This window comes from Acomys minous, assembly GCF_964271855.1.
Source record: "Acomys minous genome assembly, chromosome: 12".
Classification (NCBI taxonomy): Eukaryota; Metazoa; Chordata; class Mammalia; order Rodentia; family Muridae; genus Acomys; species Acomys minous.
The window spans coordinates 94,933,515-95,004,606 of record NC_140493.1 but is presented as its reverse complement, the minus strand read 5'-3'; the positions used below and the strand labels follow the sequence as shown (position 1 = coordinate 95,004,606).

Sequence of the window (71,092 nt, the reverse complement as noted above, 5' to 3'; positions counted from 1 at the left end):
TGCAGAACGATCGAAGTTGTCATCGGCTACACAGGGAGCAGAAAGACCCACGCGTGGCCTTTGGTCGTGTTTCTTCTTACATGGCTGCTGCACATGCATCGTCACGGGCTGCGCGCAAGGCTTCCACCATCTTGCCAGGACAGAACCTTTCCTGTCTAGAGACCAGGCACCTAACCTGGCCTGCTGGATCATACCAGCCTTGTCTGCCATCTTGTGGCTAGATGTCACCTCTGCGTTTAGTGACAACAGGTGAGGATTTAGGTTCTCTAACCTGTGGAAAGCCGGCCTACCACTCTTGGGTAGCGGTTGACTGCGATTCCATTTTGGTGTGCCGTGGTGGGGGTGCTTCAGCAAGGACTGTAAGTGACAAGTAGGCTGGTGCCTGTGGGAGAGACCTGATTCACACAGGTGAGCCCTCAGGTGTCAACCTGGCCGGCTCTCAGGTTAAACCAGAGAGGGCTGGACCTACCAGTGAGATAAAGGCTCCTCATGCCAGACCAGAAAATTCCTCTATGACCCCGTGGATCCTTGGGAGATCTTGACACATTCAGGGCTATCCCAACCATCTATAATGAGATCTGGTGCCCTCTTCTGGAGTACAGGCCTACATGCAGGCAGAACACTATATTCAGAATAAATAAATCAATCTTAAAAAAAAAAAAAAAATAAGGAAGGGGAGCCAGGTGTGGTGGCGCACGCCTGTAATCCCAGCGCTGGGGTGGGGGGGCCAGAGGCAGGCGGATCCGCTGTGAGTTTGAGGCCAGCTTGGTCTACAAAGCAAGTCCAGGACAGCCAAGGAAAATGGCTAAAATCATTTTAGCCCCTAAAATCAGGGGGGACCCAGCTCAGAGAGGATCACTCTCCCTGCCACCTGATTCTAGGCAACTATTCTAGGGTAAACGTATCCCAACAGCAAGTAAATCTTTTAAAGTGTGAGGACACAGAACTGACTGATGGTGAAGCCAGACTGGGCTGGACTATGGGCCTTAATCTCTCTGGAGGCTGGACAGTTTACCTGACTTTCACTTTCCCAGCAGAGCTGAGCCATGTGGGGGTCAGGTAGGTGACTCCTACCTAGCACAGAATAACCCCCTTGAAGAGTGGCCGCCAGTTTCAGGATCCCTTACTTACTTTTTGTTTGTTTGTTTTTTGGTTTGGTTGGGTTTGGTTGTTGGGTTTTTTTTTTGTTGTTGTTGTTTGGTTTTTGAGACAGGGTTTCTCTGTGTGGCCTTGGCTGTCCTGGACTTGCTTTGTAGACCAAGGAGCCCTTGGTCATCTGAGGGGACTTCCTGGGGAGGCACAGGAGAGACCATAGTATCTGGAAACTCCAACTCAACCCATAGGAACTATATAGGTAGACTTTGTCTTGAAAACAAAAGCCAAACCAACAAAAAACCTGCAAAAAAAAACCAAAAAAACAAAAAAAGAACAACAACAACAAAAAAAGTGACACAGCATAGAAGACACAGGGTGAGGACAACAGGATGCAGAGCCTCTCAGATCCAAGGCTGTGATACAACAGTCTCAACCCCTGAGTGCAAATGAAAGTAAAGAAACCCGGGGCTGCCTACTTTCTTTGTTTACTGAGCTCATTTTCCTATCCCACAAAGGTCTCGCTGCCTCTGGGGGTTCTATGAAGTCCTGATGTACCTCTGTGGGACTGTCTAGGGCAGTTCTGGCCTCTCTGGGGCTGGGTCAGTCTCAGCTTGTCCCACCACCCTCCGTCTTTGCTGCTCTGTGGCTGGACACAATGTATCTTCCCTTAGAATACTTCTTCCCTTAGAAAACCCTCAATTACCTGAAACCAGATCACAGAGATGGCTGAAAACCAAAAAGCAGATGTAAAGTTGTCAATATCTGGAGGCTGGGGAAGGAAATCTCGGCTGCCAGAAGTCCCAGGATCAATCTGCCTTTAAATAGACTAAATGCAGTTCTGAACTGAAGCCCTCGAGAAGACGTCATCCTGAAATGGGCTAAGATTGATGCATACAGCCCAGTATGTGCCTCCAGGAACTGTTCCTCACCCCGCAGCAGAAGGCCATATACTTTTTGAGTCCTTTGACAATCTGAGACAGGGTGCAGAAAAGACATTAAGAGATGTTTGGAAGCTGGGCATGGTGGTGCACACCTTTAGTGCCAGTGCTTAGGAGGCAGAGGCAGGCAGATCTCTGAGAGTTCAAGGCTACACAGAGAAATCCAGTCTTAAAAAAAAAAAAAAAAAAAGAAGCCGGGCGTGGTGGCGCACGCCTTTAATCCCAGCACTCGGGAGGCAGAGGCAGGCGGATCGCTGTGAGTTCGAGGCCAGCCTGATCTACAAAGCGAGGACAGCCAAGGCTACACAGAGAAACCCTGTCTCAAAAAAAAAAAAAAGAAAGAAAGAAAGAAAAGGGAGGAAAAGAGTGGTTTGGTTGGGCCACTATTTTTCTGTGTCATACGATGAGCTGCATGTGGTGACACATGCCTTTGATCCCTTGTCTGTATAATGAGTTATATACCAGCTAGGGTATAGACTCCCCACTCTCTGTCCCTTCTCCCCCAATTCCATCTCTGCCTGGCACAATATCTGAGGCATAAAGGCACTTAATTCACTTTTGCTGCAAGAAAAGATGGACACAACCAAGGCGAAGGCAAGTGAGTACCAAGTGGCATCCTTTACCCATTCCTTCCGTTCTGGGGAGCAAGACGCCCTGTGCAGGTTTGAAGCTACCGACATCATGAAAAAGAAATGCTAAGGGCTGTCACCAGCCATCCCCATCAGTCCTAGCTCACCACTGAAAACACAAGATGGGGATGCCCCGAAAGTCTGACTTGATGGGCGACCTGGCACTTGGGTCACCAGCTAACCAGAGTCACCACAAGGCTGAGAATTCCACTGTGACCAGAGAACTGAACACAGGCAGGTACTCACGCTGTGTTCTCTGTAGCATGTGCCCAACAGCCAAAAGGTAGAAAAACCCCAAGCAGATGACTGAATAAACAAAAACGTACCATAAGAGCTGAGAGATGCCTCTGTGGTCAAGAGCAGCTCTTGCCCTTGTAGCAGCTTGGGTCTCAGTGCCAGGGGGGTCTGAAGCCTCTGGCACCTACGATTCATGTGCCTATGTGCAGATGCATACACATAATTAAAAAATAAATCTTGGCCAGGTGGTGGTGGAACACAGGATTAATCCTAGCACTTGGTAGGCAGAGGCAGTCAGATCTCTGTGAGTTGGAGCCAGCCTGGTCTACAGCCTGGTCTACAGGCTGGTCCTGAGTTCCAGGACAGGACAAGGGTACACAAAGAACCCCCCCTTATTTATTTATTTATTTATTTATTTATTTATTTATTTATTGAGACAGGGTTTCTCTGTGTATCCTTGGCTATCCTGAACTCACTTTGTAGACCAGGCTGGCCTCGAACTCACAATGATCCGCCTGCCTCTGCCTCCCAAGTGCTGGGATTAAAGGCGTGTGACACCATGCCTGGTCAGAAACCCTGTCTCAAAAACCAACAAACAACAACAAAAAGGGCTACATTGATATCTTTGTTGCATTTCACGAATCTTTAGGAGATGCGGGGATGGCTCAGCAGGGAAAAAGTGCTTGCACCACAGATGGGAGGGCCTGGGTTCAGAGTCCCCAAACCTACAGAGGCAGCACCTGTAACACCAGCGCTCCTGCAGGAGAGGGAGGTGGAGTTAGGAGAGTCCTTGGAAGCCTGTGGGTCAGCTGGTGTGGCAAACATGGCAGAGACCAAAAAAAGGTCCTGCCTCAAACAGGATTGCCCTCTGACCTCTAAATGTGTGTGCTTGTTCTCTTGTTCCCTCCCCCGCACACCCTCTCTAAAAAGAAATAAAGACGTAAAACCGTCAATGTTATAACTTAAGATTTATTTATTTTCTTTAAATTTATATTTATAGCTGGGCATGGTGGCGCACGCCTTTAATCCCGGCACTTGGGAGGCAGAGGCAGGTGGATCTCTGAGTTTCCCACATATTTCTGTGTGTGTGTGTTTGTGTATAGGTGTGTGTATATGTGTGTGTGTGTGTGTGTGTGTGTGTGTGTGTGTGTGTGTGTGTGTGTCTGTATCTGTGTGTGATATAAGCACAGATACCAGTAGAGGCCAGAAAAGGATGCCAAATCCTCCTAAACTAGAGCTATGAGCTACCTAACACAGGCGCTGGAAACTGAACCCAGGTCCTCTGCAAGAACAGTACATGCTCTTAGCCACTGAGCCATCTCCCTGACATTATAGCTCACAGGGCAAATCTACCTTCTTCAAAAATAAGAGCTAGAAGGCAGAAATAGGGCAACAATCATCTTACATGAATGTGGCAGAGTGGTCAATGGCCACACAGTCCTCCCATGCCAGTGTACCCACTGCGTCTCCTTCTGTAACGTGCCCGCTGCTGTTCCTCCGTCAGGAGACAGGGCCCATATTCCCATTTACTTCTTTATTTAAAAAAATATTTATTTATTTATTACATATACAGTGTTCAGCCTGCATGTACACCTGCACTCCAGAAGAGGACATCAGATCCCATTGTAGATGGTTGTGAGCCATCATGTGGCTGCTGGGAACTGAACTCAGGACCTCTGGAAGAGCAGCCAGTGCTCTTAACCTCTGAGTTATCTCTCCAGCCCTGCCCCCTTGCCCCCAATTTCTTAAATGTAACATGCCTCCATCAACAGAGCACAGTGGGAGGAAGCTGTGTGTTTACTCTAGAGCCCAGGCCTCCAGCCTTCCTTTTTGAGAAGGATGCTTTTGACTGCTGCATAATCAGCTGGTCTGGCTTACTGCAGACACACTGCACATGTGTAACATATATGTTACAAGTTTCTCATTTAATGCATAGAAAGTTACACAGTGTCAGGTTTATGTCATTCCCATTAATACTCAAAACAGCCCTCACTCCTACCCGTGGCTGGCTCCTGATCAGTAAGTCACTTGCCTTCCGGTCCCATAAGCCTCTCTGTAAGTCAGGGATAAAGTCAGCTCGGCTGGGGAATGTTGGGCACACCTTTAAACCCAGCACTCAGGAGGCAGAGGCAGGTGGATCACTGTGAGTTCGAGGCCAGCCTGGTATAAAAAGCAAGTCCAGGATGGCTAAGGCTAAACAGAGAGACTCTATCTCAAAAAAAGACCAAAAAAAATCCCCCCCAAAAACAAAACAAACAAACAAAAAAAGAAACAAAAAACCACACTCTGTGATGCATACACACAGGTAAAATAAATGTAATGAAAAAAAATTTTTTTAAAGCACCTGTTATGGTAATGACCCGAGCAGTGTTGAATGCTGGCCCTGTATATAGCTTTTATATACAGTTATAGCTTTGTTTCCTTTTCCTTCTTTTGTTTCTGTTTTTTGTTTGTTTTGTTTGTTTTGTTTTTCCTTTGGTTTTTCGGGACAGGGTCTCACTATAAATGGTCTGGGACTCACTATGTAAACCAGGCTGACCGTGAACTCATAGAGATTCGTTGCCTCTGCCTCCAGAGTGCTGGGGCTGCACCAGACCTGGCTGGTTAGAGCCATTTGACTCCTTTCCTCAGAGTAACTGCTCCAGAAAGGCTCTCCCAGGACTAGCCCTTTCGACTTTCAGTTCCTAACAAGATGACACAGTCTACTGACTTCATTTAAGTGTATAGCTTCTTCCTTCCTTCCTTCCTTCCTCTCTCTCTCTCTCTCTCTCTCTCTCTCCTCTCTCTTTCTCTTTCTTTCTTTCTCCCTCCCTCACTCTCTAAATTTTGAAGATGTCTGGGGACATGGCTCAGTCTGTAGAGCACTTGCTAGGCATGCAATAGCCCTGGGTTCAATCTTCAGAACCACAAAAAACCAAAAACAAACCACTTCATTTTGCCTCATGGTTTTGGTCCAAAGTCAAGGAGCGACAGACATGCGATGACAGCCTTTTTCCTGGCAGGGCCATTAAGATGACTCAGGGAGTCACATGGCAACATATAAGGAGCACACACGTGTGTGAGAGCATGCGTGTGTGAAGGGGCCACTCTCTGTGGCTTTTTAGTTCCCTTACAGAGCCGTAGAACTAGAATGTAATTTTAGATGATTTTACTAGAAGGAACCTCATGCCATCTGCAGCCACCGCATGATCCTACCCCCTACTCCTGAGCAGCCTCTAATCCACTTCCTGTCTCTAGATAGTTGCCTTTTCTGAACACTTCACACTAGAGCCATGAGACTCTGTGGTGTTTGGTGTCTGTCTTTCCTCACAGGGTATGTGCATGAGGCCTAGTCACGTGCCAGCACTTCGTCCCTTGTGTTGTCAAACAGCATCCTACTGTGCGTACATACCAAAAATTCTGTTTATCTGCTTATATTTAAATTGTTTTTTTCTCACTGTTATGAGTAATGCTGCCATGAACATCTGTGAACATGTTTTTGTGTGAATCTGTTTTCATTTCTCCTGAATAGATGCCCACAAGTAAACTTGCTGGCTTACATATTAACACTGTGTTTAGCATTTTAAAAATTTTATGGCATGTGACTTATATTTTGATAATGCTCTTACAAGAGGAAAGAGAGAAAGGAAGAAAGAAAAACTCCTTAAAAGGCAAGTGGTCATTTGCAGTAGCTCTGCACTATTTATTTATTTATTTATTTATTTATTTATTTTTGCTTTTCGAGACAGGGTTTCTCTGTGTAGCCTTGGCTGTCCTAGACTCACTTTGTAGACCAGCCTGGCCTGGAACTCACAGTGATCTGCCTGTCTCTGCCTCCCAAGTGCTGGGATTAAAGGCATGTGCTGAGCCCCCGGCTGAGCTCTGTACTCTTTAAATTCTTAGAATAAGGTAATTATTTTCCTAAATAGGAAATAATCTTATATCTCACTGGAAATATCTGGAAACCCTGGTCTAACCCTCTCAGTCCTGCTTGACAATCTTCAGAGGTGTGTGCAATTGCAGGAAGAAGCAGCCAGCCTATATGCCCCACCTAGGTGTTGGATGGCCCCTGTTAAAAACTCAGGGAGGCAGAGGCAGATGGATCTCTGTGAGTTCAAGGCCAGCCTGGTCTACAAAGTGAGTCCAGGACAGGCAAGGCTACACAGAGAAACCCTGTCTTGAAAAACAAAAACAAAAACAAACAAAAGCCCTACAGATTCTCGTCAGCAGGCAGGCCCGGATAAGAGGCTTTTCAAGACAAGGGCTTTCTCCCAGCACTTGATGAGGTCTTCTGGAAACCGGAAAGAAAAGCCGCGTGAGGAGAGCGCTCCCGGGAGCCAGGCAACCCTTCCGTGCTAGGCCCTGCCACTCAGAGGCAACCGTGAAGCTCAAGCTTTAACCTTCACAAAGCTTGACTGCGGAGGAACTGGCGTTCTCACACGCTGAGGGCGAGACTGCAAAATGCTGCTACGATTACACTGCAAAAGTTCGGTAATTTCTTCTTCCAGGGAAGTAGGGATTTGATGGAGGAGACAGCCTCACACCTACCCAAAGCATCAGGAAACAGCACTATTAGAGTGTCTCTTGGGGCCTGGAGAGATGGCTCAGTGGTTAAGAGCACTGCCTGCTCTTTGAAAGGACCTGGGTTCAATTATGAGCACCCACGTGGCAGCTCACAACTGTCTGTAACTCCAAGATCTGACACCCTCGCACCAACGCACGTAAATTAAAATAAAATAAAAAAAAGTTTAGAGTGCCTCATGAGCATGTAACTTACCAAACTCAATATGCAGTGGACACTACTGTAGAGCAAGGTTTAGCCACAGTCGACCTGAAACCAAAACCCCATGCAGGGGAAAAAAAACCAAAAACAAAAACCCAAAGGGAAAAACAAAACAAAACCCATGCAGTCATTTTTCACTGGAGAAGGCAGCCAGAGCTTGCAGTTCCGCAGAAAAAAAATAATAAATCCCCATGTTGACAAGCATATTGGTGCCACAACTGTAAGACTTACTGTTGACACTAGACTGTTATGTAATCTTACACACCCGTAAGTGTTTGGATTTCAGATCCACGCTTGACAGACCACTTCCTATATCACGTTTTGCTCGGATCTCTAATTGGAAGCGAGACCCAGGCACCAACACAAGAGTATGGCCAAAGACCATATGGTGTGGGGGCTCCTGCTGGTTAGGCTGATGTGAGCCCGCACGTTTTCCAAACCCGCCCATCTGCTGTTTCAACTGAGATTACGTTCACTGGAGCTCATTTTCAACCGGGAGTCAACAGGTCAGGGGAGCTAAGGAGGGTGTGTGTGGAGTTGGCGGTTAATCACTCAGCAGACTTTTCTCTGAGGGAGCAAAGCTTAATTCTCTGGAGTCAGTGAAAGTGGGGGAAGCACACACACACACACACACACACACACACACACACACACACACTTGGTGAACGAAGTAAAGCTAACAACTTTATTTTTTCTCTTAGCCTTCCCCCTCCCACACAGGGTTTCTCTGTGTAGCCTTGGCTATCCTGGACTAGCTTTGTAGACCAGGCTGGTCTTGATCTTACAGGGATCCACCTGCCTCTGCCTCCTCAGTGTTGGGATTAAAGGTGTGTGCCACTACCACCCACCATCTTTTTTTCAAAAGTCATGTGTGTGTGTGTATGCATGTGTGTATGTGTATATATATGTGTGTATGTGTGTATATGTGTGCAATGTGTATGTGGTGTGTGTGCATGTGTGTATGTGTATATATATGTGTGTATGTGTGTATATGTGTGCAATGTGTATGTGGTGTGTATGGATGTGTGTATGTGTGTGTATGCATGTGTGTGTGTGTGTGTGTGTGTGTGTGTGTGTGTGTATGTGTGTGCAGGAAGGCCAGAGGACAATGCCAGGTGTTGGTCCCTGCTTTCCATCTTGTTTCAGGCCGTTGTTCACCGCTAAGATTAGCTGGCCTGAGAGCTTCTCCGGACTCTCCCGCCTCCTGTCTCCTCACAGGTGCGCAGAAGCATAGGGTCACAGGCGTGTACTGTTGTGTCCAGCTCTACACGGGGTCTTGAGCATCTGAGCTCATGTCTTCTTGCTTGTGTGACAAGTGCTAGATACACTGAGCCATCTCCTCAGTTGGTTTGTTTATTTATTAACTGATTGCTATAATCTCGTTATGTAGTCCAGGCTGGCCTTGAACTCACAGGTACATACCAACACATTAAATTTTTTTGTGTGTATGAGTGCTTTGCCCACACACATATATGTGTACCATGTGCGTGCCTGGTGCACTGAGATTAGAACAGGGTGTTACGGCAGTAACAGATGAGAGCATGGTGAACCTGCAGTTACAGATGGTTGTGAGCCATCATGTGGGCCCTGGGACTTGAACCCAGGGGCTCAGCAAGACCAATGAATGCTCTAAATTTCTCAACTATCTTTCCAGCCCCCCGGTTATCTTTGTTTTAAAGATGACAGTGAAATAAAATTGTTTTACTTCTGGGGCCGGGGGACATAAGAGATAATCACTTCATAAGATGGTTACCATCCAGATAATTAATACGGGTCCACCAGATGGCTCGCTGGGTAAAAGTGCTTGTTGAAGAAGCCCGAGTTTGACCACAGGATCCTCACACCAGAAGGAGAGAACTGATTCCAAAAGTTGTCCTCTGACGTACGCAGGCATGCCTGCCTCACACACATACACACATTCTTTCTCTCTCTCACACAAACAATAACGAATAACAGCAGGACAAGGCAGCACACGTCCTTCATCCCAGGACTCGGGAGGCAGAGGCAGGCGGATCACTGTGAGTTCGAGGCCAGCCTGGTCTACAAAGTGAGTCCAGGATGGGCAAGGCTACACAGAGAAAGCCTGTCTTGAAAAACAAAAAAAGAAAAACAACAACAACAACAAAAAAAAGGTACTAAAGGGAACTGATGGGCATGTGGAGAGGTCTTGAGAACTCAGGCACTCTTGGAGGGAACGGAAAATGGAGCAGCCAGGGGGAGGACCAGCTGGTGACTGTACAAGCTAAACACAGAGTCATCCTAAGACTTGGCAGTTGTAGGTACACACTTAAGAAATGAAACTGAGGCCTGGAGAGATGGCTCAGAGGTTAAGAGCACTGCTTGCTCTCCCCAAGGTTCTGAGTTCAATTCCCAGCAACCACATGGTGGCTCACAACCATCTAGTGTGAGATCTGGTACCCTCTTCTGGTGCGCAGGCAAAACACTGCATACTTAATACATAAATAAATCTTTTTTAATAAAATGAAACTGAGGTGATCACACTTTTCCCCGCTGCTCGAGATGCAGAGGCAGGAGGATCAGAAGTTCAAGACTACCCTCAGCTACACGGCAAGTTTGAGACCAATCTATACTACATGAGACCCTGTCTCAAAAACTCAAGTTGTTGGGACTGGAGAGATGGCTCAGAGGTTAAGAGCACTGGCTGCTCTTCCAAAGGTACTGAGTTCAATTCCCAGCAACCACATGGTGGCTCACAATCATCTATAATGAGATCTGGTGCCCTCTTCTGGTCTGCAGGTGTACATACATGCAGGCAGAGCACTGTATACATAATAAAACAAAAAACAAAAACTCAAGTTGTCTCAGGTCAGGAAAGCCTAAAGACTAGATGGTAAGAAAAAACGAAGCCCTGCTTCGGAGACATATGTTATAGGAATTCAAAAATCATCAGTTTATTGTTTCTTGTTGTTGTTTTCGAGACAGGGTTTCTATGTGTAGCCTTGATTGTCCTGGAACTCCCTTTGTAGACCAGGCTGGCCTCAAACTCAGAGAGATCCGCCTGCCTCTGCCTCCTCAGTGCTGGGATTAAAGGGGAGCATGACCAGGCCCAGCCACTTTGGTTTTTGAATGAGCTCTGAATTAATTGTGTTCAGTTACTTGGGCAAATGGGTCAGGACTCTGTCACGAGACAGATGGAAGGAAAACCCAGTCATGATATTTTCTCCAACAACAAATGAGATGTGTCAACTGGGGACAGGGAAGAATACCAAATGGGTGACATCAGTCAAAAGACAATGTGGCACAGAATATCAGTGTTCTGGCCAGGCCTCAGAGATGAGGCCGATCAGTGTGTGGAAGCGGGGGCTTGTATGTATGCGGAAGGGAAAGTGGACTACGGTAAATACGTGTGTAAAAACAATGTGAGGTAGTAAGCAACAACAATTTCTGAGTAACCAGGAAAAAAAGGCACACAATGGATGATTCTTCTCTGATCATTGTTGGTACAGTTTCCTTTCTAAATCATGCATAGTGTGTAGTTTAAAGATAAAGATTAAAAATTTAGGGGGCTGGAGAGATGACTCAGAGCTTAAGGGCACTGACTGCTCTTCCAGAGGTCCTGAGTTCAATTCCCGGCAACCACAGGGTGGCTCCCAACCATCTATAATGTGAACTGATGCTCTCTTCTGGCCTGCAGGTGTTCATGCAGGCATAGCATGTATACATAGTAATAAATAAATCGTGTGTGTGTGTGTGTGTGTGTGTGTGTGTGTGTGTGTGTGTGTTTTGAGACAGGGTCTCTCTGTGTTAGCCTTGGCTGTCCTGGACTTGCTTTGTAGACCAGGCTGGCCTCGAACTCACAGCGATCTGCCTGCCTCTGCCTCTCGAGTGTTGGGATTAAAGGTGTGCACCACCACGCCCATCAATAAATCTTAAAAAAAAAAATTAAAAAGGCACTGGCTGCTCTTCCAGAGGACCTGAGTTCAATTTCCAACAACTACATGGCAGCTCACAACTGTCTATAATGGAATCAATGCCTTCCTTTGGCTTGCAGGTATATAGACGGAGCACTCATTCATAAATAAGTAAAAGATTTTAAATGTTTCTAAAAATATTCAAGGTGTGAGGTCATATAAGTGAGATGGCTTAGAGGTAAATGACTGAACAAACCTGAATCCTGAGTTCAAGCCCTGGGACCTACAGAGCTTCTGCAAGATGTGCTCTGACCGCCACATGTGCACCAAGGCAAACGGACAAACACACTAAACAAATTTAATAACAGATGTTACACACACACACACACACACACGAACGATAACTTGTAAACGAACAGTGATACACAAAACGTGAAAATTCATATACAAAAGTGTCCGTATCACATGATTGCATTAACATGAAATGTTCAGAAGAATTACATTTGTAGCCGGGCACGGTGGCGCACACCTTTAATGCCAGCACTCGGGGAGACAAAGGCAGGCAGATCGCTGTGAGTTCGAGGTCATCCTGGTCTACAAAGCAAGCTTAGGACAGCCAGGGCTACACAGAGTAGCACTGTGGTTCCACACTCCACTCCTCTCGGCTGGGAAAGATAAGGCAGAGCCGGACCGCGCGAATCTGAAGGATGACTTCTGGAGGGGGCGTGCCGAGGGGGAGAAGCCCTGCTCCAAGGTTTTCAGTGTTACAGCTCTCCCCTGAGGGGAGGAAGTAGTCTTTTCCGGAAGTTTTCAGTGTTATAGCTCTAACGGGCGCGATAGTAGGCCTGTTTGCTTCCTCCTTTGGAGAATCCAGGCACCAGAACATCCCGGCGCCGAGTGAGTGTCCAGGCGCTGGAGGAAGCCTAGCCAGGAGAGCGAGTCCAAGGGTTAGGCCAGTCCTGCGTGAGTATTCAGAGAGAGAGAGAGAAAGCCCTCTCTGAAGCAGCTTCCTAAGTGTTCCGGCCTTTTAGCTCAGATTCAGCAACTCTCAAACAATAGTCAGTGAAAACAGCTGTGCCTGTTTATTCGGAGTGGATAAAGTATCGGGTCCCAGCCCGCGGGAAAAATCGAATCAGGGTTCACCTGAAAGAGGGATTGAAAGTAGGATACAGAGACGCGAGAAGTAATGAATCAAATCAAGAAACTTCTGATCAAGATTCACTTTAATGGCCTACTAGTAAGAGTATATAGAGAGCAAGGACAATAGGATCTATCCGAATCCCACTCGCCCTAGCCCCCCGGGCAAGAATACAATAGCCTGAATTGCTCCCTGTGGAACTTCCTAGGTCTCTGAGTAGTTCCCTGTAAGAACTTCCTTGATCCTCTGGGTGGTTCCAAGTTGGGACTTCTCTACTTCTTTCAAAGGTAAATAGTCCAAGGATAGCCTAGAACACAAGACCTCGTGAGGTCAGCAACTCGAGGGCCACAGCATACAGCCTAAGAATATATATATATTCTTTAAATAGTTTGTTTATTTTTTGGTTTTTCAAGACAGGGTTTCTCTGTGTAGCCTCCCAAGTGCTGGGATTAAAGGAGTATGCCCGGCTGCTTTGTTTATTTTTAGTGTATCTGTGTTTGACCTGCATGTAAGTCTGTGTGAGAGTGTTGAGTCCTCTGGAACTGAAGTTACAAATGATTGTGAGCTGCCTTGTGAGTGTCGGGAACTGAACCGGGGTCCTCTGGAAGGGCAGTCAATGTTCTCAGCCACTAAGCCCCATCCTGTCTATGTAGTCTTGGCTATCCTGGGGCTTGCTATGTAGACCAGGCTAGCCTCAAACTCTTGAGTGCCAGGATTAAAGACAAGTGCCACCACTCCCGGCCAACAGTAAAGTTTTATATTACCTTATTTAATGACATGTATGTCTGCATTTTTCCCCCCTGCATTCCTGCACATGTGCCCTGTGTGTGCATGGTGCCCTCAGAGGTCAGAAGAAAGCATTGGATCTCCTGAAACGGGAGCTATGGATAGATAGTTAAGGGCTACTACATAGGTGCTACTCCCTGGGTCCTTTGCAAAAGCAATGAGGGCTCTTAACCATGTAACCACTGAGCCATCTCTCCAGCCACAAACTGAAGTTTAGTCAGTGGCAAAGAAAGAAAGAAAGAAAGAAAAAAAGAAAAGTAGCATTTACTACTTAGCAGAAAAAAGTTGTGAGATAATTTAAAATATTTTTCTTTGGGGATCTCAGGGAGGGGAAAACATGATCAAAATATATTACATGAAAAAGAATTTTTAAGCTGGATGTGGTGGTGCACACCTGTAATCCCAACACTTGGGAGGCAGAGGCAGGTGGATCCATGTGAGTTCGAGGCCAGCCTGGTCTACAAAGCGACTCCAGGACAGCCAAGGCTAACACAGGGAAACTCTGTCTCAAAAAACCAATAAATAAATAAATAAATAAATAAATAAATAAATATTTCCCCCCCTGCTGGCATAATGTCACAATACTTTTAATCTCAGCACTCAGGAAGCAGAGAGACAGGCTGATCCCTGAGTTGAAATCAACCTGGGCCTACATAGTGAGGTCCAGGCCAGCCAATCAGTCAATCAATCAGTCAATAATCCCTCCCTTCATTTTCCTTAATTCCTAAGGGGAAAAAGTTGAGGGTTTTGTTTTATTTGTTTTTTGTTTTTTTAAAGTCTTAGCTCTGGGGCTGGAGAGATGGTTCAGAGGTTAAGGCTGCTCTTCCAGAGTTCCTGAGTTCAATTCCCAGCAACCGCCTGGTGGCTCACAACCATCTTACAGTGGGGTCTGATGCCCTCTTCTGGCATGCAGATGTACATGCAGGCAGAACACTCTACATAGTAAATAGATAAATAAATAAATCTTAAAAACAAAAACAAAAAAAATAAATCTTACATCGCAAAACAAAGGCTGATTTTCCAATACCAAATTTTATTCCAACAGATAGCAAAAAGACCAAGAATTCAGTCAAAATAGACAAGGCAATATTTATAGAAAAGCGAATACAAACAGCATTCAAATATGCTAAACTTCACTTAAAGATAAATGCAAATTGGATCTATACCGAAATACCATTTTTCCCTTAACAGACTGACAAAGATCAGTTTTGCTAGCGAGCGCCAAGTTTCCTCACACAGGGGTTGTATCGGATCCCTCTTTAAGGCAATTTGGCACTGGCTCACAGAGGCACAACTGCACAAGGCTTCCCACCCACCCCAGCAATCCCATTCTAAGGAGTTCTCTGCAGACACGCTCACACAGAAGGCAGAACTGACATATTAAAGGTATCTACACCCCCCACTGCCAGAATGCCAAAGACCAAAAGCAACTGAAGTACGGAACAAGCAACAGATAAAAAAGAGTTTGCTATATAGTGCTGTATAAAATTAAGGCAATGCAGGGCTGGAGAGATGGCCCGGTGGTTAGGAGCACGGCTGCTCTTCCAGAGGTCCTGAGTTCAATTCCCAGCACCCACATGGTGGCTGCCAGGCATCTATAATGGGATTCAGTGATCTCTTCAAGCATGTGGGCTCTATACAGATATGTTGGGTCTGAGGGATGTGCAAATAAAAAGGAGAGAACCACCGAAGTCTAGGTATACCAAAAAGCGACATTATTCATGGGGTGGGGTGGGGGGTGGGGCGAGGGTGGCAACAAATTCTAGTGAGCTGGGACCACAACAGGCTCAGAAGCTGCTGCGGCTCAGAGAGGAGGAAATAAGTTTCTTTTAAAGCAAAAGACCACGACTAGGTGTTCAGGGGAGGGTTAAGAGGATGAAGTAAGCATTCAGTCATTCTTTTTGAAGTGACAGGCCCATGCCTGGGTAAAGGGCCTGCTCCAGGTAAGGATGGTTCTGTGACAGTGGGATGTTTGCAGACTCAAAGTGAAGCAGCAGGGCTGTCTCTTCCTATTTCCCGTTGAAGGTCACTTGGCTTTTCCTGTAATTAGGGGGCATCTAAAGGCAGGGGGTGGGAGGAGTCTTGGACAAAGGGCAGTTGTCCTATTCCATGGAGCCACTCAGTGTAGGGACACTTCATCCCCGCCCCCCCCCCAGCCCCTCTATGTACCCTGAATCATTTTGACATTTGACATTATGACTTCCTTGCAGTACACAAAGAGTTGCATTGTGCCCTCAAAATCGTAAGTTTGGCAGCATCAGTTTGGCTTTGGACAAAACATGAAATGAAGTCTATCACGCATGGGGTACAAAGCATGACCATGCTAAAGCCTATTTTTCCAGCATGCCAATAGGGAGCCGTTTGTCCCTTATGCCACAGAATATCCTTTGACTTAGCAGTTCAGCCTGTGAGGTGGGACATTAGACCATGTCTTCTCTTCTGTAACTCCTTCCAGCTGACAGTAGGACATTATTATTAGGACCCAGGAAGGCTGAAAGGCTAGTCAGAGGGCTAGGCAACGGTGCCCTTACCAGAAGCATCTGATTCGCCGACCTAGTTGAGGAGACAGGGAGCCATCACATCGGCTGGACTGATTTACATCAGCTTTCAGCAAGTCCAGATCTCAGCAGCTTGCAATCCACAGATTGTCCCTGGATGGAGTCTGTTAGCCAAGTGAAAATCTGCTGAGGCAAATAGAGACTAGGGACAGAAGTTCAAATTGTCTAGGGGCTGGAGAGATGGCTCAGAGGTTAAAAGCACTGACTGCTCTTGTAGAGGTCCTGTGTTCAATTCCCAGCACCCACATGGTGACTCACAACCATATATACTGGGATCTGATGACCTCTTCTGGCCTGCAGGCAGAACACTATGTACATAATAAAAAAATAAAATATTTTTTTTAAAAAAATTAAATTGTCTAGTAATTGGGGAAGGTGAGGAAGCCCATGACCAAGGGGGAAATCCCATTTTCGAGAACAGGAGGGTACACTTATCTGGAACCCATTTGATCTGTGACAGGTGGATGCAGGTCTTATGACTTTTTGATTCCCTGAAGCTTATATGAATTTTAATTTACAAAAGGAAGTGTATTTGTATTACCATTGTATTAAAAATCCCTATTTTTAGAAAAAGCAGTTAGCAGTTGTCTGTGAGATAGCAGGAATAGGACTCATGCCTTTGGGACTTAGTAAAAGCTATAGCTTTGGGGAAAGCATGAACATTCTTTTCTCAGTCCATATGGCTAGATGTACATACTGGACAGAGATGGTTTTTAGCACAGTGAGAAGCATAAGTCTGTATCCAGGAGACAGCCAAAGGGAAATTAAGCTCTTGAGCTTGTGACTGAGTAGTAAACAGTCAATGCTCCACCAGCATATGAGAACACCATCAATCAATGTTAAAATTCTGAACTTTTAAAGTCTTGTAAAAATACAACAATGGAAAAAAATACAACAATGGCGTAGAAAGGGGAAAGAAATCTGAAACATTTCCCATTTTTATATGCTATAAGTAATTTTCTTATAGCTCTTTAACTTGCATTTATATACCTTAAAACATCCTCATAGATCCTCCAACCTTTATAATTTGTATTTATCAACTTTTAAATATTTTCTTAGGGCTGAGCATGGTGGCGCACGCCTTTAATCCCAACACTCAGGAGGCAGAGGCAGGCAGATCAATGTGAGTTCAAGGCCAGCCTGGTCTACAGCCAAGGCTAACACAGAGAAACCCTGTCTCAAAAATCCTTAGATCCTCATGACTTAAACTTTTTTTCCTCACACCTTACATAAACTTTACATTTTTTTCTACCCAGTTAACTAGTCCATGTAACTAGGATAACTAGTCCATGTAACTAGTCCACCAACCAGTCCAGCTGGTCAGTTATTGGGGGGCCGAGGGGGGTCGCAACCTGTAGTTAAAGATATGGGCGAGAGAGACGCAGAGCTCAAGCGAACAGTTGCTTGTCAAGAGCCGTTTATTGAAGGTAATGGCAGGCTTTTTAAAACCTGCTTTAGGGAGGGCGAGGGTACGCAAGGAGAGTAGTGGAAAAGTACAAAATCTTCTGGGGTTGAACCCCGGGAACATTTGCAAGGGGAGGGGTCTTCCAGGTGAGACAAAGCAGGATGTCTCTGTGGTTATCTCAGGATCGGATCGCTCTCTTCTCAGGACTAAGCCGGATGCCTTGCATGCCTAATGAGTGGCCCAGCAGGATGTTTGCTGCAAATGCTGAATGGGTGGGGGTCGGCCTCAGGCCGTTTGGTCCCTGGCACCCAGTTATTCACTATGAGACACAGAGGCAGTTGATTATTGGGAACAGTCATTTAAATGAAGGCATAGTAAATTGTTACATTGAAATCTGTTTGCCCTTTAACATGAAGCCTATGAGCAAGGCAAACCTGTTTGCTTTTATAAATCAGAGACCTAGTACCTAGTAGCTTTAACTAGCTAATGAATTGACTAATGAACTAATAGTGGATCTAATTTGTCTGCTCTCTAGCTGTCAAACTACCATTAGCTTAACCGTCATTGTGATCAGAGACCTGAGAAGGATAAGTTAAATATAACCTGGATGAGTCTACGTATCAATCAAAATGACAGAGATAACCAGTCAGTCCATAGTCCACTACTGAGACACTTGTCCCAGGCTCTTGTGGCTCTTGTTTTGTTTTTCGAGACAGGGTTTCTCTGTTGTTAGCCTAGATTGTCCTGAACTTGATTTGTAGACCAGGCTGGCCTTGAACTCACAGAGATCTGCCTGCCTCTGCCTCCCGAAATGCTGGGATTACAGGCGTGTGCCACCACGCCCGGGTCTACTCTTGTGGTTTTTCTTGATGGAGCCAGTCTGGCCACTATGCACAGATGACAAGAAGTTTTTTCTGTGGAAGAAGAACACGAGAGAGACTGACTTTACCTCATTATTGGCAACATGAGACTATAACTCTCCAGGCGTCCAGTTTGTCCAGAGTTCATGCTGAGCCCTAGCAGCGGCCAAGGCGTTGTGGGCAGTCTTGCCCAGTAGTTAGAGTTGAAGTTGTAAGGACCAGACAAACTCTATTTTGAAAGAGAAATTTCATTTTGTGTTAAACCTGGCCAAGGGCTGAACCCAGATTCCAGGAAAACCACAAACCAGTCAAAACAGAAGAATATTCCCTAGCAGTACAATCAGCTCACATTGGGAGAGTCCAAATACACTCAAGCTGACCAGCAGGTGGTCTGGCACACAGCAACAGACAATTAGGAGAAGCCAGGCCAAAGTTCCTAACACCTCCATGACTGCTTCAACCAGTATTTTCTATAGGTCAATTTGCCCCTACACCTATTACCCAGTCATGAGCCGTCAAGGCTTGTAACTCCCTGCTTGCAGCTTTTCTGCCCAAATGTCATCCAATCATATACTGTAAAACCCATTTCTTTGTCTAAAACCTATTTTAAAAAACCCCTCTCATCTTCCCTGCATCTGCTGTGTCAGTGCATAGGAGGAGTGTCCCAGGTTCGAACCTGCAATAAAGACTTCCTTGCCATAGCATTTGGACTCAGTTCTTGGGTAGTCTGTTCGGGGAGTCTCTCAAAATTTAGGCATAACAAAGTCATCCGCCCTGCCCAAATCTTCTTGGAGAACTTAGGGAGTTACTGTTAGGATTGGGGATGTTCTGAGCTTTATGTGACTTTGTTTCTAATAAAAGTATATGTCCCATCTTTTTTGTTTGTTTGTGGTTTTTCAAGACAGGGCTTCTCTGTGTAGACCAGGCTGGCCTCGAACTCACAGAGATCCACCTGCCACTGCCTCCCGAATGCTGGGATTAAAGGCGTGCGTCACCACACCCAGCATGCCTCATCTTTTAAAAACAAACACTTCTCACAACCATCTATAATGAGATCTGGCACCCTGTTCTGTTGTGCAACCATATATGCAGGGAGGATACTGTATATATAATAAATAAATAAATCTTAAAAAAAAAAACCAAACACTTCTACCAGCCATGGTTGGATTTGTCTGTTGTCTCAGACATTTAGGAGACAGCGGCAGAAGAATCAGGAGTTCAAGACCAGCCCACAAGGCAGCCTTGGCACCCTACCTCAACAGGATGAGAAAGCAAAAAAAAAAAAATAAATAAATAAAAAATAAAAATCCTTAGCTGCACACTTAAAAACACCTGCAGAACAGGAAGTGGAGAGATGGCTCAGCAGTAAAGAGTACTGGCTGCTCTTGCAGACTCCTGGACTTGACTCTCAGCACCCGCATGATGTTTATAACCATCCATAGCTTGAGTTCCAGGGGATCTGACGTGTTCTTCTTCCCTAGCACCAAGCATGCGCGTGGTACACATACATACGTACATGTAAGTAACACACGCACATAAGCAAAATGAACAAATATAATTTTTAAAAAATCTATGAACAGAATTTCCTATCAAAAACTATCCCCCCAAAAGGTTTTCAGTGGATTTAGAACGTGCCAAAAATATAAAATGCCATACTCTGTGATTATTTTGCAAAAATAGCTGGTAAACATCAGGGGAGATAGGAACTTATTCACCCAATTTCAATAAAAAGCCTTCAAATATAGAACTGAAAAATGATGAACATTATTGTGTGCCACACCATAGATTTTTAAAATGGAGATAACAAATACTCATAAAAGTTGACAGATTGTAATAAATCTGTGTATCTATCATTCAGCCCCACTCACCGAAAAACCATTCTTTATGACAGTCTCCCAAATACAGGAAATAAAATAAAAGAAAGAAACCCAAGGATTAAGTATAGAAAATGTAAAATCAATTTTTAAAAAAGTAATTAATTTTTAGCACAAATAAACTGCACATGTAGAAATGGTTGAGTCAGCTGGGCGTGGCGAAGCACACCTTTAGTCCTGGCAGAGGCAGGTGGATCTCTTGAGTTTAAAGTCAGCCTGGTCTACAAAGCGAGTCCAGGACAGCCAGGGCTACACAAAGAAACCCTGTCTTGAAAAGCCAAAACCAAAGCCAAAGCCAAAGCAAAAAAAAGAAAATTGAGTCAGTAAACATTTTTAGGTCAAGGGTTCGATCCCCCTACGGGCCACCAATTTTATGTTTAATAATTTAAAAATGATAAGAAGATACCAGGCAGCAGATATTAGATTATATGAGGTTTACTAAATGATCATAGGGGAGAAGGAAATGGGGGAGGGGTACCCCAGAGGGGTAGAGACAGAGACAGAGGAAGAGAGAAAGGGAGTAAAGGGGTAAAAAGAGAGAGATGCCCGAGGAGGGTCTGTCCTTTTATATACTAGGCAAGGCCACGCCCCCATGGCAGGTAGGCGATGACATCACAGGTAGGCAGACTGAAGCAGAATCCCAACAATTAAAATTAAAAACAAAGGTTGGAGCTGGAGAGATGGCTCAGAGGTTAAGAGCCCTGGCTGTTCTTCCAGAGGACCTGAATTTGATTCCCAGCACCTATACAGTGTCTCCCAACTACCCGTAACTCCAGTTTCAAGGATCCGACGACGACGTCCACGACGACGACGACGACGCTCTCTCCTGACCTCCACAGGCACCGGGCACACACATAATGCACAGACATATTCGTGGAGACCAAACCCATACTGTTGGCTATTCACGCAGACTCAAGCAGCAGAGGACGCCTCCTTCCCGGCGGGGACTCCCTTTGTAAACTTTGTATGCATTGTAAACTTTGTATACTTTGCAGGAAAATGTCCCAGCCCCAGCCTGAGGAGCTCCAAGCAGCCAGGACTGGCTGCTTCAGGTTTTGCCTCTGGGCTCCCTCTACATCTTCCTCCCCTCCCAGGAACCCCTCTTCAGCTCTTCAGGTCCCCTGGGTGCTACCCCCCAGTGGTCCCTGAAAGGGGGGTGCTTGGATCTTCAGGCTGTGCTGCTGGCCTCTCTACACTTCCTGACAGTAACACCTCAGGACTCCAGAGTGGCCAAGGCTAGATCTCCACAGCCAGGGGTCCTCCTGAGATCAGACTCCTGGAGAAACTGCAAAGCTGAAGCCACAGAAAAGGTAGCAGCACTGTGGCTGCTGCTGACAAGTAACTGCCACAACGGGGAGCTCCAGCCCCTCAGTGAGACCCCTCCCAGATTTATGCTAAATTTAGGTAAAATATCTTTAAAAAAACAAACAAACAAACAAACCACCAATCCCTATATTTTATTTTATTTTATTTTACTTTGAGACAGGGTTTCTCTGTGTAGCCTTGACTGTCCTAGACTCAGTTTGTGGACCACGCTGGCCTTGAACTCACAGTGACCTGCCTGCCTCTGCCTCCCGAGTGCTGGGATTAAAGGCGTGCGCTACCACCTCCGGGCTGGAAAGGACATCTTAAATAAACTTACATGGAAAAACTGACATTGAAGACAGAAAAGCACAGCATGTAAAACAATGTGATACAGTGTTTACAGACATATAGCTGTAACTAGCATTATGTATACAGTAACAGACTGTTCCAAAACACAGGAGGAAGGGAAGTCCCAAATTCAGAAACTTTGGAAGAAGGGATTCAAACAGTTGGGGTTTTGTTTTGGCAAGGAGGAGGGTGTTTGGGTAGAAGCCCACTGAGGATAAGTACAAAGTACTTTCCAGCTGCCTCCCCATGCCCTCAGGTAGGACTTTTTAAAAAAGATACAAAGTAAAGAAATAGAACACTTTTCTCCAAAGTAGTTCCTTCCCTGACCTTTTCACATCCTTGTGAGTCTTCTCAGGCTGACCCACGTTCTTGCCTGATGTTCCAGGGTCCACAGAGTTCAGCTCCCTGCACCCATCCTGGCCTGCTCACAAGGGCCTGTCACACTTTCAGGGGAGTCAACTCCCTCTCTGGCCTCCACAGGCACTCACGCATGTACACACAATTTTCTTCTTTTATATTTTGTTTTTACAGTACTGGAGGTCAAATCTAGGGTCTAGACCTAGGCGAGCGTTCCACCATTGAACTGTATAGCCTTTGCTCTTGATTTTTCTCCTATAAGTGTCTGTTTGTTACTTTTCTGTTTATATATGAATATTTTCTGACACATACCATTGATGCTTTTGTAGTGAGCTGGTCACTGAAGGTATTCTTAACATTTAAAGTATGGTGAGCCTGCATGGTTTTTAGGAAGCTTGTTCAAAAAATATAGCCGGGCGTGGTGGCACACGCCTTTAATCCCAGCACTCGGGAGGCAAAGGCAGGCGGATCACTGTGAGTTCAAGGCCAGCCTGGTCTACAAAGTGCGTCCAGGACAGTCAAGGCTACACAGAGAAACCCTGTCTCAAAAAAAAAAAAAAAAATATATATATATATATATATATATATTTTTTTTTTTTTTTTGCAAGTAGTACCATATGTACATAGTGGGGTCCTCGGTTCAAATGCTACTGTGAAAGTAACAATTACAATATAGGGCTGGAGCCATGGCTCAGTAGTTACAAACACTGGCTGCTCTTCCAGAGGACCCAAGGCTCACTTCTCAGGACCTAAGGGACAGTTACAATCATCTGTAACTCCAGTTCCAAAGGAGCCACTGCCCTCTTCTGGCCTCTTTGGGTACCAGGGACACATCGGTACACAGACATACACGCACTTGTCCTACTTCTTTTCTTGAGAAGAGGTCCTGATTCGTTGTTCATGACGGACTCTAAGTTCTGGCCATGGACTTCTGCCCCAGCCAACGGAGAGGCTAAGACTAGAGGTGACACCTCACCCAACCTCCCTTTATTGGTTTTGAGATTGTATTACAGTTATGGAAGATGCCACTGTCAGGAAAAACTGGACAGAGGCATTTGAGAGTCTGCGCTTGGGGTAGGAGAGATGGCTCAGTGGCTAAGAGTGTGTATTGCTCTTCCAGATGATGGCGCTCCGTTGCTGGTGCCTACATCAAGCGGCTCGCATCCAACAGTAACTCCATCTTCAAGAGAGTCAGCGCCTCTAGATTCTCCAGGCGCCTACACACCCACGCGCACAAATCTTTTTTAAACGTCTGCTCTTTGACACTACATCTGACTCTGTGAGGTCTGTTTTCTTTGTTTAGAAAGAGGTTTAGGTGGCTCAAGCTGGCCTGGAACTGATTCTCCGCCCGCACACCTGCCAAGTGCTGGGAACGGAGGCAGGCGCCATCATTCCCAGCTTCTGTTTCTTGAAAAGAAAATGTTTGTGTGTGACACTTCCCTGACTCCACGCACCTACTTATGAGACAGCTACTGGATTAGAACAAGGCTTAAGATGTAGTTCAGTGAAAGAGCAAATGTTCACCATGTGCGAGGGCCTGGATTCAACCTCAACACCCAAAGAACAAAAAAAAAGGTGTATGGGGACACACAAAAAGGGGGGAGTCTTTGGGTACCAACTCCTTTAATGGCATGTCCCCCCTTTTTTCTTTTTCCCTTGAAACAGGGTCTCACTATGTAGCTCTGGCTTTCCTGGAACTCATTGTAGACCACACTGGCCTGGCCTTGAGCTCACAGAGATCCCCCTGTCTCTGCCTTCCAAATGCTGGCATTAAATTTGTGCACTGCTACTCTCAACTTTAATGCCGTATTCTCGAACTCACAGCGATCTGCCTGCCTCTGCCTCCCAAGTGCTGGGATTAAAGGCGTGCGCCACCACTGCCCTGGCTAATGCTGTATTCTTGCCTAGCATTCAGAAGCCATGACACGAAAACGTAAACAGTCTGTATTTCTATTTGTGACATTCCACTTAGTGCCTTGCATCTACCTTCTGTCAATACTAACGGTACAGAATTCCCTGAGAGGCCTTCTACAACCCTTCCCCCTTCCCTCCCTTTCTCTTGACTATCTCCTTCTTAAAGCCCGTTGCTCCAGCTACTGGGGTCTCTAGAGGCATCCTAGCAAAACCTTTTCGTAATTTCCTGTACCACAGTCAGGCTGGTCTGGCCTCAATTCCTTGTCTCAGTCTCCCCAGCACTGGGATTAGAGAAGCTGCCATGCCGGGCTCTCTTATTCATTTTCCAAGAATGTTCAAGTCCCATCGCCACTGAGAAACATTTCTGGGCTCCTCAACTTCCTCCCTTGCCAGCTTCCAACACTCAACAGGCAAAAGTAACCTAACAGCTTAGGAATCCCTTCACAACCTTCAGCCAAACGCCTCACTCAACTAGGGTGTGGTGGTGCCGGCCTATAGTCCCTGTACTTGGGAGGCAGAGACTGGAGGGCGACAAGTTCAAAGCAAAGAAACACATCGGTTCCCAGGCAACTCTGGATTACATAGCATGACCCTGTCTCAATACCACTCCCACCACACAACCCCCCATTTATCTCTGAGCTAGAGAGATGGCTCAGCTGCTAGGAGCACTTGCTCCCCTCCCCTGCCCCGTCTCCTGAGGCAGGGTTTCTCTGTGTAGCCTTAGCTGTCCTGGACTCACTTTGTAAACCAGGCTGGCCTCGAACTCACAGAGATCCGCCTGCCTCTGCCTCCCGAGTGCTGGGATTACAGGCGTGCGCCACCACGCCCGGCGGAGCAACTTGCTTTGATTTCCAGCATCCACATGGTAGGTCTCAAACATCTGTGATTGGGGGGGGGGTCCGTCTACCCCCTTTCTGGCCTCCCCAAGGGCATCAGGCACAAGTGGTATGCCGACATACACGCAGGCAAAAATACCCACACACATAGAATTACGTCACTAAATTGTCATTATTTCTATTATTTCTTTATCTGTTCCCATTGGACTGACCCACCCCTTGAGAACATAGATTTTTTTGTTACACTCTTGTAACAATGTCGTGGTGAATGTGTTCAGTAAGTATCCAGAGAAGGAAGCAGTTGGATTAAAGGCCCTGCACAGCCTCCTCCTCTGTGGTTTGGGTATAGTAGACTGAAGGAATTCATTTCGGGCCAGACCTGGTATTCTGCAGTAAGCGGAGGAAGCACTTGCGAGTCTGCAGGCAGCTAGAGTTCTGTCCCCTCGTTAGGATCTCTCTTGCAAGCGTGGATGTCTGTGTGAGAGTGCCAGATCCCCCTGGAAATGGGAAGTGAAGTTACACCCATTTGTGAGCTGCCCTGTGCCTGCTGGGAATCAAATCCCGGGGACGTGTCCGTTGCCCTCTTCCCAACAACCCAAAGGAGGAGCTGTTTGTATGTTCAAGTGAAAGACAAGGAAACTGGGGCTGGGGAGATGGCTCAGTGGGTAAGTTAAAAACTTGGAGTTCCGGGGCGCCCATGCGCCTACCCCTTCTCCCCCTCCCGCACACACCAAGAGGTGCTTGCTGCGAAGACACAGAGAAGGCTCGGCGAGCCAGGGTGCTCCAGGCTCCCCCTCTCGCAGCCTGGCGCGCGCACGTGGTGGAGGCTCCCTCTCTAGGCATGCGCGCTGGGCCAGCGGCGCGGCCCGTCAGGCACTGCGGTAGGCACTCCCGGGTCCAGCAGGACCCTGTCCCCAGCATGGCGGCGCCCAGCGAAGTGGCCGCGGCAGTCGTCGGTGAAGACGATGGCGGGGGTTTTGAATCGTGGCTGGACACACGGTTGGAGGCGCTGGGAGTGGACCGAGCCGTTTACACCTCCTACATCCTGGGTGTCCTGCAGGAGGAGGAGGAGGAAGAGAAGCTGGACGCCTTGCAGGGTATCCTCTCTGCTTTCCTGGTGAGTAAGAGCAATCCGGACACATTCCATCAACCTCACAGTGACACCTGGAAACCCCTGTCATTCCTTCGCGTCTCTCTTCTCCTGTTGCTGTCACGCGGGCTTGGTGATTTCACCGGGAAGAAGCATACTCCGTGGGAGGTGTGGCTTGCTGCTCCCCAGCCAGGGTTTGGGAAGCCGGAAGGTTGCAGATGCATAGAGGAGGAATGGGATTCCCGTATTCCTGGCAACCAGGCTCCCCGGGGTGCCTTTGTATGTGCTAGAGCGTGTTCTGAAGTTGTGTAAATGGCAGTTTGATCGTAAACGTCTAACAGTTCCCTTCCCATCAGTGTGCAGAGAGGGGAACAAAATGTTCTTGCGAAGTCTGCCCATTAGGGGGTTAGTCTCACTGCTGTCCCATGGCAAAAGCCTGTAGGAAGTTCCCTCGTGGCTCCTATTTCAGTAATATGAGTACCCACCCATACGTAAACCGGTAACGGAGATCTTTCTATGGTAAGCAGCATTTGGAAATTCAGTAATTATTGATGTGTGTTGGGTGGGGCGGCGGATGAGACAGTGTTTGCTTGGAATGGTGGCGCACGCCTTTAATCCCAGCACTCAGGAGGCAGAGGCAGGCGGATGGCTGTGAGTGCGAGTCCAGCCTGGTTTACAGAGTGCCAGGGCAGACAGATTAAACCCTGTCTCCGAGAAACAAAACAAACAAACAAAAAGCAGATTAATTCGTGGGCTTGGCACATGCCTTGAATTCCAGCTCTCATGAGCCAGAAGCAGGTGGATCTTTGTGGTCTACTTAGTGAGTTTCAGGACAGCCAGGAAACAGAGAAACCCTGCCTCGGAAACCCAAAAGCAGCTTCGTGACACGTGTGTCGTCTAGTAATCCCAGCGCTGGGGAGGACAGCAAGTGAGGGGCCAACTTTGGGCTTATAAACTGAGACCGCAGCAAAACCAAACAGGCAGATTCATTAATTCAGACACTTGTAATTTAAAGCCGCATTTATGTATCAGGTGACCAAGATGGCCACTTTCCTAATCTGATCCTTTGTGTGGCAGTTGGTCATCCCTACTTGCCTCAGTCCCAGCTGAGACAGATTAGATTCCCTATATCTGTTGTCTGTGACGGTCCTCGTCCCCTGCCCCCCCAAACAACCCCCCTGGGACTTTTTTTTTTTTTTTTGAGACAAGGTTTCTCTGTGTAGTCCCAGCTGGCTGTCTTAAAGTTCACAGAGATTTGCCTGCCTCTGCTTCCCAGTTAAAGGTGTGCACTTGTGGCTCTTACAGAGGGCCAGGGTTCCATTCCCAGCACCCACACAGTGCCTCACAACTATATGTAACTCTGCTTTCAGGGGATTGGACAACCTGTTCTGACCTCCATGTGGTGCACAGGCGTACATGCAGAACCAGAACACCCCATATACAGAAAGTAAAATAAATGGAAATCTAATAAATGAATAAATACGGTCGACTCAAAAGTAAAGTTGGCTGCATTTTCACTAAATACCATAGAAACTGTGATCCTCACATATGGTTTAGGCGGGCTCCTGAAAAACCAAGCTGCTACTCTGAGTCACCTGCCCATCAAAGGCTTTTTGCTCTTTGTCTGTCGCGGTGAGCAGGTTTGGAGAATGGGTTTATCTATTGTCCTTAAATCCGAGGACCAGGAAGGAGAATCAAAAGGTCTGGTGAGCATCGCTGTTAATATGCATATACATCATTTATGTAAAGGGAGAGAGGGAAGAGTTTTTTGGTTTTGTTGTTTTTTGTTTTCCCAATCCAAAAGTACTTTGGGGTATGGGGCACATGATAGAGACATGCGCACTGGAGTTCAGTTCATCGATTGCGAGCATTCTGGAAGCAGAACACCACCAGTGCAGCTGTCTCTGATCCCACTGGCAAGAACCGCTTGGTCTCTAAATGGAAAAGAGCCAACACAGCTTGTGAGGCAGTGTGGCGGCTCCGTGGGAATATGGTACAAAAATCCTTTCATTCCGCCCAATGCACAGATTTTAAGAAGGTGGGGTTCTATTTGTAGCTGTGAGGCTCCTAGGGACTCCAGGAAGTAGTTAAGTCTGGTACCTAGTACCTTCCATGGTGGTGGGAATGGAGTCTGGGTCTGTATAAAGAGAAGCAAGTGCTTGGCCTAGACTCTTGGTAGAAGAGACAACATTATCAAGAGACATTGGCTTATTTGGCTCTTGCATACATTACAGAAGACAAAAATCATTTCAAGTAGCCGGGCGTGGTGGCGCACGCCTTTAATCTCAGCACTCTGGAGGCAGAGGCAGGAGGTTCTCCGTGAGTTCGAGGCCAGCCTGGCCTACAAAGGGAGTCCAGGACAGCCAAGAGAGACCCTGTCTCGAAGAACCACACAGAAAATCATTTAAAGGATAATCTTCCCCCACCTCCCCCGTCAAATTCATATATTGTGTTTAATTTTCTCATAGTTTTCTGAAACCCTTCTATATGCAAAGTGTTTTGGGGGAGACAGGCCAGGAATCATAGAGTGAGGCAGGGGTCCTGCTGGTGAGGCAACTGAGAACATCTCTGCAGAGAAAAAAAGGACCAAAGGATGTGATCCATATTCAGCAGTTCACAGTTCTGTTTGACTGCATGTAATGCCAGAGGCCCTTGACTTCTTGTAGAAAATCTCATTCGCGGAGAAACAAAGTAGGGTCACCGTTAGGGTGAAGTAAGCAAAGGCTTCCCCCATGCTTCCCCATGCTTCCCCTGTGTTCTCTCCAGCATCCTTGCACTGGGGGATTGGCTGATGCATCATGTGTGTATGTATGTTTGTTTGTTTGTTTGTTTATCGATAGACTTACTTTCTCCTTGATACGGCTCAAAGTATATGGAGGAACCAAATAGACAGGAAGCCCCGCCACTGTGGAGTGCCATCCTGGAAAGGAAAGCCTCTACCACTCACTGCAGTCCTATGTAAAGTTAGTAAAGCCTAACTAAGACTGAGGTAATCCTCCTGCAGTATAAACATCGGAGCAGCCAGTGAGATGTCTCAGATCTAGCTCTGAGAAGGGGGCATGGGCAAACGCTCTGGCGTGCAGGGGTAGGTTGCAGTTTCAAGTAGGATGAGCAGGGTATCGTGTTTATGGTGGCTGCTTATATGCCAACCTTCCACTTTTTTAGTGTCCTGAAGGCAAGTGCTATTTTTCAGCAACTCTTAGCTCTCCCGTTTGTGCCTTGAACCCGGCAGACACTTGATGGGGGACTAAGATGAAGTCAGGCATGGACCACTTTGGTTTACAGGGCTGTTCTTTTCCTCTTGCCTCTCCCTTCCTTATCTATGGCCGGTTTCCTTTGCTTGTTGGGGGTCTGTGTTGTTGGACCAAAGTTGTGTGTGCTGAAAGGATGAAGGGCGGGAGAAGGAATTCTTCACTTTTCTTTAATATTTATTTATTATGTATACAATGTTGTATCTGCATGTACAACTGCACACCAGAAGAGGGCACCAGATCTCATTATAGATGGTTGTGAGCTGGGAATTGAACTCAGGACCTCTGGAAGAGCAGCCAGTTCTCTTAACCTCTGAGCTATCTCTCCAGTCCCAGGGGGGAAGGAATTTCTTGCTAATAAAAAGTAATAAGAGCATCTGCAATGAGTCTGTGGTTTGCCTCTCATGTTCTTGTGGGAGACGGTGTGTACACATTAAGAGCTGAGCTGGGAATAGTGGGGTATGTTAGTAAGCCCAGCATTTGGGGGGCAAAGGCAAGAGGATTGCTGCAAGATCAAGACCAGGCGGGGCTACAGAGGGTGACCCTGTGGAAACACCAACAAAATACTGTGGATGTGACAATGCAAGCCTTTGACCCCAGCACGTGGTAGATGGGGTAAGAGGGTCAAGAATTAGTGGGTAACCTACTTAGCTCAGCTGCTTAGCAAGTTGGAGGCTAGCCTGGATCACAAAACCCAACGAAACAAGGGGAGAGTTTTGACCTATGCAAATAGTTTTCCTCAAAAGAAAAAAAAGAAAGAAAGAAAGAAAGAAAGAGTTGGGCAAGGGACCGGGGAGACACTTTAGCAGTCTGTAACAGGGAGTGGAGGCTATTGTGAATAACAATGTAATAATACAGTGTGTGTTGCAAAGACAGGTTTAAGTGTTTTCCCACAAGAAACTGGTAAGTAATGACTTAGGGAAATAAATAGACTGATTTAACCATTCCACAGTCTATACATAGTAGCAGGCCACTGATGTGGGTCAGCGTACAAAGGTGCTTTTTTTTTTTTTGCCAAGCTTGTCACAACTTTGATTCCTGAGACCCACCTGGTAGGAGGGAACCAACTCCCACAGTTGTCCTCTGACTGTGCAGGCGCATCGTGGTGTGACAACACATACACACACCACACACAAAACTAAACATTGTATATTGTATCCTAAGAGTAGACAATATTACCATTATTAATTAAAAAATAACTGGGTGCAGTGGCATAGGTCTATAATCCATCCAAGCACTTAAGGAGGCAGAGGCAGGCAGATCTCTGTGAGTTCGAGGCCAGCCTTGTCTACAAAGCGAGTCCAGGACAGCCAAGGCTACACAGAGAAACCCTGTCTCTCGGGAAAACAAAAAAAATTCATAAAATATTTTTAAAAATTAAAAAATAAAAATAAGTTTCAATTCTTTAAAAATGAAGGAGGCGACAGGGCAGTGTGGTGGGTATTCCGGACCAGTAGGTGTGGGTTCTGGGACACTCAGTATTTCTTCTGTGGTCTGAGGCCTTCCCAGGTTTCTCCTTGGGTCCACTCCAGTGGGGACCGCAGTGTCCTGCACATGCATTTCTTAGGTTGCTGTTGTTTCTGAAGACTTTTTAGGGAATTAATTGGCATGCTTTTTCCACCTAGGAAGAAGATTCCCTTCTTGATATCTGTAAGGAAATTGTAGAACAATGGTCAGAAACTCGGAATGTCACCACCATAGTAAAAAAAGAAGGTAGAGTTAAGTACTCGTCTGTGTGTGTGTGTGTGTGTGTGTGTGTGTGTCTGTGTGTGTGTCTGTGTGTGTGTGTGTGTGTGTGTGTGTGTGTGTGTGTGTGTCTGGGCACGCGTGCGTGCGCACACATGGTCAGGGCAACTTTTGGTTTTAGATCTGTCTGTCCACCTTGTGGATCATAGAGATCAAATTAAGGTCAAGAAGATGCCATCCTGCTGGCCTCAGTGACCCTGGTCCCTCCTCCAGGGCCTTTTCCTGTACAGCTGATAAGGATCCAGGGATTCATTTTCTCCCTCGGTTATTCACTCTGCCTAAGCTAACTTGCATCAGCAAATACCCAGAGGCTCACTGTAAAGGCTTTGTTGTTGTGGTTTTGGTTTTGGTTTTCCAGACAAGGTTTCTTTGTGTAGCCTTGGCTGTCCTGGAATTCTCTTTGTAAGCCAGCCTGGCCTCAAACTCACAGAGATCTGCCTGCCTCTGCCTCCCGAGTGCTGGGATTATAAAGGTTTGTGCCACCACGTCCTACTGTGACTTAAAGTTTTGTTTTTGTTTTTTTAAGACTGGGTCTCTCTGTGGAGCCTTGACTGCCCTGGACTCACTTTGTAGACCAGGCTAGCCTTGAACTCACAGCAATCCTCTTGTCTCTGCCTCCTGAGTGCTGGGATTAAAGGCGTGCACCACCACTCCCAGCTCAGGTTGTCAGTCTTAAAGGCAGGAGCCTTCATCCACTGAGCCGTGTTCTCATCCACCATTTTTATTATATACTGTAAATTACGGTTGAGGCTGTGCTACATTTGGCTGACCGCTTCACTCTGGAATACGAAAGAGGAATCAACTGCTCATTAGGATGATAAATTAGCCACAGAGAACTCAAAACTCAGAAGCCAGACTTGTAAGGAGCCTAACCTAAATTATACACTGTTAGCCCCCAGTATAGTTGTGTGATATACTCAGTTGGAGGCCCAGGTATTGGTTTCTCTTTTTTATTTTTTATTTTAAAGATTTTTAATGTGTATATGTTTGTCTTTGTGTGATTGTGTGCATATGAGTAGAGGTGTCCATAAAGACCGTGGGTCCACTCAGGCTGCAGTTACAGGTGGCTGTGAGCCTCCCAGTGTGGGGACTGGGAACTAAGCTCAGGGCCTTTGCAAGAACAGTAAGTGTTCTTAACCACTGAGCTGTCTCTAGCCCGGGGTATAGGGGGCTGTAAAAAGTTTCCCTAGGGCAAATGGCTCCACAAGGTGTTTAGTGCTCAAGCCTGGTACCCCAATTTCTATCCCTGTGACCCCATAAAGGAGAGAGCTGACTCCTCACAGTGGTCCTCTAGACTTCAGGGCACCTATCTGCCCCCCCCCACCCCCAATAAAAATACAGTCTAGAGCATTTTTATTTAAAAGGCCTAAAGCCTCACCTGCACAGCTTTTCCTTGTCTCCTGGATGGCCGGAGTCCTCAGCTTCCAGGGACCAACAGATGCGAGTGGTTGGTACCAACACTGATGGGGTGGGTGGGCTGGTGATTACGGAGCTTGTTCTCTCTCTCTCTGTCTCTCTCTCTCTCTCACGCTCTCCTTGTCTCTCCGTCTTGCCGCCTCACAGATGAGGTGCAGGCCATCGCCACCTTGATTGAGAAACAGGCCCAGATTGTGGTGAAGCCCAGGGTGGTTTCAGAAGAAGAGAGGCAGAGGAAAGCCGCCCTGCTGGCCCAGTATGCCGATGTGACAGACGAAGAGGAATATCCTTTTTCAGGCTCAGCACCATTCCTTGAACTCACGCTGGGAATGTTGGACAGTTTACGTCACCCCTGAGAAACCACAGTCTCCTCCCCCTCCCCCCAGCCTAGTTTTCTCTTTCAAAATGGCAGTGGTCACAGGCCTCTGTGAGCTTAAGAAATGATGTTGGAGCCGGGCGTGGTGGCGCACACCTGTAGCCTGTGATCCCAGCACTCGGGAGGCAGAGGCAGGTGGATCACTGTGAGTTCGAAGCCAGCCCTGTCTACAGAGTGTGTCCAGGACAACCTGGGCTACACAGAGAAACCCCGTCCCAGAAAAAACAAAATGCTGTTGGAATGATTGGCACTGGACTTGGATCTTCAACAAACAGTTGGTATATTCCAGAAAGCCTCAGTGTAAAACAAACACCACCTTTAATGGACTGTTGCCTAGGGAAGTGCTCTGGTTCCTGGCACTTGTGTGACCCTGTATCAGCTGCTCTCCTTGATTTAGCTTCCAGTTTGAACTGATACTCTCCATCAGGACGGGGAGAGCAGGGCCGCAGGAGCAGGCTGTGTGTCTGCTTACACTGCATCCACAGTCAGGAGGCTGAGAGGAATCAGTGCTGCTGTCAGCCTGCCTTGCCTTTTTATTCAGGCCAGGACTGCAGCCCAAGGAAAGGTTGCCTCCCAGATTCAGGCTTCACCCATCTAGAAACTCCCACAGAGACATCCCAGAGGTTTGTGTCTATGGTGATGCTAAATCCAGTCAGGCTGACAGTCAAGATGAACCTTTGTAGCTACTTTTATAAATAGTGTAGTATCATACTTCCTTTCTTCCAATTTTTTTATTTTTTATTTTTTATTTTTATTCTCATCATGTAGATCAGGCTGGCCTCGAGCTCAGAGATCCTCCTTTCATCACCTAGATTAAAAGTGTGCATAACCACGCCTGGCTTCTAAAAACAGCTTTTAAAGAATGAATTCTCCTGAGGTTAAAGCATAGATTTTGCCAGGTGTGGTGGCACACGCCTTTAATCCCAGCACTTGGGAGGCAGAGGCAGGAGGATCGCTGTGAGTTCAAGGCCAGCCTGGTCTACAAAGTGAGTCCAGGACAGCCAGGGCTACACAGAGAAACCCTGTCTCAAAAAACAAAAACAAACAAACAAAAACAAAACACAGATTTCAGTCAGACTCGGTAGTGCACACCCTTAATCCCAGTACTCAGGAGGCAGAGGCAGGCGGATCTTTGTGAGTTCAAGGCCAACCTGGTGTACAAAATGAGTTTAGGATAGCCAGGGCTACACAAAAACCCTGTCTCAAAAAACCAAACCAAGATTTAAAAAAACATAACAAGTTTCTGGGCTTTTCCCTGAGATAGAGCCCATGGATGTGGACTTCTTGAAAGTCCGGGACACTCTGAGAACTACACTGTGTGTGTGTGTGTGTGTGTGTGTGTGTGTGTGTTCTTGTGCAGCCCAGGGGGCTTTGAACTTGCTATGAGAATGACTGGCCTTGACCTTCCTGCCTCCATCTCCCAAGTGCTGGCTTCAGAGTGTCTTGCTTTTCAGATCACCTGACCCTTCTTTTTAGCCTCTAAGAGTGGATCTTACAGAGGCTTAAGACATTTCTCCTACGTTAAGATTTTTGGAAATAGCTGCCAGGCACAGTGGTGCACACCTATAATCCCAGCACTCAGGGAGGCAGTAAATTCGAGGCCAACCTGGTCAGCAAGTCCAGGACAGCCAAGGCTACACAGAGAAACCCTGTCTTAAAGAATTAAAAAAAAAAAAAAAAAAAAACAATCCCAAAGGAAAACTGGAAACGAGTCTCTGGGCTTTCCTCACACCTGTGACCTATCCTCCGTGCCATTCAGCCTACTTTTTCTTACTCGTGTAAATGTTTTTTCAACTCAATTTGAGATGTGGGCAGGCCTTTTTTCTACCTGATTTTCCTTAACGTCACTCACTGAAGCAGATGAGAAAAATGATTCGGGCTCTTCAACAGTACCCATCGGTTCTGACAAATGTATCCTTCTCTTGTCCATCCGTTGTGTTCTGCCATAGATCCCCCCCTGGAGATCAGTTGTCATTTTGTTGTCACTACTACAGGGTTCCTCTGTCTTCAAGGGAGCCGTGTGTCATGCCAGTTTGGGAGCCCCATGCCTAGCACAGCCCTAGACAGTCAACACTATACCTGCCCCCACCCCCCCAAAAAAAACAAGTTAACAAGTGCAACATGCTTGCCTCCAACATGCTAGGATGACTGAATTCCTGATCTCTGCCTCCACCTGCAAACGCTGTGATTAAAAGCATGCCCCACACCTAACAAAGGAAGTGGGGGATTGTTGTTGTTGTTGTTGTTATTATTATTATTATTATTATTATTATTGGCTAGCCTGTTCTAGAACTCACAGAGAGCTGCCTGCCTCTGTCTCCTGAGTGCTGCTATTTAAGGAATGCACCACCACGCCTGGCTTCTGGCTGAGTTTTTGTTGTCAGGTTTGGTGTTTGGTTTTGAGACAGGGTCTCTCTTTGTAGTTCTGGCTGTCCTGTGACTGAATATGTAGACCGGGCTAGCCATGAACTCTCAGAGATTGCTTGCCTCTGCCTCTCTTGAGTGCTGGGCTTAAAGACATGGACTACCACAACGGACCTCACCTGGCTTTGTTTTTGTTTTTTTGGGAGGGAATTTTATTTGTTGTTGTTTTTTGAGACAGACAGGGTTTCTCTGTGTAGCCTTGGCTGTCCTGGACTTGCTTTGTAGACCCGGGCTGGCCTCGAACTCACAGAGATCCCCTTGGCTTAGATTTATTTTTTTAGTGTTTTGCCTACATGTTTGTATGTGCACCATTTGTGTACATGATGCCCCCTGAGACAGGAAGAGTATCAGACCTCCTGGATCTGAAGTTCCAGATGGTTGTGAGCCACCATGTAGGTTCTGAGAATTGGCCTCCACCTCCTCTGGAAGAGCAGCTATTGCTCTTAACTGCTGACCCATCTCTCCAGCTCCTGGTATTTTATTTTTAAAGTTAGAAGAAATAAGGAATACAGTTTTTGCCTGTTTTTTAACTTTTGTTAAACTCATTTCATGTCTCATAAGTTCAGTGTTTACAACATAACTTGTTTTTGTTGTTTTTGTTGTTGTTTTTTGTTTTTTGTTTTGGTTTTTTGAGACAGAGTCTCTCTGTGTAGCCTTGGCTGTCCTAGGCTCACTTTGTAGACCAGGCTGGCCTCAAACTCACAGCGATCCGCCTGCCTCTTCCTCCGGAGTGCTGGGATTAAAGGCGTGCGCCACCATGCCCGGCCCTTGGTTTTTCATTTAAACTCTAGAAAAAAGGTCAAATTAACAAAACCAGTAAGGATAAACCTTAATTACTTCCAAACATTTTCACAGTGCCAATCACGTAAGCATTTTCCAAGCCACAGTGATATTCTTTTCCCTGACCTACCGTCGGCTCAATATCAGTATTCTGCTATAGAATACTGTTTACAGCCAGGTGTGATAGCACATGCCTGTAATCCCAGCATTGGAGGAAGCAGAGGTAGGCAGATGCCTGAGTTTGATGCTAGTCTGGTCTACAAATAGAGTTAGGACAGCCAAAGCTACACAGAGAAACCCTGTCTCTGAAGGAAAAATACTGTTTGCACTTTGTTTGGAGTGATATTTTATTTTTAATTGAAATGACTTTATTTGTAAGTAGAAACTCAGATGTCCTTGGGTTTTTGTTTTTATCTTTTTAAAGTTTATTTATTATTTATACAGTATTCTGCTTGCATATGAGGCAGCATTTTATAAAATATTTCAGAGTGCAGGCTTAGTTGTCCAAATGAGATTTTTTTTTTCTTTTTCTTTTCTTCTTTTTGTTTTTTGAGACAAGGTTTCTCTGTGTAGCCTTGGCTATCCTGGACTTGCTTTGTAGACCAGGCTGGCCTCTTAACTCATAGCAATCCACCTGCCTCTGCCTCCCGAGTGCTGGGATTAAAGCCCTTCGCCACCATGCCCAGCAGATTTTTCTTTTCTTTTAACCCAAGGAAGATTTTAGGTTTAATTGTAACGTTAGGAGTTCTCATGAATTCTCATGATTCTTTTATTTACTTTTTATTTTATGTATATGAGCATTTGCCTGCATATATGTATTTGTGAGCCTAATGTCCGATGCCCAGAGAGGCCAGAAGAGGGCACTGGATCCCTTGGAGTTATGCACAGGAATGAACCGCTATCTGGGCATGAACCCAGGTCCTCTGCAAGAGCAAGGGACCACTGAGCCACCTCTCCAGCCCAGACCAAAGATTCTGTTTCTAGACTAAGAGTAGCCAGAGTGCGTTCAGTACTCAGCGTATAGAGAGGGCCATCCAGACTGAGCAAAGCGCAGGATTACTGCCTGTGGGACTTGTACCTGAATCCCTTAACTCACAGGTAGTCCTGTTCCGAAACACCAATGTGGTAGATGTTGTCACTGCTCGGAAGCTGGAGCGAGACTCACTTCGTGATGAGTCCCAGAGGAAGAAGGAACAGGACAAGCTGCAGAGAGAGAAGGACAAGCTAGCCAAGCAGGAGCGCAAGGAGAAGGAAAAGAAAAGGACACAGAAAGGCGAGCGCAAGCGGTAACCGCGGCCACTCTGTCCCTCCACCCGTGAACGTGTGTCTGCGGGGAAACGCAAGCGGTAACTGCGGCCACTCTGCCCCTCCACCCGTGAACGTGTGTCTGCGGGGAAACGCAAGCGGTAACCGCGGCCACTCTACCCTTCCACCCGTGAACGTGTGTCTGCGGGGAAACGCAAGCGGTAACCGCGGCCACTCTACCCTTCCACCCGTGAACGTGTGTCTGCGGGGAAACGCAAGCGGTAACCGCGGCCACTCTGCCCCTCCACCCGTGAACGTGTGTCTGCGGGGAAACGCAAGCGGTAACCTCGGCCACTCTGCCCCTCCACCCGTGAACGTGTGTCTGCGGGGAAACGCAAGCGGTAACCTCGGCCACTCTGCCCCTCCACCCGTGAACGTGTGTCTGCGGGGAAACGCAAGCGGTAACCTCGGCCACTCTGCCCCTCCATGAACGTGTCTGTATATTTAAGAGAACGGAGACTAATTTCCCACATTTTCCTAAGGCTTCTCCCTTGTTTACATGTTCAAAAGGAAAATCACAATCACTTGTAACTACAAAATTGCCAGGTTTTGGTGGTGTGGGCAATCAATTATAGTATCTTTACCAAAGATCTGGAATTAGGGTAACCTTTCTATTTTAGGACTGAAATCCTGTGCTCTTCTGGCTTGTTTTTAAAAAAGGTCTTCCCTCACTTTGTCTAATTAGCCGGATTCAGAAAGCTAGCATCCTGAAGGAAACATTCCTTCTGAGACTTAAAAACAAAAACAAACTAACAGTGCAAATTGCTTCTGAGGCAATATTTGCCTCAAAATATAGTGGGCTTTGGTTTTGAGACAAAACAGTGGGCGTCAACCTATAGTCCAAGCTGGCCTTGAACTCGTTGCAGTATCCCTGCCTCAGCTTCTCAGCCTTAGGAATGTGGGCATAAAGCATCCCACCTGGCTTGTAGTAACAGTACTTTATGGCTGAAATAGTAATAAAGAGTCTTACCTAGGTCCAGATTTGATATGTCAAATTACAGAAGTGGAAGAAGTTATTTGGAGTGTGATAGATCTAAAAAAAAAAAAATTTTTTTTTTAAATGTGTTACCTGGGCTCGGGCTGTGGTTGTGCTGAGTGCCTGGGATTGATCTCTTGTATGAAGAAGACTTGATCCTATGGGAGAAACAGTATCTTAAAATAGAGAACTACATATTTTTCATGTAGTCTGTGACTTCAAGGACATGTCAGTTTGGAGCATAGGACATCATGGCTAGCTAGATTTTTTTCTGTTTTGGTGGTTATGAGCTCCCTTAAAGCCTCTCTTGATTTATCCTGCAGGCATGTAAAACCTTCCGACATTGTGACATGACTTTAAAAAAAAAACTTGCAAAAAATGTTTTTAAAGCAAGTTTACGATTTTCTGTTAGGTCAAATTTACATCTGTCCTCGACCACAGGTTGTACATACCTGCAACATGAGTATTGAGACCTAAAAATTCCTGGTTTAGAGAAACTGAAGGAATTACTCTCTTAGAGAAAAACACTGGAAACTTTGCTAATATGGATACTTAAAGTATAGTTGGTGGTTAATAAACTTATGAAATGAGTGAATGGAAACACTGGAGAGTCAGGGTGAACAGAGACTCTCCAAGCCTACTTGTGTCACCGCCAAATCTAGTGTAAACAAAGCCCTTCTTTACTTGACTTTGGGCAAAAGCTATCAATAGCCTCAGGAGAATATCTTCTCTTCTCTGACAAGATCATTTTATACCAGGGGTCAGAAGACTCCCACACACAGGCCAAGTTTGGCCCTGGCTTTTTTGTATGGGGCAAACTAAAATGTTTTTTACATTTTTAAAAGGTTAAAAAAAGAAAGACATTCATGACTGAGACCATATGTGGCCTATAAAACCTAGTATTTGGAGAATGTTTGTTGACTTGATTTTGTATCACTAGCTACCTTTGTGCAGAAGAAAAAAAGTAACATGGTTAAGGGAAAGGAAATATTCTGCTTCTTTGTCCTACAACCATGACATTGCAAAATTAACCACCTTTTCCTTTCTTTTCTTTTCTTTTCTTTTAAATAAACTTTATTTAAGTCACTGTCTGCTGTCTTGTTTATTCCAGGGGCTGGTGGAAAGCTACTTGTGGCTGGTCCCTTAAGAGTGGTCTTTATAGCTGGCACTTGGGAGGTAGGGGCAGGCGGATCGCTGTGAGTTCAAGGCCAGCCTGGTCTACAAAGCGAGTCTAGGACAGCCAAGGTTAGAGAGAGAAACCCTGTCTTGGAAAACCAGAGGGGAGAAAAAAAAAAAAAAAAGAATGGTCTTTATGGGCTGGAGAGATGGCTCATTGGTTAAGAGTGCCACCTGCTCTTCCAAAGGTCCTGAGTTCAATTCCCAGAAACCACATGGTGGTTCACAACCATCTATAATGTCATCTGTTGCCCTCTTCTGGCCTGCAGGTGTACATGCAGGCAGAATACTGTATGAATAATACATTTTAAAAAGAGAAAAAATGGTCTTTATAGGCTTGGCGCACGCCTTTAATCCCAGCACTTGGGAGGCAGAGGCAGGTGGATCCCTGTGATTTTGAAGCCAGCCTGGTCTACAGAGCAAGTTCCAGGACAGCTAGAGCTGTTACACAGAGAAATCCTGTCTCAACAAAACAAAACAAAACAAAACAAAAAAATCTAAATGTTAGGGCTTGAGAGATGGCTTAAAGGTTAAGAGCACTGGCTGGTCTTCCAGAGGTCCTGAGTTCAATTCCCAGCCCCCACATGTAGTTCATAACAATATATAATGAGATCTGGCTCCCTCTTTTGTGTGTGTGTTTTTAAAGGTATTTATTTATTTAATTTTTTAAAATATATTTTATTTATTCATATTACATCTAAATTGTTCTGGCTCCCTCTTCTGGCTTGCAGATATACATGCATGCAGGACACTTTATACATAATAAATTAAAGTTGTTTTCTTTGGGTTTTCAAGACAAGGGTTTTTCTGTGTTGCTCTGGCTGTCCTAGAACTCACTCTGAAGACCAGGCTGGCCTTGAACTCAAGAGATTCTCCTGCCTCTGCCTCCTAAGTGGTGGATTAAAGAGATGGACCACCACCACCCAACTAAAAGTGAAATTTTTATTTTTATGTGAATGAGTGTTTTGCGTGCATGTCTATGCATGCAGTGCCACTGGAAGCCTAAAGAAGGCATGGGATCCGCTGGGACTGGAGGTACAGAGGACCGAGCCACCATGTGGGTGCTGGGAATCAAACCTGGAACCAAATTCTTTGAAGAGCAATCAGTACTCTTTAACTACTGAGCCATCTCTCCAGCCCCCCAGTGGAATTTTAATCATAATAGTAATTCCTCAAAATCTTTATTGTAATGACTTTATTCAAATGGAAAGGGTACGGAGAGGATGACTCAGGGTAGTTTTCAAATACCTTCATATGAATTTGTGTGTGGTATCTACATGTATGTTATGTGTGAGCACGCTGTGTGGAAGCCAGAGGTTGATGCTGCGAGTCTTCCTTGATCTCTTTCCACCTAATTAAAAAACATTTCTTTTATTGTTCATGTGTGCTTACTAACCGACATACATAACTCTTTTAAAGAAAAATAAAACCATGGGCTAGGTTGAATGATGGATAAAGGCATGTGGTACCAATCCTGATGTCCACATTTGATCTTTAGGACTCACATGCTGAAGGAGAAACAAAAAGTTGTCCTCTGATCCCCTACACCTACTGTTGCTTATGTGTGCATGTACACAAATTTTTAAAAATAAGAAAAAGGGGATGGAGAGATATCTCAGAGGTTAAAAGCACTAACTGTTCTTCCAGAGGCCCTGAGTTCAATTCCCAGCAACCACATGGTGGCTCACAACCATCTATAGTGTGATCTGATGTCCTCTTCTGAGCTGCTGATGTACAAGTAGGCAGAGCACTGTATTCATAATAAATCTTTTAAAAAAATAAAAACATTTATTTGAATTAGAGAACATCACCTTTACCAGTTTAACTGCACATTTGGGGGGGAGGAGCAGGCATCTTGAACTCACAGAGATCTGCCTGCCTCTGCCTCTTGAGTGCTGGGATTAAAAGTGTGCGCCACCATGCCCGACTTCACTGCAGATTTTGTGATAAATTTTAAATATGTTTGCAAGATACAATTTAGAAGTATGTAAAAATCATCTAGTAGAGTGCTGTGGTTCCAGCACTGGGGAGGCAGGGGCAGTAGGATCACTGCCAGGCTGAGGACCACATAAATTCCAGGACAGCTAGGAAACCAAGAAGAAAGAATCCTGTGTACCAGTAGTTTTCAACCTTCCTGATGCTGTGACCCTGTAATACAGTTCCTCATATTGTGGTGACCCCCAACCATAAAATTCTTTTTTTTTTTTTTTTTGAGATAAAATTATTTTCATTGCTACTTCAAAACTGTAATTTTGCTGTTATGAATTATAACGTAAATATCTTTGGAGATAGAGGGTTTCCCAAGGGGTTGTGACTCACAGATTGAGAACTGCTGACCTATTCTATAGAAAAAAATTTCAATATAAAGCAAAATTTCAAAGACCTTGTGACAGGATTGCCCCAGCTGGTCTTTGTCATTTAGCTGAGGCTGGCCTTCAACTTCTGATCCTCCTGCCTCCACCTCCCAAGTTTCCCAAGTGTTAATTCTGTCTGTTTCATCTTGTATTCCGGGCTAGCTTTAAAAACATCACTAGCGGGGCTGGAGAGATGGCTCAGAGGTTAAGAGCACTGTCTGCTCTTCTGAAGGTCCCGAGTTCAATTCCCAGCAACCACATGGTGGCTCACAACCACCTGTAATGAGATCTGGTGCCTTCTTGTGGCAGGCAGGTACACATGTGGGCAGAATACTGTATAGATAATAAATCTAAAAACAAACAAACAAAGAAAAAAACATCACTAGCAGGGTTCAGTGGTGCATGTCTGTAATCCCAGCACTCTGGGAGGCAGAGGCAGGCAGATCTCTGTGAGTTCAAAGCCAGAACTCACTGGTCTACAAAGTGAGTCCTGGACAACCAAGACTACATAGAGAAACCCTGTCACAAAAAAAAAAAACACACACACACACACACACACAAAAAAAAAAACAAAAGCAACTGAAAACTTTGTCACTGATAATAGCTTTGACCTTCTGATCCTCCTGCCCTCACCATCCCCCCATGCCCCAATGCTGGGATTATAGTCACTCACCACACATGGTTTTATACAGTGCCCAGGAGCTAGCTGCCCAGGGTCTCCCCTGTGTTACATCCCCACAACCATCTATAATGAGGTCTGGTGCCCTTTTCTGGTGTGCAGGTATACATTGCAAGCAGAACACTATACATAGTAATAATAAATACATCTTTTTTAAAAACCAGGAAGGGCTTTTTTTCAGCTAAATGAAATTCATATGGTTTTCAGACATAAATACAATGTTAAAAATTAACACAAATGTAAAAAAATGAAACCAATATTTCAACAAAGTAATTTATTTTTTTCTTGAGAGGCTAAATTCAGTACAATATTTGTTTTCATAACATTCAACATGTTTTATGTCAAACTTAACCACTTTCTATGCAATGACTGTGGTCGGGTGGTCTATTTTATTTGACTACCCTCAATGTAATTCATTTGGTAGTTCTAAAGCATATCAGTGATCAAAATGTTTCTCCCTACAGTTACTCCTGCATCTCAATCAGTTTCTTCCGCACATCATCTAAAGAAAATTTATGTGGTGTGATTACACTCTTTTTTTTTTTTTAAATACCAGGATTTCTAAGCTAAGAAAAAAACACTAACATCAAAAACATCAGTGTTTCTAGTCAAGGATATTTCAATTAAATTTCATCAGTACATTATATTATAGTTTAACTCATGCTAGAAACTTTAAAACCCAAGATCTTCTGAGTCACATAATACCAACATTTCATATTAATGGATAAATTATTCGGGTTCTAATACAAAGATATTAAGTGATGAGAAACAGAAAAAGCCAAGCTTTCAAGTGTTCTTTTAAAAAATACAGAAGCAAACAAATTAACATAACTACACAAAATATACACTAACTAATTGCAAAACTAAACTAGTTAAAGATTAACCTAAAAAAAAAAAATACATTTTAGAACTTCGTGATACCCTCATTAAAGACAGCAAACTAAGGGTATTAAAACAAGAGTCATTATTTTAGTTACTAGGCATCAAGGCTAAAAGATCCAGATAAAGGAATGTTTTATTTTGATTCAATTAAATACTTTTAAAATTGGAAACATTTAATAATTGATAGTATAATTAAATTTAAAGAATATACACTAATGATTTGAACAGGTTTTATATTCAGTAACTTGCATGGTTTTCACACTGGCACTTTTATCACTAATTTAGGAGAATCAGATGCATTTCCCTCCATATACTTAGGCACTAAAATCTCAAATTTATAAATATGGTAGTATTTTAAATATTAAATTTTCACATGAATTTTGGGTTTATCCATGTTTTTCTTTGTTTCCTAGGTATTATCCAGTTTAGTAAGGAAAATACTTTTAAATCACAATCAAAACTTGTCTTGGTTACTAAACTGTAGCCATAATTGGGTTACAGTCACTTAGACTCATTATTTGGAATTATACTTACTAAGGCAGAACTAAATGAAACTTATCTCCTAGAAGAATTTCACATTTGCATTTACCTGCACTGAAGAATGGATTTAAGCAGTTTTTAGCTGTAAGGGGCTATTTAATTAAATAAACTTGCTATCTTTGACTACTCAGAACTTTACCTTTGAGTTCACTTTAACCTGTGTCTGAGTCATCCCAAGCAGATTTTTAAATAGAAGTTAGACTTCATTGAAGTATTAACTTTAAATCTGAAAGAAAATTAATGTACTGAAAGCTTGACAAGTTCATTAAAATTTTTTTTAGCACATCTTGATACATTTACTTATCAGCTTTTAACTCTTCCTTCTGCTGGCATTTCCTTAATGTTTACTTGTTTCACCTCTCTGGTTCATTGGATTGCTACTATTTATGCTTTCATGGACTTTATCTTCACAGTTTACTAAATCTTGGAAAGCCTTTTCCATGTCAGCTTGGCCTGCTGTACTTGCTGTTTTTGGCAAGGTCATCTGCAGTGCACACCATAGGGTAGTGCGTGCTTTTCGAGTAGCTACACACATCTCTTTAATTGCTGTAGCAAGAGCAAAAACATCTGTAAAATAAATAGAGTCATTTTTAGTTATTCACTTAAATACCCCTTATATCTTAAGCTCAGTACTGTTGCTATTAAACATCAAACATAATTTTTACAAAAATGGTGATGGCTAAGATTGTTAATTTTCTCTTTGATCTGTATAGCAATAACTATGCTTTGGTAAAAGAGACTCTTTTTTTTTGGAGACAGGGTTTCTCTGTGTAGCCTTGACTGTCCTGGACTCACTTTGTAGACCAGGCTGGCCTTGAACTCAGCGATCCACCTGCCTCTGCCTCCTAAGTACTGGAATTAAAGGCATGTGCCACCACGCCCGGGGAGACTCTATCTTAAACAGGTATTATAATTAATCAAATGCATAAAATTAACAAAAGAGAAAAACATTCTTTAGGAATAAATAGTGTGCTGATCATTTACTAGTTTCTTCTTTAGATAAGTGTTAATTTTAGAAATGTAATCTTTTAATCCCAGAATCTGATTTTATTACTATTGAAATTATCGCACAGCTTTAAGTTTTTATTAATATTTATACCTCTGTCATCCTGGCACCTAGGTACTCCTTGTCTTTGACGATTTGAAGCATTAACAATTTCATCCTTTCTTCGTGACTGTACTATGTGAATCGACTCCAAGTGTCTATCAAGAGCAGTAGAGATATTAGCATGAAGCGGAGAGCTTCGAAGGCGCTCCATTTTGCCTAGTAAAGTCACAACCTGAGGGAAACATTTAAACTTTGATAAGGCAAACAAGTCTTTAATGAAATATAGTAGAGACAAGAGCAACAATAATCATTCAATATTTAAACAAATGCTGACTGTGTCCTAACACTATGCTAGAGGAAAGAAACATGGAAAATCTTTTATGCCTGGCTGGTATATGTTAATTCTAAAAGTTTTAGTTGATTACTGAGAATAGTAATAAAAAAAATCAAATATCCAAACACATTAGTATCATTGACAGTCTAAGATCTGATATTGTTTTTTGGCAAGTAATAGCCCATAAGGTTATGGGTATGGGTGATACTAACCCAATATGGGAGGGAGTTTAGGGGATTAATATTTGCCCTACCTGAGATGAAACAATGGTATTTTAAAATGTGACAGGTATCTGTTTTTATTGACTGATAGCAGGTTAGAAAATACTGCCGTAATAATAATTATAGACCCAATAACAACATTTCTTAGGCCCTACTTTTAACTTAACCACAACATGAGAGCCTCTGAAGCTAAGTCATAGACAGTTCTGCAGACCTCTGTGGGTACTGAGAACCAAACTCATGTTCTTTGAAAGAGCAGGAAGCACTCTTAATCTATGAGCCATCTCTCCAGCCACACCTGTTAGTTTTAGGGCATCCATGACAATAAAGATTTAAATTTACATTGAAATGATATAAAGTATAATTGCCAAAACTGCTAATGAAAATCAGTGATTACAGGTATACACCACCATGCCTGGCTTATGTTGTGCTGGGGCATTGTGTGTGCTAGGACAAGCATTCTATCAACTGAGCTACGTTATTCCAGTGCCAGGAAAGTTCTGCAAATAGCAGAGTTCTGATCCCTACCATTCAGGTGAATCTTGGTAGCCTGCCTGCAGTCCCAGTGCTCCAGAGGCAGAGACAGGATCCCCTGGGCAAACTGGCTAGATAACACTAGCCAAACTGGGGAGCTGTAGGTTCAAGTGAGGGACCCTGCCTGAATACATATGGTGGAGTGTGAATATGGAAAACTCAATACCAACCTCTAGCCTCTACCAGGCATGTGCACACACATACATGTACACTCTCATATGTATGCCCACAGATGTAAAACACACACACATATATGCATGTATTCCACACTCCCATGCACGTGAAAAGCTGGGTATATTAAATTAGTGTAGGGAGTATGATTAACATGTTTCAAAATCTAAACAATGTAAAGAACTTTTAAATTAATCAACATGTGAATATCAAGTAAGTAAAATAATGATCACTGGGAACTAATTATTAATAAGTCTGTCCCAAGTGTTATTTTCCTCCCTTTGTACACCAGTCAGATCCTTGAGGGATAAACAGATGAGTGAAAGGAAAAAAAAACATGTAAAAACTCTAGTGAGCTAGAAATTGTTTCTTCTATTTTTGGTTGTGAGCCTAGCCTTTAATGGCTGAGCCATCTCTCCAGCCTGACATTATGTTTCAAAATAGAGGAGGGCCATAAGGGTAGTGGGGGTAAGTAAGAAAGACACATAGCTGATGTTTTTTTATCATGTGGAATCCAGGTGTAATGGCTACCACAAAAGCAGAGAGACTTGAAAGGAAAGAGGGACAAGAGAAGGTAATGGACAGGTGAAAAGCAAGGTGCAGTGAAATGTACTATGAAAATGTCATAATTTTTGTTTTTCTTTTTAAAAATGTACATGGGGTTATGTGCATGTAAGTGCAGGTACCCTTGGAGGCCATAATGGGGCGCTGTTGCTGGAGTTATGGGTGGTTGTGCTGCTGCTGAGGGCGCTGTGAGTCCTCTGCAAGAGCAGTACATGCTCTTAACTACTGAGTCACTGCTCCTACACTTATTTTTGTATGGCTGTGTGTATGTGGGTATATATATGCCATGACCAATTCGTAAAAATCAGAGGAGTTGGTTCTGTCCTTCCACTCACCACGTGGGTTCTAGGGATTGAATTTAGGTTGTCAGCCTTGGCATTAAGCACCTTTACTCATGGAGCCATCTTCCAGGCTTTTAAAAGTATTTTAAAGTGTTGGCTTTTTAGCCTGGCCCAGTGGTGTATGCCTGTAATCCCAGCACTCTGGGAGGCAGAGGCAGGTGACGTGAGTTTGAGGCCAGCCTGATCTACAAAGTGAGTCCAGGACAAACAAGGCTACAGAGAAACCCTGTCTCAAAAAACAAACAAACAAGCGAAAGTGTTGGTGTTCAAAAGCATTCTTTCTGAAAGGGTTAGTTCCTTTGCCAATGTGGATTTGAAAAGGAAAGTTTTTTTCTTTTTTCTTTTACTTTTTTTTTTTTAAGACAGTTTCTCTGTGTAGCCTTGGCTGGCCTGGACTCACTTTGTAGCCCAGGCTGACCTCAAACTCACAGACATCCACCTGCCTCTGCCTCCCAGAATTCTGAGATTATAGGCGTGCACTACTGTGCCCAGCTGGAATTTTTTAAATTAATAAAAAACATGCTATGGTCCTGGGAATGGAACTCAAGGTTTCACACATGTTATGGGTAAATATACCAGTGACTAACAACCATCTCTAGCCCACTCAAATTACTTATTAAATCACTAAAATGGAACTATTCTTGTCTTTTCCTAATATTCATCACAGTTATAGAACCAAACACGAGTGCATTTGAGCTGTGTTAGGAAGCTGGCTCAGTCAGTAAAGTGCTCGCTGAGCAATCATGAGAACCTGAGCTCAGATCCTCAGTACCGAACACCGTGCTGAGGATGTGGAAACAAGAACACCTAAGTCTTGCTAATGAGCTAGCCCAGACAAATCAGTGAGCTCCATCCAGGTTCAGTGAGACTCTGTCTCAAAAAACTAATGTACAAAGAAATTGAGGAAGGCCCTACTGTCCACCTGTGGCACACACACACAAATAGGCACACAAAAGATTTTTTTCAGCTAGATCGAAGTGGTTTTACTGTGTTTTTTTGTTTTGAGCCCAGGCTGTTCTCAGACTCATTAACAGAGCTGAGACTGGCCTTAAACTCTTGTTCCTCCTGTGTCTACTGGCCAAACGCTGGGATTTCACACATATACCATCACACCTGGCTATAAATGTGATATTAAAATCCTTCATGACTTTAACTTGTTGAAATTCTTCTACATTTTTATCAAGTAACTTTTAAAAGCCCATTATTGGATGTTTTTACAGCTTACTCTGGCTTGTTCTCGAAGTTCATCCACAATTAATCGATCAACTCTAGATGGATTGGAAGTCAGTCTTGGAATTGGAGTATTATTAGTACTGGATACTTTTTTCCCTGGATAATTCTTGGCAAGGGCTAATTCAGTCTGTGAAATATAATTTTTAGAGACTAGATTTAAAAACACGATTCACCTGTGAATAGTACTTTTCACAGCTCTCAGAAACAAACTTTTCCCTTTAAATATGAATTGTTTTGGTATCAAAAGACAAACAATATAAACCACATTTACATGCTAATTTGAAAGTGAAAACTGAAAAAAAAAAAAGACAATATAGACCACAGTACCATAATTTTTCTCACACTTATTATATATACTTTAACACTCTCCAACAGTTTAATACTAAAAAATCCATATAACCCAATAAGGAAGAAAATCTACCTCATAGGGGAAAAAAAATTGTTTCGGAGACTGGGTTTCTCAGTGTAGCCTTGTCTGTCCTGGGCTCGCTTGGTAGACCAGGCTGACCTCAAACTCACAGCAATCTGCCTGCCTCTATCTCCCTTAGTGCTGGGATTATGCGCCCTGCTCATAGGAAAATTTAAAAGAGAAGATAACTGTTTCAAAACTCTGATCTTCCAATCTTTAAGTAACCTAGTTAAGTGCTTATAACAATGAATTTAAATATGGTATAGTACAGAAGAGTTCAGCTTAGAAATAATACTCATAGACTGGGCACAATGCCGCACACCTTTAATCCTAGCATGTGGGCGGCAGAGGTAGTGGGATCTATCTCTGAGTTCAAGGCCAGCCTGATCTACAGATTTAGTATCAGGAAAGGCAAGGCTACACAGAGAAACCATGTCTCAGCCTGGCAGTGGTGGTGCACACCTTAAATCCCAGCACTTTGGGAGGCAGAGACAGGCGGATCTCTTGTGAGTTGGAGGGCAACCTGGTCTACAGGGTGAATCCAGGACAGCCAAGGCTACAGAGAAACCCTGTCTCAAAAATAGAGGGGGGGGGGGGCGGGAGGGGAGGGAGGGAGGGAGGGAGAGAGAGAGAGAGAGAGAGAGAGAAGAAACTATGTCTCAAACAACACAAAACAAACAAGAAAATTGGGTCTGGAGAGATGGCTCAGGGGTTAAGAGCACTAGCTGCTCTTCCAAAGATCCCAAGTTCAGCTGGGCCTAGTGGCCCACCCCTTTAATCTCAGCACTTGGGAGGCAGAGGCAGGCAGATTGCTGTGAGTTCAAGGCCAGCCTGGTCTACAAAGCAAGTCCTGGATGGCCAATCTAACATAGAGAAACCCTATCTCCAAAAACAAAAACCAAACCAAACCAAACCAAACCAAACCAAACCAAACCAAACCAAACCAACGATCCGAGTTCAATTCCCAGCAACCATATGGTGGTTCATAACCATCTATAATGAGATCTGGTGCCCTCTTCTGACCTGCAGGTGTACATGCAGGCAAAACATTGTGTATATTTAAGTCTTTAAAAAAAGGGAAAAAGAAAAAAAAAGCACTCTTAAATCAAACAAAGACAAGTGGATGAAACATAGTTACTTCTAAATGGATAATTCTGTTACCTTTTTTCTCTCCTTTTCTAATGCTCTCCATTGTTCATAGCACTCTTCTAGACGAATATGAAGCTCACTAGCTGGTCCGCTACGGGTTTTAATTGGTCTTTGAAATCCAAAAGTTGGTACAAAACCAGAAAAGGAATTATCACCATACATCATATCATTAAAATAAGGATATAAATGGCTTAGGTCATCATAAGAAAACAAATCATAGGAATCCAACAGTGGAACAACTGAATGGCCAAATGGGTGGGTAGATCTTAGGGAAAATCCATTTGAACCAAGTTGTTGAAAACCCTGATTATGTCGTAAATCTCCCATCATATAATTATTAGAAAAGCATGAAGCTGGTGTGCGATTCACACGGCTATTAATATTGCTGTCTCCACTTCCTTGTCTGTGGCTATTAAAATGACCCTGTGACTCTAACAGATCTTGGTATGTATTTTGAGGTAACCCATCAAAATGCTTTGGAATGTCCTCAGGATCATAATGTCCAGTTTGGGGCTTGGCTTGAAAATTATGTTTGTTTACATTTTCTATTATCCCATATTGTGAGGCTGAATAGTTATCACAAAATCCATTCGGCTGCTTTATTTTTTTCTCTGTAACTGATTCAAAGAGATTGTCTTCTCCAGTTTTTGTCAGTCCTTCCATGTGACCCACAGACTGAATCCTTTCTGCACCATTGTAACTAAAATCAAAACTAGAAAATGCTGAAGGGTTTTCTTGGCAATACTTCTGAAATAAATTGCCATTTGAGGTTAAATTCGTAGATGAGAGTTGAGGAAAGTCTGAAGAATGGTTTGAGCCTTTTGAGGCTGCACTTAAATGACTATTTAGTTTCATCAAGTTACCTTGATTTCGATATGGAATAGGAAGGTTATTTTTTGTTTGAACATTCATCCAAGTTGGTCTGCTTAAACTGATACCTCCTGAAGATGTTGCTGAATTTGACAATAAATTCACTGATTTAAAATATTCAGAGTTTAGGGGATCAGGCTTAGCAAACTGTTGCTTTTCGGTGACATTGGCAAAATCATTATTAGCTGGACAAGCTGTGTGAGGCTTTAGTCCATATTCTGATTTTAAGCTAAAATCAGCAGGGAATGTTGCTTCCTTTGCAAACTGTTTTTCTGTCAGATGTGGTGCTGTTTTTGGAAATGCAAAATTCTGCTGGTCAGATATTGTCTCCTCCAGTTTTTTCTGATTTGCTGGTTTAACTTGAAATAACTTCGTATAGGCATCTGCTTCCACAGTTGGTGTTTCAGGTGTGCCGTTGGCTAATTTTTTACCATCTTGGACACTAAAATTTGAACATTTGTTAAGCTTTGCCTTATTAGGATGAGCATATTCTGGGTATCTACAATAATCTGCATTTTCATTATATCTATTAAACTGGGAAAGAAATATCTCTGCCCTTTTATGCTGTAATGGTGTTTCAAGACCTTTAGCACATATTTTATCTCTTCCATAAGGGTAAGTATCAATTCCTGATTCTTTCATGATATCAGATAGACCAGTTTGTGGTGTAAAACAGTTTTTGATAAATGGATATTCATGGAAAGTTGCCTTAACTGTATCATTTGTCTGAATATTGTAACAATTAGAATGATCACTTCTTGAGAGGTACAACCATTGTTCTTCAAGGTCTAAGCCAGTATATCCATGATAAAGTTCATCTATTTTTTGTTGTGGTGTGAGATTACTATTATGCAGGTATTGCTTTTCCACTGCTGACACAGATTCACCACTATAAAAGGCTTGCTGAGAGATAGCTGTATCTATCGGCCTTTTGGTTTCTGTTAAGAGGTCATGGTGATCTACAAATCTGCTTGTGTTCATTGGCCAAACTGACTTTAAATTGGAGGAGCAGGTCCTAGAACAAGTAAACATATTTAATTACAATTTAAGTCGTAGAGATTTTATTTCCTCTGGAAACATTAGAAAAGAATAAAAAAATTTCTCTTACTCCATTTTACCATTTGCAAATCTTTCCCAACCCTTACTTATAAACTACCACTGTTTCCAAACAAGTCAATCATATGAAATGTGCTATCTGCTGTAAGAGTTGTGTGACAGATGTAGGTGAGGTAGTAAAAGACTGACCACATTTTTGATGGTGCTCTAAGATTACCAGCAGAACTGGAGAAGTCCCTTTGCCTTAGTGGCACAGCACAAGGCATTACTTATGTTTGTGGTGCTGATATAAACAAGCTTACTGCACTGCTAGTCTTTTAATAGTACAGGACACAGCTATGTGTAATAATAATATATAATATTAGGTTATGATAATGACTATTGCTGGTTTACACATTTATTCTGGTATAAAGTTTTTGTTTTTTGTTTTTTAGGTTTTTCAAGACAGGGTTTCTCTGTGTAACAGTCCTGGCTCCCCTGGACTTGCTTTTGTAGACCAGGCTGGCCTCCAACTCACAGTGATCTATCTGGCTGCCTCTGCCTCCCGAGTGCCAGGATTAAAGGCATGCACCATCACACCCGGCTTATACCAAAGTGCTTATATTTATTTTTATTGCTTTTAATTATATTTATGTGTATGTGTCTGTATGTGTGTGTCCAGTTCCCTCAGAGGCCAAAGGCATTAAATCCTCTGGCGCTGGAGATACAAGTTTTTGAGATGTCTCACATGGGTGCTGGAAAATGAACGTGGGATCTTTGGGAAAACAGCAAATACTCTTTTTTTTTAAAATTATTTATTTTTATGTACATTTGGTGTTTGGTCTACAAGAATGTCTGTGTAAGGGAGTTAGATCCACTAGAACTTGAGTTACAGACAGTTGTGAGCTGCCATGTGGGTACTGGGAATTGAATCTGGGGTCCTCTGGAAGAGCAGCCAATGCTCTAAACTGCTGAGTCATCTCTCCAGTCCCTAGCAAATACTCTTAACCACTGAGCCATCTTTCCAGCCCCTGTATATATTTTATTGCCTGTTTATTTTTAAAATAAATTAATTGTAAAATGGTCATTACACCAGCAGCAGTCTTGTGTTTTCTGTGGTTACACTGTCTCTTATTTCTCTGTCTATTGTTTGTATATTTGTAGACAGGGTCTTGCTATACAGCCAAAGTCAACTTCAAACCCTCTATGTATCCCAGGATGGCCTTCAACTCCAGATTGTACTTCCTCAGTCCAAACTGAAGTTACAGACACGTGCACCTACTCGGAGCATTTCATGGTTACTGTGTCTTTTGACCACATCAAGGAGCCACACTGAATGACTGACCTATACCATCTAGCTTTGGTAAGGACTCTGTTCTCACGACAGTGAGGTAGTGGAATGATGAATTTCTTGGATCTTGTCCCCATCATTAAGCAATGCATGACTATATGCATTTTAATTTTAATATTTTCACCATACATTTCCAAAAGTCATCAACCAAGGCCCGGGGTGGGTAACTTTAGGGTCTTACATGAATTGTTTATACTAAGCATATAGCAAGTTTTTCCTTGGAATAGTTTATATAATTCAAAAGTATGTTGACCACATTTTTTAATGAAAAAAGATGTTTTGTTTAAAATATTTTCAAAGCTAAGGTATTTTAACTGGCTAAACCTGTATGGCATACTTTCTTATTGATTGATAGGACACTTGGGTAATAGGTCTTCCACACCCAAATGAAACAATTAAGACATTTTAAAATCTCTACTGTATTAATAAAATCCATATGTATTTCTGCAATGAATAATGAGTTTCATCCTTCGAGGTCTGAATTTAAAGGTTCTTAGAACTTATTTTCTTTAAGCCAAACTTCAGCTCATGAACTCAAGGGAAATAACTATGAAGCATGCAAGAACATTTTTTCAAATCAAAGTGCTTAAGCAAATAGAACCTTAGGCTGAACTTCTAAATGTACGGCAAGTACTTTGGCAAAATCAAGGCTCCTACAAACAAATATCTGAAAATATCTATTATCCTATGATCTATTGTTAAATAAAAATAAACATTAAACAACACGGTAACCTAGTATATGTCTAAAGTCCATTACACACTCTAAAGCTTTTATACTAACCCTTCAGCAAAATGTGGCTGCGACTTATCCTGTTCTTCCAAAATGTTAGACACAAGTCCATATAAGTCAGTTTCACTGCCATAGTCATTTCTTTCGGTCTGAACCCTAAAAGTAAATAACATATGTAAAATATCTTACTTATTAAAACATATTCCCTTTAAAAAAGGGGGGGAGGGGCTGGAGAGATGGCTCAGTGGTTAAGAGCACTGTCTGTTCTTCCAGAGGTCCTGAGTTCAATTCCCAGAAATCACATGGTGGCTCACAGCCATCTATAATGTGATCTGATGCCCTCTTCTGGCCTGCAGGTGTACATGCAGGCAGAGCATTCTATATATAATAAATCAATCTTTTTTAAAAAAATCAATTTCTCCTCCCATATTACACATTCCATTCTTTTTATTTTTATTCATTTTTCTTTTGTGGTGCCTAGATGAAACCCAGGACCTCATGCATGCTGGACAAGTGCTCTAGCATTATACTACATTCCCATCCCCTGTATCATCTTTTCTGTAAGATATTTAGACTGACTTTATACATCATTTCAAACAAGAAAAAGACAAGAACATTTTCTATTTAGAATATCATCTACTGCTGGGCATGGTGGCGCACGCCTTTAATCCCAGTACAGTACCTGGGAGGCAGAGGCAGGTGGATCACTGTGAGTTCGAGGCCAGCCTGGTCTACAAAGCAAGCCCAGGACAACCAAGGCTACACAGAGAAACCCTGCCTCGAAAAACAAAACAAAAATCTGCTTACCTCTTACTTCTCTATAACATATGCTATTAGTTTTAAGTAACTATGATATAAATTTCTGACCTGCAGTGTTACAGAAATGCTTAGAAGCACACCTGAAAGCATGCCCAGTCCAATTACACATCATTCTAAATCTGCTCAGTTTTTTCCATTTGTTATTTGAAAACCAAATGAAGCTAGGCATGGTGACACACCCCTTCAGTGCTGGCACTCACAAGGCAGAGGCAAGCAGATCTATGACTTTGAGTGAGGTTAGCATGGTCTACACAGTGATTTCCAGGCCAGCCAAGGCTACAAAATAAGATACTCACAAAACCAAAGCAACTAAACAAACAAGAAAGAACCAAAAGAACCACAACATTATGAAACTGCTGCTCTATTTTTGTGACTCTTACATTAAATACTGAATAAGAAGATGAAATGTGACATGGTCATTGCAGACATGTAAAATTCACAGTTGTCCATTAAATATAGTAGTTTGTGGGCTATCTTTATATCATTACCAAGCAGTGACTAAGCTGCAGTCAGTCGGAAATTCTACACAGCAACTAATAGTGTCTAATACAGTGGGGTTCTCAACCTGTATCTGAATGACCTTTCACAGGGTATCATCTAAGACCTTTGGAAAACACAGGTATTTTCATAATAATTCATAACATGGCAGAATTACAATCATGAAGTAGCAACAAAAATAATTGTATGGTTAGAAGTTACCATGAGGTACTATAATTAAGGGTCACAGCAATAGGAAGTTGATAACTGCTTGTCTAATACATGAATAGAGAGATACAAACACTTAAAAAATTACTGTCTTCTTTTACTTCTTCTATTTTTAAAAACCGATTATTTCCTAAATGTAACATTTTGATGTTTTAAAGCATAACTTCTAAACAAGGCATGGTGGCACATATCTATAATTCCAGCACTCAGAAAGCTGGAGCAGGAAAATGACTGCAAATTTGAGCCTAGGAAGGGCTACATATGAAATCTCTTTTTTTTTTTCTTTTTTAAAAGTTTATTTACGGGGCTGGAGAGTTGGCTCAGTGGTTAAGAGCACTGCCTGCTCTTCCAAAGGACCCAGGTTCAATTCCCAGCACCCACATGGCAGCTCACAACTGTCTGTAACTCCAAGATCTGACACCCTCACACCAATGCACATAAGTTAAAATTAAATAAAATATTTTTTTAAAAAAGTTTATTTACTATGTACACAGTACATAGTGTACACTTTCATACCAGAAGAGGGCATGAGATCACATTATAGATGGTTGTGAGCCACCATATGGTTGCTGGGAATTGAACTCAGCACCTCCAGAGGAGCAGCCACAGTGCTCTTAACCGCTGAGCCATCTCTCCAGCCCCCACAATATTAAAAGAGAAAAGGTAGACATGTAGTATGCTTTGATCCCTACAAACTCAGACTTTAAAAACTCGTTTCGCTTGAGAAACTTATTAATTTACCTGTTCTTTACACTGATCTGAGAACTAGAAGGTTGTTTAATGTCGTCTCCATAAGTAGACCATGGTGCATAGAAGAGCGAGGAGTCTATAGAATTTGCATACTCTGTTGATGAAGAGAGTGGAGTACAGGTCTGCCTTAGGTCTACGTTGTCTTCGTTCTAAAAATTTAAAGAAATATTTCTACATTAGAGAGATAAAAATTTCACTTATTAGAGAGTATTAGCAAAATAAAATATTAATGAAGGTGTTAGGTGTTGGGATAACAACATTCAAATCTAGGATGTAATTAGTTTAGCAATTCAAGAACTCCGTCAAAAGCTTGAATGTAAACATCTGCAGGCCATTACAATCTGCTGCAATGCCTAAATTCTGTTACAGCACTGAAGCTGAAGTAATTACAGACAATATATAAACAATGAACATGGTTGTGTTGCAATAAACTTTTATGTACAAAAAGTTGCTGATCAGATCTACAGCTTTTGTTAAAGATATATCAAGTCTCCATTAATAGCTCCCTTATATTAGAAAAAAGGGGAGCAGCCAGTGAGAAGGCTTCAGTGAGTAAAGGTGCTTGTCACCAAGCCTGATGAGTTTCCAACTCCTGGAACCCACATGGTGGAAGGAGAACCAGCTCCTTCTAGCTGTCCTTGGACCTCCACATGTGCCACAGCCACAGTGCCCTGTCTCTTCCTCAACAAAATGATAAAAGTAATCTTTTTTTGGGGGGGAGGCTGTTTTCTAGACAGGGTTTCTAGACAGCTTTGGCTGTCAGAATTCACTCTGTAGACCAGGCTGGCTGAGAACTCACATCCATCCGCCTGCCTCTGCCTCTTAAATGCTAGGATTAAAGCCATGCACCACCACTGCCCAGTTAATGCAGTCTTTTCTAATTCGTAAAGGTAGGAGCAGAGAGCTGGCTCAGAGGGTAAAAGTGAAAGCTCATGAAAGTCTGATGACCTGAGTTCTATCACTGGAGCCCATAATGGAAGGAGAGAACTCCAAAAGTTGTCCTCTGACCTCTATGTGTATGCCATGGAATGTGTTCACTTATACTCACACATACACATCATAACACAATAATTTTAATTTAAAGGTTATTTTAAGTTAAAAACAATAGAAGTAGGCATCATTCCCTTCATTACTGACAGCCATAATTGATGTAGTTTTAATGTTTTAAACACAGAGACTTTAAACACAGAGACCACAGTGAATACTAAATGATATTATTTTTTAAGTTTTTTATTATTATATATACAGTGCTCAGCTTGCACACACACCTGCAGGTCAGGAGAGGGCACCAGATCTCACTATAGATGGTTGTGAGCCACCATGTTGTTGCTGGGAATTGAACTCAGGACCTCTGGAAGAGCAGTCAGTGCCTTTAACCGCTGAGCCATCTCTCCAGTCCAAGTGATATTATTTTAAGTAAATTATACACAAAATTCACTTTTTCCCCCTAGACAGGATCTCCTGTAGTCCAGGGTGGCCTTAAACTCATCAGGAATGGCCTAAAAATTTTGATCTGCCTCTATCAGGTGCTAGTATTTTAGGTGGGCACTACCTTTACAAAATTTATTCAATGAAAAACATACAATTAGCTGGGCTCAGTGACACATGCCTGTGATCCCAGCACTCAGGGAGGCAGAACAGGCCGATTTCTGTGAGTTCAAGGTCAGACTGGTCTACAAATTGAGTCTAGGACAGCCAAGGCTACAGAGAAACTTTGTCTTGAAAAACAAAAACAAAACCTAAAACCAATAATAATAATAATAATAATAATAATAATAATAATAATAATAATAATAATAGAAAAGAAAACCATATAATTATGTAAAAATCGTTAATTTTCATAGAAATTCCACGTTATTTGTTAACCAAGGAAACAAGTATTATCTCTCTGTTGTTGAGACAGAGTCTTACTCTAGCTCAGGCTAGCTTGCAACTAACTTTATAGCCCACGCTGGACTTGAACTCACAGCAATCCTCCTGCCTCAGATTCCTAAACACTGGGATTATAGGCAGAGCCCAACCTGGCTTCTCTATTTTAAAAACAAAGAAACTGGGTCTAAGAATATAGCTTAGTGGGCTGGGCATGGTGGCGCATGCCTTTAATCCCAGCACCCATGAGGCAGAGACTGGTGGATTGCTGTGAGTTCGAGACCAACCTGGTCTACAAAGCAAGTCCAGGACAGCCAAGGCTAACACAGAGATACCCTGTCTCGAAAAACAAAAACAAACAAACAAACAAAAAACAACAACAACAAAGAATATAGCTCAGTGACAGAACACTATCACAAAAAACAAGACAAAAAAACAAGGTTATAGATTAATCAGCAAATACATGACAAAATTAAGCCAAAAATCAAGATCTTACTCCTAACCAAGGGCCTTTTTCACAATTTTAAAATTTTGAGCCTACTTTGTAATTCCGCGAGGTACTGAAAAAAATATAAAAAATAAACATTATCATCTCTTTGGAAATTTTAAACCTAGTACTGCAATTAGAAGGAAATACAAGGAACTGAGTGTGACAGCACTTATCTGTAATCCCAGCACTTGTGAGATGGAGGCAGGAGGGTTAGTTCAAGGTTAGCCTCAGCTATACCATGAGTTCAAGACCAGCTTGTCCAGTATAAGACCCTGTCTCAAAAACTAAAAATGACCTTAAACTTCTGATCATCTCCCGCTACTTCCTCAGCACGAGGATTATGGTTTTATGCCACCATACCCTGTGTAAGCAATGCTAGGGATCATACTCAAGAGCTTTGTACATGCTAGGTAAGCACTCTACCAACCAAGCTATACCCACAACCCAAGGACCTAATTTTTTTTTGAGACAGGGTTTCTCTGTGTAGCCCTGGCTGTCATGGACTCAATTTGTAGACCAGGCTGGCCCGGTATAGCACCTAATTTTTGATAAAACAACCAACTACAATAATATGGTGATAAATATATACATGCTTTCCTGTTACATTTTTATGAGTTTGGCAGTATATAAATATTTGAGCAAATGCTAATTATACTGCTTAAATACTTCATATAAATAAAATAAATAGAATTAGTCCCAAATAAATTTTAGTAGAAAGATAACCACAGGCAATAACAGAAAAGTCTGGTCTTGGGAGTGAAAAGATTGGACTCAGTTGTCAGGCACTTGTTTAGCATATACAAAACTCTCAGTTCAAACCCAGCATCCTTTAACCTGGGCATAGTGGCCACACCTGTAATCTTAGCGCTACAGAGATGGGCGTGGTGGCGCACACCTTTAATCCCAGCACTCGGGAGGCTGAGGCAGGCGGATCCCTGTGAGTTCGAGGCCAGCCAGGTCTACAAAGTGAGTCCAGGACAGCCAAGGCTGTTACACAGAGAAACTTTGTCTCAAAAAAACAAAAAACCAAACCAAGCCAAACTAAAACCAAACCAAACCAAAACAACAACAACAACAACAAAAAAACAAAAATAAAAAAAGGAAGAGGAGAAGAATAAGGATAAGAGGAAGAAGAGAAGGACAAGGACGACGAGGAGGAGAAGCAGGAGGAGGAGGAGAAAAGACTACAGAGAGAGTTCCAGGACAGCCAGAGCTACATGGAGACACCCTGTCTCGAGGAAAAAAAAAAAAAAAAAGTAAATTCCCTGACGAGCTAGGGAACTGCTCCCCCACATAGGCTGTGTAGACTTGGAGTTTGGCCCACAAACCATAAAATAAGGAAAAATCTTTTTGGGGTATGAAAATATCACCCGGTGGTTTAGAGCACTGGATGCCCTTCCCTCACTGTTATTCAATGGTGACTCAAAACTGCCTCTAACTCCAATTTCAGGGGATGTGGCGCCCTCTTCTGGTCTCCGGATGTAGTGCACAAACACACATGCCGGCAAAACTGCCATACATAAAATAAAAAAAAGTAGTTCCCCCGCCCCTGTTTTTTTTTTTTTTTTTTTTTTTTGAGATAAAGGTTTCTCCTTGTAACCCTGGATGTCCTGGAACTTGCTTTGAAGACCAAGTTGGTCTCACAGAGATCTGCCTGCCTCTGCCTCCCCAAGTGCTGGGATTGCAGGTGTGCGCTACCACTGCCTGGCTTTTATTTATTTATTTTTAATTAATTTATTCAGATTACACCTCAATTGTTATCCTATCCCTTGTATCCTCCCGTTCCTCCCTCCTCCGCCTGGCTTTAAGAAAAAGAAAAGAAAAGAAAAGCCAGCATAGTGGCCAACGCCTGTAAATCCCAGCACTCAGAAGACAGAGGCAGGCGTATCTCCATGAGTTCGAGGCCATCCTGGTTTACAGAGGGCACTCGAGGACAGCCAGGGCTGTTACACAAAGAAATCCTGTCTCAAAAAACAAAACAAAAATATTTTCAAAGCCAAATGTGTCTTATGAGAACTCTATTTAAAATGTTTTCCTTTGGGCCAGTCAGATGGCGTAGGGGATGTGTGTTGGCGCGGGGTGGGGGGGTGGGGGGGGGTGGAGGGTGTTGCTTGCCGCCAATCCTGAGGCCCTGAGTTCAAACCCCCAGGACCCACATGGTAGAAGGCGAGAACTGACTCTGGAAAGTCCTCTGATCTCCACATGTATGCCATGACACGTTTCCATCCTCCTCAGCCCAGAAGAAAAAAAAAATATATTCTATGTAGACCAAGCTAAATGTAATTAAAAATAAAATAAAAAATAAAAATAAAAAACCCAAAAAACACCACACCCATGTCGTCCTGCCCCGCCCCCTCCTGCTTTCTGGTTCTGACTGCGGAGTTCTTTCGACACAGACGGGGCTGGAGGTGCGGTTCTGCTGTACAGCGCGTAGCTTGCTCCCAGGTCCAGGGTTTGAGCTAGAGCCCTGGGGTGGGGTGAGGGTGGGAGGGGGCGGGGCAGGGTGGGCCGGGGGAGGGGTGGGGGTGGGGGGGTAGGAGAAGGGGGCGGGGAGCAAAGCGTTGGGTTTGTCAATGGACCTGCGATTTGTAGCAATCATAGAAGGACGCAGAGCCGGTCAGCATCATGCTATTGAATACATCGGATAATCTGCTGCTGGCGTCGACGCTGAGGTTCCAGCAACGATTCGCACTTCCACGGAACGCCACCTTCGGCTGCTCGGACGGGACGGGAACAAGGAAACGCGAGGTCATCGCGCAGCACTTGCGGGGGGCGGGGGGTGGGGAGGAACACACCAACTTGGGGTTCCCCCCCCCCTCACCCCGCAACCCCGGTTCCTCTTCAAGCCCTCCTCCCCGCTGCGCACCAGCTCCGAGCCGCGGCCCTCGACGGCGCCCGCCTGACAGACGCCAGCAGGTGCAGGCCACAGCCTCCGCGCCATAGCGCCCCGTCGACAGGCTGCGGGAGGAGGTGGCGTCGTCTCCGCCACCCAGGCCGTCGTCACCGTCAGCTACCACCCCCCCCCCCGGCAGGCCCCCCCCCCCGCTTCCTCACCCGCGGACATGTCGGGGTTCCCCCGACCCGCGCGACCAGCCCTCTCCCGCGGGCACCCACTGTCCCTCCCCACCCGACACCCCCCCCCTCGGTCCGTCCCCCCCCCCCCGCCCCACGGCCTCCTGAAAAGAAGCATGCAGACGGACGCGTCTCTCCCGGGTCGCCATCCTCGAAGCCCCCCCTCCAGTTACCTCAGGTCCCTCCCTCAGGCCTTGGGGGTGACGGGGCCGGCAGGTGTCTCCGCCGCTCACCTCCATGAGTGGGGGGTGCCCCCCAAGCTCCTCCTGGACTTAGCTACAGCTCCCCGGGGGTACGGGGATGAGGGGAGGACGTCGAGGCCCAGCTCCCTCAGCCCGCACCCCACCGCTGCCGCAAGCCGCCCTCGGCGCTGCCTGGAGCCCGTCTGTGGATGGCGGAGGGGTGGGGGGGGGCGGCGGCGGGGGCGGGGAGGGGGGCGGGCGGCGAGCCGAGAGGGTGCGACGGAGAAGAGGCCGTTACATGGCTCTCCGTGGGCTCGCGACCAGGCACCGGCCGCCGGCGCCCCGCCCCGCCCACGCCTCGATGGCCCTTCATCGCGCAGCCCTCATTGGCCCGCTGCCCAGCCAATGAGCAGCCGCCTCCAGGGTCTGTTACCCCCCCCTCCCTCAGGCTCACCCCCCCCTCCACCCCTGGGCCCCACCCCCACTCGGCTGAGAGCGGTTAGCCGACTTCGCGCTAGGGTTTGCTTCAGGTCGCGGCTGAGAGTTTTCTTTTCCCGCTCAAAGTAAGCTCGCTCGGGATTGGCCAGACTGGAGGAGCACCGGCCCGCTGATTGGCTGACGGGAGGGCGCGCGCCTAACTGGCTTGGGAGCGCCGGCTTGGAAGATTAGGGAAATTGCACAGCAACTAGCCGGTGACCCTAGCGCCCTCGGCGGCGACCCACCGCGCTCCATGCCAACATCTTCGTTTTGTGTCTTGGTCTCCTTCCCCCCTCACAGTTCCCAGAATTCCGCGGAGCCGCCAGCCCGAGAGACTGTTGTAACCTTTCTCAGAGGGTAAAGAAAAGAAACCCTTGTAGGGTTACATGAAGGGGGAAAAAAAAAAAAAGAAAGCTGCCCCCTGTCCTAGGTTTAGGTTTTCCTTTGGGTATTAAATGTGAATGTGACTTTTGATTTTATTTTAATTTTTTCCGAGTCAGGGTTTCTCTTGGTTGGCCTGGACTCACAGAGATCTGCCTGTCTCTGCCTCCCGAGTGCTGGGATTACCACCGCGCCCAGCTCGAATGTGACATTTTTTAAACGTCACCCTGAATTTGTCTTTTTGTGGGATGTGTGTGTGTGTTGGGGGTGTTGTTTGTTTGTTTGGGTTTTGTTTTTGTTTTTTAAAGCTATTCTGGGATCCTTCGGAGCTGTTGACATACGCAGTCTGATTACGGGTATGATGGTCTCAGAAAAAATGCAAACTCCGTCGTGTCCCCAGATAATCCTCAAAATGTGTGTGCGTGAGCAAGGGCGCGCGTTGAAATATAAAAGGAGTCAACACAGGCATTTTAAGGTGTTTGCACTTAAAATAAAAATTTGACAGCCACCGGGTTAAGCAGATGTTCCTTTAGCTCAGGCACTGAAAGACGTAGACTCGGGGCATGAGTTTACTGGCCCGTGTAAGCCTGGCAGTTACCTCAAGATTCACAGCCATCTATAACTCAAGATAGAGGAAATACCCAATCTCGAACTCTGGCCTCCACACAGACACAAAAGAGCAAGTAAGTGTGCAAGAGCATGCTCACGCGCACGTGCATACACACACAGACACACACAGATACAAATACAAATTAGAAAAAAAAAAGATTTGGGATTAGGGTGATAGCAGTGTGCTTGCCTTCAAGCGTGGCAACCTGAGTCAGAACCCATGTGGAAAAAACAGGCATGAGATCTCATATTTGTACCCCCCAGCACTGGGCAGGTACATATATGGGGATCACTGGGCCTCACTGGCCAGCCAGCCTGCCTACCTACTTGGTGAGTTCCAGTAAAGTAAGGCCCTATCTCAAAAGACAAGATGGGGGGCCAGCAAGATGGCTTAACAGGTAAAAGCACATCTCCAAGACTGATTGATAGCCTGAGTCTGATCCAATGAAAGGAATCAACTCCACCAAGTTGTCCTCTGGCCTTCACATGTGTGTTTTTGTACATGGATTTCCATCTGCCCATACAATAAGCAAACAAATAAGTGGGGTTTTGTTTTGTTTTGGTTTAGCTTTTTAGAGTCTTTCTATATAGCCCTGGCTGTCCTGGAACTCACTATGTAGACCAGACTGACCTCAAACTCACAGAGATCTGCCTACCTCTGCTTCCTGAGTGCTGGGATTAAAGGTGTGCATCATCATGTCTGGCTCTGGTTTAATTTTTTGTTTTTCTCCCTGAGATAGGGTTTCTCTGTGTAGCCTTGGCTGTCCTGGAGTCACTTTGTAGACCAGGCTGGCCTCAAACTCACAGCACTCCGCCTGCCTCTGCCTCCCAACTGCTAGGATTAAAAGTGTGTGCCACCACGCCTGGCCTTGATTTCATTTTTTAATTTTAAAAAATGCTGGATGAGTGGTGTGGTTTTCCGAGTTCTGAGACCAGTCTTGTCCGTGGAGGGAATTCCAGGTCAGTTGGGGCTACACAGAAAAACTATATTTCAAAAAAACAAAACAAACTCTAAAAGTAAAGTTGGTGGCATGTGGGTTTTGATACCTGAAGTAGGTGTCCGACCTCCACGTGTCTGCTGTTAGGTAGCAGTTTCCTCAGAGAGTGAAACCTTCCATTCTGTAGGGAAGCTCCGCAGGTAGGAAGGCAAGCAACTCAAAAGAACTGAAGGAAGCCCCTGACTGACTGCATTCACTAGGCCCACACCTGCCAGGTTAAGCAGTAAAAACAGAGTCTCCCTCAGAAGAGCGGCCAAGCTGCCAACAAAACAAAACAACAGAAAAAACAAAGCAAACAAACAATCAAAAAATCAAACAAACAAACACCTCTCATACGTGCCCAGCTGCCTGGAAGAAGCAGAGACTAGCCAAGCTGCCTGAAAGATATGTAGACCAATTAGGCACCTGGAAAGGACATTTTCCAACCTGTTGAGGTGCCTACAAGTTGTACAGTGTGTTCCCAGCTGTCACTCATGCTGGGGTGGTCCCTGGTGACACAGCTTTCTTTGAGTCACTTCTGCTCCTGAAGGCAACTCCTCAGCCGTCATCTTCTAAGTAATCCTAATAGAACTCATTGGTTCACTAAGTTGGACTTCGATGGTCTCCGTACTTTCATCTGGCATGAGTTTTCTATCTGTTGTGAATAGATGCGTGCATTGCATCTCCCAGGGAAAAGTTTTGTCACACAACATATGCACACATACACATGCCCCAACATGTACATGCATACACCTACACACACATAAACATTTGCACGCATTCAAAAAAAGGAGATTTCAGCAGCATTAGCAAGGCCAGTAGACAGTTGCTTGGTTACAAAAGCTTACAGCTCCAGGTTGGCACCAGGTCCTGCTTAAGTCAGAGTCTCCAGAAACCTGGATAAACAGCTCTCTTGTGTTCTTTAAGAGGCAAAATGCTACAAAAAAGAAACCTTGTCTCGGGGAAAAAAAACAAAAAGAAAAAAAAAAGAAAAGTAGTGGCATCTCATTGTTGGATGTTCTTTTGCAGTGTATGTTAAGAAAATACAAAAGAGGCCAGGCGTGGTGGCGCACACCTTTAATCCCAGCACTCGGGAGGCAGAGGCAGGTGGATCATTGTGAGTTCGAGGCCAGCCTGGTCTACAAAGAGAGTCTAGGACAGCTAAGGCTACACAGAGAAACCCTGTCTCAAAAAAACCAAACAAAACCAAACAAACAAAACCAACCAAACAAAAGGAAAGTACAGAAGAGCATTAACGCTTGCCCCAAGCCCAGAGACCTGAGTTCGATCCCTGGGACCCACATGGGTTCAACCTCCCCCAAGCTGTCCTCTGACATTCACGCTTGTGCCGTGGCACACATCACCCCTCTCCCCACATATGTAATAAACATGTAATAATTTAAACAACAACAACAACAACAACAACAACAACAAGTGCTCTGAGCTCCACACCCAGCCAGCATATTCAGTTTTCACTTTCTTGCTGAAGTATCTCTGCCTTCTGTTTGCATTTTTTTTTTTTTTTAGTTATCCAAGCAATTCTCAGCATTCAATCTTTAGGGCAAAAGCATCAGCACCATAGGAAACTTGTTAGAACTCATGGATTTGGGCCCAGCAGTATGTATTTATACAGCCTTCCTGTTGATGCAAACTGAAGTTTGGAAACACTGTTTGTGGGCCAGCATAGTTGCTATGGTAACCTCCAACCATCTGTAGCTACTGAGAGCCTCTAACGTGGCTAGAATACACAGGTCGAACTGTAGATGTTAAGTATACCCCTGTATTCCAAAGACGTACTTGAAAAAAGTGAAATGCCTCATTAATACTTTTTATGGACAAAATTAAAACTATAAATATTTTTTGGCCTGTGAAATTGAGAAAAGCAATGTTAAAGGCAATTTTACCTGTTTCTTTCTAGTTTTTTGAAACATGGCGTGGGGTCCAGAGAGACGGTTGCGTGGTTGAGGTCAGTTATTGCTCTTCCAGCGGACCCAAACTCAGTTCCCAGAAGCCACGTGGCAGGCGATGGGACATCCTCTTCCGACCTTCTTAGGCACCAGCCATCCATGTAGCACACAGACATGCATACAGGCAAAAACAACAGACATAAGCTAAAAAAAAAAAAATTAAAAATGGAGTAATAGTTGAGATTGCTCCATCAGTGAAGGGCTTGCGGCCTCAGCATGAGAATCTCGGTAAGTTCCTTAGCACCTATGTCAAAGCCAAGCATGCCTTTTTTGTTTTTGTTTGTTTGGGTTTTGGGGGGTTTTTTTTTTTTTTGTTTTTATTTTTTGAGACAGGGTTTCCCTGTGTAGCCTTGGCTGTCCTAGACTTGCTTTGTAGACCAGGCTGGCCTCAAACTCACAGCAAGGCCTCTGCCTCCTGAGTGCTGGGATTAAAGATGAGAGCTACCACACCCAGCATGTCTTTTTTTTTTTTAAATGACCCAAGCATGTCTTTTTTTTTTTTTAATGACCCCAGCATGTCTATTTTTAAGACAGGGTTTCTCTGTGTAGCTCTGGCTGTCCTAGAACTCACCCTGCAAACCAGGCTGACCTCGAATTCAGAAATCTGCCTGCCTTTGCCTCCTGAGTGCTGGGATTAAAGGTGTGTGCTGCTGCTGCTGCCACTGCTGCCGCCACCGCCGCTGCCGCCGCTGCCACTGCCCCTGCCTGGCCTAGCATGTCTTTTTGGTTTTTTTGTTTGTTTGTTTGTTTTTGTTTTGTTTTGTTTTTTGAGAGAAGGTTTCTCTGTGTAGCCTTGGCTGTCCTGGACTCGCTTTGTAGACCAGGCTGGCCTCGAACTCACAGTGATCCACCTGCCTCTGCCTCTCGAGTGATGGGATTAAAGGCATGCGCCGCCACCGCCTGGCACATAACTGAGTTTTTGAAGAAACCAAAACTTCCACTACAGGCTGTCGTGGAACTCACTATGTTGCCCAGACTGGTCTGGAGCACCTGCCTCTGCCTCCCAAATGCTGGAATTAGAAGTATCATATTCGGATTGCTCTTGTTTTAACTTCTTCTTCTTCTTCTTCTTCTTCTTCTTCTTCTTCTTCTTCTTCTTCTTCTTCATCATCATCAGTAGTAGCAGCAGCAGCAGTGTGTGTGTGCATGTGAGTGTGTACATGTGTGGAAGTCACAGAACAACTTTCAGGGCCAAATCTTGCCTGACATCTATTTCTATACAGCCTATCTGCGAAATAAAATGTTTAAATATAATAAAGTGGGTACCTGGTCATGGTGGTGTGAACCTTTAATCCCAGCACTTATAGGGGGGCACCATGAAGAGACAGACAGATCTCTGTGAGGTCCAGGCTAGCCTGGTCTAAATTGTGAGTTCCTAGGCCGGGCGTGGTGGCGCATGCTTTTAATCCCAGCACTCGGGAGACAGAGGCAGGCAGATCACTGTGAGTTCAAAGCCAGCCTGGTCTACAAAGTGAGTTCAAGACAGCCAAGGCTACACAGAGAGACCCTGTCTTGGGAAAAAAAAATATTGTGAGTTCCAGGACATCCGGGGCCACATAGTAGTGACATATTTGTCTCAAAAAGAGGTGGGGCCGGGAAAGGAGGATGAGGGCAATACTCTTTGATCTTTCTCATGTATGTATTTTGATATGTACTATACACACACATCATACCCAAGACAAATGTAACGGAAAGTGCACCTCAGCCCAATGACAAGCAGAATGACTTCACACGGTAATAGTCAACTTCTCCATAAGGTGGCGCTCAAACACTCACTGCACTGTATCTCACTGCATTTTATTTGTGTGTGGGAGGGGTGTGCGATAGAGACCCACATGCCACAGTGTATGTGTAAGCACTCAGAAGACTCGGTTCTCTCCTTCCACGTGGCAGGTTCCGTGATCCCATTGCAGTCATCAGACTTGGGGACATGTGTCTTACCCGCTGGGCCGTATGTGGCACCTTGCAAACTTTTTTTTTTTCTTTTTTGAAAAAAAAAAACACCTTTTTTGCTACACAGGGTTTCTCTGTGTAGCCTTGGCTGTCCTGGACTAACTATGTAGACCAGGTTGGCCTCGAACTCACAGCGATCCACCTGCCTTCTGCCAAGTGCTGGGATTAAAGGCGTGCGCCACCACAAACAACAAAAGCCAAAAACAACAACAACACTTACCTTTTTGTTTTTTCTGTGTAGCCTTGGCTATCCTGGAACTCGCTCTGACCTCAACCCAGAAATCCGTGTGCCTCTGCCTCCCAAGTGGTGGGATCAAAGGTGTGAGCCGTCACTGCCTGGCTTCCATATTTATGTTTTTAATCACTAATGAAGTTTGACATGCTTCGTATTTACCAACCAGTCAGTTATTCTTTTAAAATTTATCCATTTGTCCACTTTTCCTAGAAGTCATTGGTGTTTTCTTTTTTCTCTTTTTTACGGGGTGCTAGGGATCAAACCCGGGGTGCCACAAATGTTAGATAAGACCTTTACCACAGCCCCAGCTCCTGCGTTGTCTTGTTGACTGTAGAGTTCTCCGGGTTCAGAGAAATCAGTAGATCTCTCAGGAGAGCTACAAATACTTTCTAGCTTGTAAATGATCTTGCAGCCTTGCTTATAATTTCTGTCCTATATAGACAGGGGTTGTTTGATATTGTCTTTGCCAAATGTATTGCTCTTTCTCTTCTCACCTCTAGAACTTATGTCAAGCTTATAAAAAAATTCTTTTATAACTCAGGATTATGCACAGTACTGCTTGCCATGTTTCCTTCTAGAATTCTTGCGGTCCCGTGCCTTCTACATTTAACTATGTAATACGCGTACATTTTTTAGATAAATATTTAATTATTTATTTTATCTGTATTTGTGTGCCTGAGCATGTGTATGTGTGGCAAATGTGTCCTAGTGCTCTCAGGGGCCAGAAAAGGGCATCAACTCCCATAGGCCTGGAGTTACAGGTGGTTGGGAGCTGCCCGGCATGGGAGCTGGGAACCGAATGCAGGTTCTCTGGGAGAGCGGTGTGTGTTCTTAACCACTGAGCTTTAGCTCCAGGCCCTTAAATCTGTTTTTATTTCTACTGTGTGTGTACATGTGTGTGTGGTACCGGGACCTCAACACACCTGGCAAAAAGTCGGCCATTGAACTATACCCCCAGCCTGAGTCTTACCTTTCCCCCCAAGAGTTATGTCCTTATTCCAACACCACTTACCAGGCTGGGCGTGGTGGCGCATGCCTTTAATCCCAGCACTCGAGAGGCAGAGGCAGGCAGATCAATGTGAGTTCAAGGCCAGCCTGGTCTACAAAGTGCGTCCAGGACATACTAGGCTACACAGAGAAACCCTGTCTCGAAAAACCAAAAACCAAGAACAAAACAAACAAACAAACAAAAAGCAAAAAACAACAACAACAACAACAAAAACCCCAACACCACTTACCTTAACCCCATTGGTTCTGTTTTATTTAACACATACTAAATTCTTGAAAACACATGAATCTATGACTGACCTCTATTCTGTTCCCTTGGCCCATTTTTCTATATCTGTAGCAATAGCACACTGTGTGATTTATGCAGACTGAGACGATTTCTTTCTTGTAAGGGCGTTGGTGGGGTGGATGCGTGTGAGTACAGGTGCCTACAGAGGTCAGAAGTGTTGGCTGCACCTGGAGGTGGAGTTAGCCTTAGAGGCGCTTGTGTGAGCTGCCTCCTACGGATGCTGGAGGCCAACTCGGGTCCTCTGCAAGGGCAAGTACTTGCTCTTAAAGTGCTGAGCCATCTCTCTAGCCCCTTAAAATATTTCTAATGTCTAGTAGGGCTACTTCTTTAAAATACCATTTTATACTTCCACAAATTTATTAATCGATACGATATTGATATAGCATAAATTTATTTCCTCAAGGCCTTTCAGTATGTTCACGGTGTCACACACTCATCCCTCCATTTGGCACCAAAACCTTTCACCATTCCACAAGGAAGCCCCACACCCAATAAGTGGTTTTCTCTCCATTCGCTTCTTCCATGTTTTTAAATATTTGTTACATGTTTAATATTTATCAAAATATTAACATTTAACTTATGTGTAAGTGTGTGCACCTCCGTGTCTGCCGTGTGTATGTAGATGTCTACAGAAGCCAGAAGAGGACATCTCTAGGAGCTGGAATTACAAGCAGTTTTGAGCAGCTCGTGTGGGTGCTGGCAACCGAACTTGAGTTTTCTGGAACGGCAACAATCACTCTTAACTGCCGAGCCATCTTTCTAGCCCCTCACACTAGCTTTTTTGTTTGTTTGGGGTTTTTGTTGTTATTGTTGTTGGTTTGGTTTGGTTTGGTTTGCTTTTTCAAGGCACAGTTTCTCCATGTAGTCTTGGCTGTCCTGGAACTCATTCTACAGACCAGGCTGGCCTCGAACTCACATAAGTTGTCCTCTGACCCCACCAACACACACGCACAGGAAAATTATAATAGTTTTTTTTTTTTAATAAAAAAGAAACAATGGGGCTGGAGAGATGGCTCAGAGGTAAAGAGCACTGACAGCTCTTCCAGAGATCCTGATTTCAATTCCCAGCAACCACATGGTGGCTCACAACCATCTGTAATATAACCTGATGTCCTTTTCTAGCCTGCAGATGTACATGTAAACCACTATATAAATAATACATAAGTGTTTAAAAAAGAAAAAAAGAAAAAAAGAAAGAAACAATGGGGCTGGAGAGATGGCTCAGCGGTTAAGAGCACTGGCTGCTCTTTTAGAGGACCCTGGTTCAATTCCCAACACCCATGTGGCAGCTCACAACTGTCTGTAACTCCTGTTCCAGGGGATCTGTCACCCTCACACAGACATATATGCAATCAAAACACCAGAGTACGTAAAATAAAAATAAATATTAAAAAAGAAAAAGAGTCGCTT

General features: G+C 44.3%; 2 protein-coding genes and 1 long non-coding RNA gene across 6 annotated transcripts; 1 reads left to right on the top strand and 2 right to left on the bottom strand.

Moving 5' to 3' along the window:
- Window positions 1-17,419: 17,419 nt before the first annotated feature.
- LOC311578277 lies at window positions 17,420-18,499 on the bottom strand. The gene is made up of 2 exons (XR_014772806.1): window positions 18,370-18,499; window positions 17,420-17,739 (listed from the first exon to the last, which is right to left on the bottom strand). It is a non-coding gene; the product is annotated as an uncharacterized lncRNA (long non-coding RNA).
- A 7,011-nt stretch (window positions 18,500-25,510) lies between these two features.
- CCDC43 (coiled-coil domain containing 43) lies at window positions 25,511-39,365 on the top strand. Its single transcript, XM_084748129.1, has 5 exons — window positions 25,511-26,031; window positions 30,881-30,968; window positions 32,565-32,700; window positions 34,646-34,704; window positions 37,100-39,365. Exons 1-5 carry the CDS (start codon window positions 25,612-25,614, stop codon window positions 37,285-37,287), a joined length of 891 nt encoding a protein of 296 aa, XP_084604255.1. The 5' UTR covers window positions 25,511-25,611; the 3' UTR covers window positions 37,288-39,365.
- A 3,381-nt stretch (window positions 39,366-42,746) lies between these two features.
- MEIOC (meiosis specific with coiled-coil domain) lies at window positions 42,747-62,141 on the bottom strand. Of its 4 annotated transcripts, none has more exons than XM_084748039.1 (8): window positions 61,778-62,141; window positions 61,112-61,246; window positions 56,165-56,322; window positions 53,951-54,055; window positions 49,926-50,022; window positions 48,348-48,482; window positions 45,009-45,189; window positions 42,747-44,476 (listed from the first exon to the last, which is right to left on the bottom strand). In XM_084748039.1, exons 1-8 carry the CDS (start codon window positions 61,841-61,843, stop codon window positions 44,247-44,249), a joined length of 1,107 nt encoding a protein of 368 aa, XP_084604165.1. In that variant the 5' UTR covers window positions 61,844-62,141; the 3' UTR covers window positions 42,747-44,246. The 4 variants fall into 4 exon arrangements, with proteins under 4 accessions (XP_084604165.1, XP_084604162.1, XP_084604163.1 ...); XM_084748036.1 differs by having other exon boundaries at window positions 49,926-51,798; window positions 61,778-62,138; XM_084748037.1 differs by having other exon boundaries at window positions 49,926-51,798; window positions 61,838-62,137.
- Between the last annotated feature and the right edge of the window lie 8,951 nt (window positions 62,142-71,092).

Bases quoted from the DNA above. Each gene is read 5' to 3' on its own strand.
- CCDC43 (XM_084748129.1), top strand. From the start codon at position 25,612: ATGCGCCTACCCCTTCTCCCCCTCCCGCACACACCAAGAGGTGCTTGC. The intron at 30,969-32,564 runs GTAGAGTTAAGT...GCCGCCTCACAG, and splicing joins CACCATAGTAAAAAAAGAAG to ATGAGGTGCAGGCCATCGCC. The intron at 32,701-34,645 runs ATATCCTTTTTC...AACGTCACTCAC, and splicing joins GATGTGACAGACGAAGAGGA to TGAAGCAGATGAGAAAAATG.
- MEIOC (XM_084748036.1), bottom strand. From the start codon at position 61,843: ATGGAGGTGAGCGGCGGAGACACCTGCCGGCCCCGTCACCCCCAAGGC. The intron at 61,247-61,777 runs GTAACTGGAGGG...CCGTCCGAGCAG, and splicing joins GCCTGAGGGAGGGACCTGAG to CCGAAGGTGGCGTTCCGTGG. The intron at 51,799-53,950 runs GTTAGTATAAAA...TACTTGTTCTAG, and splicing joins CAGCCACATTTTGCTGAAGG to GACCTGCTCCTCCAATTTAA.